This window comes from Pinus tabuliformis, chromosome 6 (assembly GCF_031772625.1).
Source record: "Pinus tabuliformis cultivar Carrire ecotype Pingquan chromosome 6, CPIR1, whole genome shotgun sequence".
In the NCBI taxonomy this organism is placed as follows: Eukaryota; Viridiplantae; Streptophyta; class Pinopsida; order Pinales; family Pinaceae; genus Pinus; species Pinus tabuliformis.
Genome location: NC_142292.1, coordinates 619842511 through 619914599, shown reverse-complemented (window position 1 = coordinate 619914599; position 72089 = coordinate 619842511). Strand labels below are relative to the sequence as shown.

The window sequence follows — 72089 nt, the reverse complement described above, 5'->3', positions numbered from 1 at the left end:
TCAAAGTGATCATGACCTTCCTGCTCAATCATGCGTATTCATTTCCCAACGATCTTTATGTGCAAAGGATTGACTAGTACATTTTTGAAATAAGGAGGCAATTTGTAGTATAGCAGAATAAGAACATCAAGACACTCATCCATAATAGAAGGAAAAAATACATTTCATTACTACAACTTGGATGAATGAATATCTAGAGGAAAAAACAAAGCATTGAAAGGTATAACGTTTCATTTGTAACTGAAACATTTTAGAGTAGCTAGACAATAGGATGTAAAATGAATTCAAGAATAGTCTTTCCATACAAGAATATAACATAAATAAGATTACACTTAAACTAAAGGATAACTATTTTGAAAAATTCATACCACAATAATCTTTGCAATACAACTACAATCTCTTCAGCACCAAAGCATACTCATTTAGCACAGATCACAACATAATACTATAATAGCTCCCATCAATATTGAAACCAACAAAAGCCTGCTCCATATATATTAATAATATTAAATAGACCATACATAAAATATGAAAAGTTTCTAAGCTCTTTGCATCAATAATCCAACAAAGGATCAAACCAAAATTTAAAAAGAGGAAGAATTTTTTGTTCTTTTGAGCCCTTTTCCTCTTTTAATCAGAAAAACAAAATCTATAAAACATTCATAATTTTTTCTAAAATAAGAAAAACTAAATGTCTAAAATAAACAAGTCTATCTCTGAAATCCATATCTTCATGAGCCCCACAAAGTAGGAAAAAGCAGGGACAGTTGGTGCTGACTGGGTAGCGACTATGCAATGACTTGGTGAGTGCTTGTTTCTTTCAAAACTGACATGTGGCGGGCTACTAAAGATCTGAGTTGTGTGCCACACTTGCTCCATGTTCATATTTACAAACTTTGACAAGTTTCTTCCTCCCAACATACGTGCAAACATACATGGATCGCTTGCACAGTGGCTGCGCAGTGACTGCGTAGCACCTGCACAATGCTTTTTCCAGATATATTCTCTAAGTGGCTCTGGTTTTTACAAAACACCATCATACTAGTATAAGCCACTCCAAACATCAAAACCACATCATTTCACCAACCAAACAACATCTGCAACTTGAATTTTGAAACAAAAATTTTAGGCTTCAGTTAATGGCCCTTAACCTCCTCTTCCTTCTTCTAGAGGTCTTGATAGTGGAAGCTTTGGTATTTGAAACTTGAGGTGTGTGATCAATTTTTTCAGTGGGCACTAGTTGAGGATATTTTTCTTCTGTCATGGCATTAGGCTTTAGCTTTTTCACTTTTCTAGGGAAGGTGATTTTGTTTCCTCCTTATACTTCTTAACCAATCCCCATGCCTTATCCAAATTCTTTTTCATGCTCCTTAGCTTTGCATTCAGCACTAGGTTCCTAACATAGAGATTTTTACATTGTCTCCTCACTAGAATAAAATATTTAACAAAATTCTTATCTTTGTCAAGGGTCATGGATGCCTCATGAACATCTTTGTCACAATTTTCAATAATATGTTGCACAAATCCCTTGTATCTCTTATTCACTTTCCTAAATCTCTTGACCTGTTCCTGAATTTCCTCCAGCTCTTTTAGGCATCTTTGATATTCTTTCCACTTATCAAAATGTGGCTTTCCAAGTGCTTGAGCCACCTTTTTCAACTGTTGTACATAGCTAAGTTTTGATTTGGATTCTCTTCTTGAGGGTCCACTAGATTCCAGTACAATCTCTTTGCCCTGTTCAGTAAATGAGACATTTTTTCCTTTCCTCCTAGCAACACTTTTAAGAGGTGACTCTACCTTTTCATTTTCTAGTTGGGCTGCTTCTTTAAGGTATTTGTTTTCCTTCTTCAGGAATGATATCATCATCTAATATATGGAAAGGGCTTCTTTCATATTGACCACCTTAGGGTCTTCTTCCTCATATTGTATGTGGTATTTTTCATAATTCCTTGTGTCTTCTCCTTGCTCAAATTGGATTGGCTCATCCTTCTTCACTTCCTCTCCTTTGTTGTATTCTTATTTTTCTTCCTTTCTATCCTCAGAAATTTCAACAACTACTTCAGGGTCTATCCCCTCCACATTATTCTTTATGCTTGATCTAGTCTTAGGTCTCGTCACAAAGTTTTCATTCTTAACTATCTCTTCCACCTTGACCTGAAACTTGGTGGTGTGAGATGATGTCATCTAAACCTTGGTTTCTACAGTTTTCTCTTTGTCTTTCGAAACCTGCTTTTTACCTTGTTTTCCAAGTTTACCTTTGAACTTTCTACTGGGTTTCTCATCTTTATCTTCAGCAATCTTGGACTTTTTGACAGAATGATTGAAATTCTTCTGTTGTATTTCATGAACTTCCTCCTCACAAATCTTTACCAATGAAGGTTTTGTCTATAGCAATAAATAAATTCTAGAAAAGAAATCAAACCAATAAAGATTCCTTCTATCAACTGCAAATTTGTCGAAATTTTTATGGGAGAGAAATGAAAAATATTGGACATATGATTATCTTTCTGCATCTGAACTTTGGTTTCCATCCTTTCCAAACCTTTAAATAAAAAAAAAGGCAGTTTCACATGTTTCTTATCTATGAAGTGCCATAAGAGTCTCAAATGATATTGGTATACCCTATTGAATCTACCCTCACATGTGAAATACCTCTGGATGACCTTTAACAGTTCACTGTAATGGTCCTGCAGGTGGATGGTGGGAAATTTTGTAGCAAACTTATCACTATACTCAAGGTTCACAAAATAATTAAAGGCTGAAATGTCAATTTCATCTCCTTTGAACCATTTTTCACCTGTTGTGGGGAGACTTGTAGCATCTGCAATGAACTTTTCTGTAAAAACAATCTCCACATTCCCTAACATGACCTTGTTATCATGGAGGTTCAGAGCAAAAAGGATTCCTAATCTGGTATTCTAACCCACCTTCTGGATTTTTTGACAAAATGGAACGCAACCAACATTCTCGAAAGCAAATCTAATGGTTAGGGAAGAATTTATGAGGTTTAATGTGTTGGGTTCAACACGTACTATGACCCTTCCATTTTTGCTGGTAGTGGGAGCCATCAACCGTAAAACCTAGCAAGCTCGACTCAAACTTTATGGAAGGTCATGTGTACAAATCTGTGAGTAAAAGGCTATGTAATTTTGATAGCACAAAATCAACAATACAAATGTATGAAACAGTGATGATAGGTCAGGCTTACACATTATTTTTCTCCACAATTTACCCTAACCACCTAGGATTTCATGATGGTCACTTTTCCCTTTCAACAAGTCATGACTTTAAAATAAAAACTGATTGTCTAGGTGGTTGATATGCAGGGTATGCGTAGAAAATATTTGAAAAAAAAAGATAATGACAAGACCTTTACTATGCTTAATCGGGTTTTTTACCATCAAAATCACAAACAGGGCAACTATCTCCTACTTCTCACAATGTTGAATCTGATCTGTGTGAGCTCTGGCAGCTCCAAGGGCACTCTATGTAGTAGTTGCATAGCAACGGTGCAACACAATTTCTGAAACTCTCTGCTATTGGCCTTCGATGTGTAACCAAATCCTCATATCTTTTGCATGATGAACCAATTCATTCGCTTGTGATAAAAAACAATGAAAATAGCAGCCTCTTGGAGATATTTGAAAAGGATTCATAATCTGTGATGACATAATTAAACATGTTATTTAACATGAGCTCCACCTAAAAAGAAATCATTTTTAAACTTTGGGGGCATGATAGGATTTAGGATAATGATGTAGGTATGATGATCGTATTAGTGTATATTATATTTGGGTGGGTTTCAATCATCATATGAAATGATGCTCTGGTAGGGGAATTCAGGCCTTCGATTAAAAGGGACTTAGGATTAGGATAAAGGGAATTTAGGCCTAAATAGGAACAAGGGATAACATGGATGTTTCGGAATAGGGAATAATTCAAAAGGATAAGGGGATAAGGCAATAGAACACGTAGGACTAAGGGAAAAAATAAAGAATGGGGACAAATAGGGTGTAAAAAATGAGGGGAATAAATGGTATAAGAAGAGGGAGAAAACTATAATACTTATAGCCATGCTTATTTGACATCATTCCTTTTGACTACGAAGACATTTTTGAGCTGAACAACTTTGACAAATTCCCAAACCCTGACTAAAAATCATAATGAAAACTCTCAGACTCTAACACCGCTTCCCATTAAGTATTAAAACTTTGATGACCAAATGAAAACCACTTTCATAATGAATTCCCACAAAGTGGTTATTCAAACCCATAATAATGAAAACTTTTGTGAGTTTCTACCCTTTGTATCACAACAAAACTATGAATTTTCGAAGACCTTCGATTAATAATAAACCAATAGACTCTAACAACAACTATGAATGATAAGGTGGATATTTAGTGTACTTTATATACCTAGTTGAACATGGGGATACATAGTGGGATATAATTCCAATACTAGGTAGGTGGATATGGGTTGGTCTCTGGATTCCTGTGAGATTAGATCAATTGAGATCAATTGAAATTCCCTTGAGAAATTACTCCTCATACTTTGACATCAGCTCAAGGGTGGTCATATCCAAGAAATATTGCATTGTATCTAGCCTATGGTTGGGAAGAGAGTTTAAGTCCCTCCATCAATTTCCAATCATTAAGCTCTACACATAATTTTATTTGCATGTACTTTTGTTACATGATGAATGTTGAATCATCAGAGAAATTTTGAGGTCAAAGATGGGCTTCAAAACAAAATTGGCAAAAAATCCAGCTTTATAGGAACCAATAGGATTTAATATGATGATCTCAACCAGAGGGGATGATTCACCATTTTTGTCCAATAAAAAGGTAAAATGATAAAGATAAAAAATAAAAATACTATTTTTTTCAACTCAAATTTTCAACTTATCCCCTTACGATTTTACTCAAATTTCGAGAAGGAACACTCGTTTGATGCAAAATTTATTTTTTCATCAAAGGAGTACCCCTGTTGCATACTTTAGATAGACCATACTACATAAAAAATGTAAAATACATGAAAACTTATTATTGCAATGATGTTTTTTCATGTATTTCACATTTTTTTGTAGTAGGTGTTGAAAAGTGTAACTAGGTTCGACCTTCATAAAGACATGTAATTGTCACTATTGTAAATGATGTAATGAAGAAAATAAAATTACTATTGTAAGCCTTGCTTCATGGATTTCACGCGCAAGAGCTTTTATTTGTTAGTGGCTCCCATTGTGAGCCTTGCGATTTATCATTAGATTCATAGAATTAATGTCATGTATCAAGAGGTCTTCTTGACGATGTATAAATTGTATATAAGTCTAAATATCCCTTCAACAACAAGGACACAATCTTCTCTAACATGTTGGCTTCAAACAGGAGCAAGCAATCTCATGTCATCTCACTGTTTAAGAGACACATCTATTCGATGCTCAAGTCAACTTATTTACGTGCATCAACAACTATAAATAGGCGTGAAGGATTATCATATTATCAGAGTTTTTCATATGGTAGCTGTAGAAAACAGTTTGGATATTTTTGATGAAGAGAACAGTGATGAATTTAGACCTCCAGGATAGTATCCCAAAAAATTGGACCTCTGTTTTGGTGTATGGTTATAGCTAAGTTAATTCAGGCATTATTACAGTGAAAAAGAAATTCAAATCCTTCTGTAGACTAAGCACAATGACAAGGAATATTGCAGAGATGTGAAGATTAGTTAGATGTCATGGTTAGCGAAGAGATACAGTTCAGTAATTCGATGGTACTCAAATTTAAGGTCTTGGTGCCACCTAAGGAAGAGACAACAAGGAAATCTTCTGGGCTAATCATAGTAAGGAATTTCAAATTAGAGATATAGAGGGAAGTTCAATGATCTCTTTGTCTTGGATCAGAGATATAGAGGGAAGTTCAACAATCTCTTTGTCTTGGATCAAAGATACAGTCCTGAAGACATAAAAGTTTTGTACAACCGAAATTCGTTAATGATGACAGTAAGAAGCTCTCACAAGAAGAGATGTAGAGGAGATCTCAGTATGAAGGAGGAAGAGGTGTTAATAGAAGAGGAGACAGTCAAGAGGACTTGTGTCTTGGTCTTGTAGTGGCTAATAGGTCAAGGGTCTTGGTCTTATTATTCATCCATTTGAATCTCTATAAGAATAATATGTGTGTGTTTTCCTCTCAAGATGGAGAGGTTTTGACCCTGGCTCATATCCTACATGTAGTGTCTCTTATCTATTTTTGTTCATGCATTAGTTCTGTTTAATGAAGAAGAACACTAATTATCTAAAATGAATAAGATCCTAATATAAAAAAGTAAAAAACATTCACAATCATTCATAAATAGAAGAGAAATCACCTAATGCTAATGCCTTATATTTCTTAACATGGTAGCAGAGGTTAGGTGCTAAAGTCGAAGGAAGGGCATATAATCAAAGAGACACTCAAGTATTAAGTTTCAAGAAAGGCATCTAAGCAAGTCGAAGGTTATCAAGGAAAAATATCAATATATAAATTGAATAATAAAATCCTAGACTGAAGATGCAGTCTACAACATAAAAAAAAATTGGATCATCTAGTCATCATCAAAAGACCACAAAGGCCCTCATCAATTTATCTACAAATGAAGGTAGCTCAAAGGACTTTAAAGACGAATATCATATCATCTTGAAGAAAGTTAAAACCCTAGAAGAAATTCTTCTCTGCACTCATTCACTACCAAAGTAGTTGAAGTATCTTGAAAGTGAGAAGGAATTATCATCATCTTCAATGCTATGAGGTAAGTTCCCTCTCATAGAAGCAAGGATCCTTTCCTTGTCCTTGAAGAAGACCATCCTTGGAAGTAACAAAAACATCCTCATTAATTACAATCATCAAAAGGAGCTAGATCAAAAGGTGTTGTCATCATAAAAGGAGCAATATCCTTTATTGAAGAAAGTATTTCTCATTTGGAAAAAAGATCATCCAAAGGGACCACTAATATATCTTCTTCAACCATCATCAAAGTGATCAAGTTGAAGATTTCATCTTCACTTGTCAAGTAAGTATCTTTCATTCTTTAATCAAATTTCGTAAAATGACTTCGTGTTTGCAAGGGGGTCTATATGATGGTTTGGTCATCGAAATTCCTTGCAAAAAAGGAGGATATACATTGTCCTCAAGGAAAGTGAAGTCATTGAACACATTAATGAAAAGGTCTCCTCTGAATACATGGAAAGGGATTCTTATGAAAATCCCCCTCATAAAATAGTATTGGAGACATCAAAGAGATGTATATGATAAGCTCGTAAGACTATTGTTTGAAGATGCGATAAATAAGGTCACCTAACTTAGATATGATATACACAAAAATTCAAGGTATCAAATAATGAAGGGATATCTTCATAGATCTCAACCATGAGATCTGGGAGAGATGATAAGAAGATAATCATCATTGTTATAAATGCCCTAATTGATGAACAAGGTAACAAATATCCATGGGGACAAGATATTTACCTCATTCCAAAACTTGTGGTTTATGTGCAAGATAGAAGAAGACAAGTTGAGGGAAAAAGTGTTGAAGGTTAAAGGACTCAAACATTTGCAGGAAGGAAAGAAAATTTTGGAAAATGTGGTCCTCAGAAAATAAAGAAGAGCATATCTAAGATTCAATGCTATGGATGTATAAATTATGGAAATTACACGAAATATTCTCCTAAAAAGACAATATAAAAAGAGGAAGAGAAGAAGCGCATATCACCGAAGAAGTGGAGGAAGTTGAAGATAAGAAGTCCAAGAAAATAGGAAATAAGGGATCTCTACTATGATGAGCTAGTCTCCCTCACAAAATATCTTGACATAGCTTCTAAATACTATGTTATAGGGTATGGCTATAATAAATAATAAGATGCATCATGGCATCATGGAAACATTAGAAGTAAGAGCTCCTAACATTACCATAGGAAACATGAAGGATGTCTGAAACAAAATCCATGGAAGTTAAATATGAAGGATATATCTCTTGGGAACTATTGGGAATGGGATCCCCCAAGGATAGTTTTGGGGCTAAAATCCCATGTTTTGGACAGTTTTATTATAAAGTTATAAGTTCTCCATATTTTGTGGTTATGGAGCGCGAAGGTGCCATGAGTCATAAAGGGTTGTCTGCCCTTATTTTGTAAAGTGTGAAGTCAGCTGTAAAGATCCACCCATGGCCCATGGATCATGGCATTATATAAAAAGAAGCTAAGTAAGTAATATCTAAGTAGTTTTAAGTCTAAGAAGTAGACAAGTTCTAGAGTCTTGGTAGAGAATTCTAAGTGTTTTGGGTCTTAGCGTAAGTAGAGGCTCTACAGCTGAGTGCAGAGAGGCCTAGGGTGGAAGTCTGTAGTTGAGTGCACGGACCCCTACAGCTGTGTGCGCAGGGTGGATAGAGTCTGTGTTAAATTGAAGATATCAATAAAGATAATTATTCTACAAATTTGGTGTATTTATTTCCTATTAATGCATCTGGTTATATTGCATTTTGGGTTTAATTTACAATGTTTATATCATGCGCAACTATATGTGATTATATTAGTCAATTGAATGCAAGTAAGAATATCAGTTTACACGACGCTAACTGTGATTGTTTAGTAAGATAAGTTAAAAACTTAACATAACTTGGGAATATGTACAATACGCTATCATAGTAGTGCGAAAGTACCTGGACTGCAAGTTAAGGCTACGAAAAGGTCAATCGTACAACATCACAGAGGTACTGAAGGGTGGAATAAAGAGTAGACTAAGAGAGCCCTAAAGCTTAGTAACTTGTGCAAAAGTAGGAATAAAGGGTATAAATCGACATCGCAACCATCTGAGGGTGAGGAAACTTGGTTCTAGAATCCCCCCATATTGCTTCGTGTGAGACTTTGGTCCACGCTTCACGAGATGATGCTGAAAGGGCCAGTAGTGTAGGGATTTGTTTGGCTAACTAATGTGGAACTGAACTAAGAAAGAGATCAAAGACTAGTTGGATAGGAAGATCCATGAATTCGCAGAGCAGGAGAACAAAAATATGTGGGTGACAAAGGAATAATGGCTAGATAGGTACCTGTATACGGAAATGCACAAGATCTTTTTATTTTCCTTTCCAGTTGAGTTATACGAGTTGATCGCAAAGCTAGTGGACAACCAAGGAAGGTGGAGACTTAATGGTCCTATTGTATAGACCACGCAGTTAGTACAAGGACTGGAAGCCTCTGATGATAATATCGCCTATGTTGTCGATCATTGGATCGATCGCATCATAGGAGGATTTGTGACTAAATTCACGGTCAATACCTCGGTTAGTTACAACGAGGCGGAGCGAAGCTTTTTCAATGGTTTGCGAGCTAAGTACTTGAAGTCTTTGAATACCTAGATTAAGATGTTATTGTGCGAAAGATGGTTTATGCAAATACCTTGATGTTAAAAGCTACGTGAAGTGGAAATAATTACAGAAACAAAGGGAGAAAGGGTCATGAATATAGCCCATTAATTTTTCCTCCATTTAGTGACAAAGAGGGAGTAGCGCAAGCTTCTCCGCGATGTGCAGTTCAGCTAATAAGACAAGGATTACCACAATTTCCCCCTCCACCTACACCACCTCTAACTTCACCACTGTCATCTGTGACTTCACCCATACCATTGCCACCTCCACTACAATTTAGCATGGTGAATTCATTAAAGCTACCTTTGTTTAAAGGGTTGGGAAATGAGGACCCTGACTAGTTTTGGTTCGTCGTGAAGGTTGTATAGGAAGTTCAAAGCATCATAGCTGATCGCATGAAGAAGGAACCATTGGTTAGTGCTTTGCAGGATCACACGCTAACCTAGTACATCAAGTACTCTAATGATAACTAAAATTCTGGGTTGGTAGACATCCAGTCCATGCTGAATAAAGAATTCAATAGGCCTAAATCTGAGGCACAATCGATTGTGGGGTTCAAGGAAATCATGATGAAACCAGGCAAGACGCCTCAGGAATTGGATTAAAGGTTGAAGTGTAAAATCCATGAAGCTAACATGAACTTAACAGATGGGAAGCACCGCAAATGGTCCATGTCTTTACTCTCGCCACACCTAAGGGTTGCACTGTCACAACAGAAGATTACGACTTAGGCAGAGGCCAGGGAGATTGCAATCAGACTTCATGAAACACCGATGCAAGATCTAAATCTGGGGGTTCAAAAAATCCATTCACAGTTGAAAAATATTTTCCTTGAAATGAAAAGTTTGAAGCAAGACAGAACAGTTCGATCGGAGATGCGCGAATAAATATTGTGTCTGAAATGTAAGGGTTAGGAGCATGAAAAATACCACCACCCAGTATTTGCAAACTATAGTGTATGAGGAGGACCAATGCCTTTGTTGCCGAAGGTGCAATCAGGACCGAGTGCAGGGCCTACGTTGTGTTGCGCTATATGTTAGGCAGCAGGGAAACATACGATGAATAAGTGTCATTTGTTGTAGAAGTTTGTACAAACACCACAACAACTGTTCTGCAACTTTTGCAGGTCAGTAGGGCATGATGAGTGCAACTGCATAAGTTATGAATTGATGATGGAAAAAACTCCCACCTATAGGGTTCAGGAAGAAATGCAACCCCCTGACCATAGCGTTGGGATGACGCGAACAGGCTTTCAGGGGTGTGGATGAGGCCGAGGCGTAGGAGGACCCAGCAGAGGTCAGGAACAACTAGTCTGCTACAACTATGGAGGACCAGGACACTATGACCACAAATGAACTAACCCAATGTGTCTGTCATGCAAATGTTGTACTCATTTTTATCATGAGATAGAAGAATGTCCTACACAGATAGTGAGGATAAGTGACAAAGGGGTGCTACCACCTTAGTTGACTCAGAACTTGCAGATGATGAGGTCTGAACCTCGCGAAGAGGATATGAATGTGAATATAGTGCTCCGAAGTGGAATTGCAATGGGTGATGATAAGGGAAAACAACTCGAAGATAGCACATGGGTTCGTAAAGCTCCGACGAAGGAGGATAAATTTGGCTTGGAGCGCACACGCAAAATGTTCACGGAAGAAAAGAAGAGCTTCGTTGAGGCCTCTACCTCAGGGAGCAAGGATACACTTGATTAGGAAACAGACCCTTCTATGCTTACGACCTTTCTAGAGACCTACAAGAAGTTGTTGCACGATAGTAAGGTTGTGAAGGGGTTACAGGAGCTTATAAATAGACGTGTTAGGAACACTCCAGTTGAACCACACATTATACATAAGATTGGTAAGCATAAAGCAAGGATATGACAAGAGATGAGACTAACCACGGAGATAAGAGAATATGAAATGGATCAGGTTATTTTGGATCTGGAGTTTTACCAAAATAAACTTGGGAACGCATGGGAAGACCCACGCTGTAGTGGTGTCTAATTCAATTAAGGATGGAAAATCAGCAGAAGATCATCCCCATGGGACGACTATAAGGAGTAACTGTAGATATTGAAGGCACGAGTGCATTGGCTGACTTTGAATTGATAGAAATTGTGGATGACAACAACCCCTACCCTGCACTCCCTGGCATTGATTAGACTACTGACCTGAACGGTGTGATCAACCTAAAGAAGTGAAAGATGATATTTGAAAAGAAGTCACTTCGTGTAATAGTACCCCTAGATCCTGTTGAAGGATCGCGCTATACTGAACCAATGCGCGATTATGAGAGTGATGATGATTTGGACTACATATATAAGATAACAAAGCGAGACCAAGATTAGGTGAATCCAATAATGGATGGATGAATTACATGGGATCGCGAGAGTTCCTACACCTCAGACTCTGATGAAGAATTAGAGCGCTGGAGGGATCAGCTACATGAAGTAACCACGGTGAGTTGTAACATAATGACCCGGTCACTGTGCTGTGTATCATCAGAGGTAAGAAATTTGCTCACTTATGATGGCTTGATTGATGTGGATGTGTTTTTGGATGCATTTGAGAGAGAAGTTCCAGAGAAGCAGTGCTTCCAGGCTTTGGAATGGGCACTGCGCACTATGCTCGCAAGATGGTGGGGTACGCACAAGGGTAGCTTTGACGATTGGAGCGAATGTAGGAGGATGATGAGAACACGCTATGGGAAGCCGAAGGTAAAAATGATAGATAAATATGACCATAAGGATGATCCGCATGCATGCTTTTCCAAATGGGATAAGGCTTATGGAGCAAAGCCCCATCTTGAATGGGTGCACTTGTTCTGTCATACCTTGGATGTCATCCCGATGAACTGGTACTTGGAGATAGAGCTCTGCCATGCCATAGGTGAATGAGATGTTCTGCACGAAGGATTCATAATGACATTCAACTTTAAAGATGGATTTGACTGTATTGATGAAGCGCTACAAGAAGTTAAAGTGGCAATCTTTAGGATACCGCGGGATCCTTTGGATGAAATCTGGCTCGATTGGACTACTCTGTTGAACCACACACTAGAATGCTATAATGTGACTACTGAAGAAGAAGATGAGGATAAATGAAAGATTAATATCCCTAAAACCGAGGGTCATGGCGAGGTCGAGGGACCGCAGATTGAGAATCCTAATATAACCGTGCCACTATAAATGAAACAGGTAAATATTGGAACAGAGGCGGAGCCCAAATTCGCGAAGATTCGAGATTACTGGGATGATGCGGTGGTAGATAAGGTTTCCAAATTTCTACGTGAATACCAAGATTTGTTCCCTACCAGGTTTACGGAGCTAAAGGAGATAATAGGAGACCTAGGCGTTATGACGATCATGTTAAAACCGAATGCGAAGCTGGTTAAGCAAAGACCTTACCATCTCAATATGAAGTATAAGGAGAAGGTCTGCTTAGAGCTAGACAAGATGCTCTCAGTAGGAATCATTGAGCCTGTAAAAGAATCTGATTGGGTAAGCCCAATGGTGGTATAGGAAAAGAAGAAGGAGGATGAAATAAGGATATATGTAGATCTCATGAAGTTGAATGACACTTGCATACATGATCCTTTCCCAACTCCATTCACTAATGAGGTATTGGATAATGTAGGAGGCTAGGAAGTGTACTCCTTCAGTGATGGGTTCTCTGGGTACCATTAGATCAAAATCACACCTGAGGATAGAAGCAAGATGACCTTCGCAACTGAATGGGGATGTTTTTAGTACACCATAACGTTCCAGGTTGAAGAATGTTCCTACAATTTTTTCACGTGTAGTCATTGCTGAATTCAAGGAATTTATTCATAAGTTTCTGGAGGTTTAGTTTGATGACTGGATTGTGTTTGGGTTAGTAAAATGCCATGTGGCAATTTTGCGCCTGATGCTAAATACTTGTCGAAGGTACCAGATTGCACTCAATCTGAAGAAATGCTTGTTTTGTGTTCCTTTTGGGACTCTGCTAGGTCATGTGGTTTGTAGATAGGGACTGATGGTAGATCCTATGAAGGTTGCAGTGATACTTAACTTAGAGGCACGGAGGAGTGTAAAACATTTGCGCGGAACCTTAGGAAATGCTGGGTATTACAAGAAGTTTATCAAGGGCTATGCCCAGATCATTGTGCATATGGAGAAGTTGTTGAAAAAGGATGTCAAGTTCTGTTGGAATGAGGACTGTCAAAAAATCTTGGATGTAGTGAAAGGAAAAATGGTCACTGCACTGATTTTAGTCTTCCCGGATTGGACAAAAGAGTTTCATGTACATGTAGATGTGTCATTATAGCACTGGGAGTAGTACTAACATAGGCTGGTGGAGGAGAATTGGACCATCCTCTAGCATTTGCAAGCAGGAGGTTATCCAAGGCTAAGAAGAACTATTCCACCACTGAGCATGAAAGGTTAGCTATGGTATAAGGGCTCCAGAAGTTTAGATGTTATTTGCTAGGTGGACATTTTTAATATGTATACAGATTATTCTACATTAAAATACCTGGTCAATAAGCCTATGTTGGGGGGGAATATTTGTAGGTGGTTGTTATTATTCCAGGAGTATGATTTTGAAGTTGTTGTGAAGCCTGGATGACTAAACGCTGGACCAAACCATCTGTCACGCATCGAAATAGGGGAAGAGCCCACTAATTTGGAGGAGGAATTTCCTGACACGCAGCTATTTGCAGTGTGCATCATGGATGGTCACTTTGAAGACATCATACACTTCCTAATGACAGGAACCACCACGGAAGGCTACACCATCTAGTAGAAGAATGAATTAGTGGTACACACAGTAGACTTTTTTTTCATTCCCAGACATCTATAAAAAATGGTGTTTAATTAAGTATTATGATGATATGTACCGGAGTTTGAAAGGAGCATTATACTCACAGATTCTCATGGGGGTGTCGTGGGAGGCCATTATGTAGGGAGAGTGACCACGGAAAAGATTCTACACGTGGGGTTGTGGTGGGAAACCCTCCATCAGGATTCAAAAGCTTACTGCAAGGTGTGTGATGTGTGTCAAAGGACTGGAAGGCCATCATAGAGGGATGAGCTGGCTCTGAATCCACAAATGATGTTGCAACCTTTCGAGAAATGGGCGATAGATTTTGTGGGACCCATTCAGCCCCAAGGAAAGAAGACAGGAGCATGGTACATTATCACCATGACTGAGTATTTGAATCAATGGGCGGAGGCACAACCTGTGAAGGACTATACAAGTGCGACCTCTGCGAATTTTCTCTTTGAGTATGTATTGATGTGATTTGGGTGTCCAAAGATTTTGATGAGTGATTGCAGTACGCACTTTCTTGACGAAACAAACAATGTACTAATGGAGGCACAACTTGTGAAGGACTATACAAGTGCGACCACTGTGAATTTTCTCTTTGAGTATGTACCGATGTGATTTGGGTGTCCAAAGATTTTGATGAGTGATTGCAGTATGCACTCTCTTGACGAAACAAACAACGCACTAACGGAGGAATTTCAGGTATATCACCAGAAAATCATGCCTTATCACTCACAGGATAATGGGATGGTGGAAGTAGTCATTAAGGTGCTAGAGAACATGTTTACCAAGGTTTGCAATGCTTGGTGAAGTGATTGGGACCTACGCATACCTGCAGTTCTATGGGCCTATTAGACGACATGCAAAAAAGATGATTGGACAGACAACCTTTAGGCTTGTATATGGTGTTGAAGCAATGATGCCCATGGAATACATTGTGCCTAGTCTATGCATAGTAGCACTCACGGGTATGACGGATTGTGGATCCCTGGAAGAGAGGCTCATGCAACTTTCTGAGCTTGAGGGAGAGATATTTCTAGCTGGAGTTCACCAACAGGCCCAAACGTAGCGCGAAAAAGCATGGTATGATCGACACATTAAGTTGTGAACCTTTGAGGTAAATGATATGGTTTTGTTATATGACAGTAAGTTTGATAAATTTCCAAGGAAATTCATAATGCACTGGTTTGGGCCATATGTCATCAAGGAGATCATCGATGGTGGAGCAGTTCAGCTAGTTAAATTGAATGGGGATCCCTTCCCAAGAAAGGTTAATGGAAACCAATTGAATCCATAGATCTGGGATCCAGACAGGTGACTATATGAGCATAACATAGTCTTAGTGCTTCAGGCAGCTGAAAGGAGGTGCATGACTATATACTACATTGCCGGGGTTGGGAAGCTGCGTGACTAGAGGATTGTGTGGAACAAGGAAATGTCACAAGGTTTGCGATAATGCAAAGGGAGTTGCGCTACCTAAGGAGAAATCATGTAGGTTAGCCGAAAAGTAACCGTTAAAGTCACTATTCATGATTTGATGGTAGAAATGCATCCAAATGGAGCAAGTGGCTAACATTTAAGACAAACTTTATGGGCAAGATCCTTGAAAATATGCCACCAATCTGACATTAATGAACCAAATGTGGGGGGAACGGCTAGATTAAAATTAAAAATTCCCTATAAATTACAGGTGACTGCCCAACAAAAACACTTTTCATTTTGACAATTGAGTTGTTGAGCTCTCAGGCGCACACGAACTGTGAATTCGTTGAAGCTCTGACAGTGAGTTCGGCATTTGAGAAATTACCAAAGGAGACACAAGAACTGTTGAAAAGCCTCATGTCGACATTGGTAGAAACCGTAGTTATCAGGGAAGCAGTGACAGCCAAGGGGGTTGTGCTGAAAGTTGTTAGGGAGGAAAAGGGAGCTACTAAAGAGGTTATCGAGGTATTAGCTGAAGTTCCCAAATCACCAAGGACACCTAGACCGAAGTGAACCCCAACCAAGGAGAGTGTGAAGGATAAAAAGGGCAATCAGGTTGTGATACGGGTGCTTGCATCGCCGAGAAGAAGCCCATTGAAGGACAAGCCCACCACATAGGAAAAGGGCAAAGCCATCAACCTGGAGCTGGAGGAGGAAGAAATTGAAGACATCCTGATGGATGATAAGGACTTGGGGGTAGAAATGGAGGGATTTCAAGTCCATTGTGCCGAACCTATCAGTAGCTTTCCTGAGTATGTCCCTACACGCAAGGGAAAGACCAAGGTGCCAAAGGACATTTAGGAGAGCAAGGTCTCCTTGAAAACCCCTCTACTGTCGGACGAGATTGTCTTTGAAGGACTGCACCTGGGATGGGTTCCTCTATTAAAACTGGAATATTGGGACATAGATGACCATGAAAAGTTCCCACACTTAGCGATAGAGAAGCTAATGTGCCACATTATTGACACAACCACCAGGATGATAGCATTGGAACCACAGAAGTGGCTCGAGGTAGTAGACAAGGCATGTCTGCTCAACTTGCTATGGGTGCCGCACTACAATCAAAACCCCATTACAATAATGGTCATCAAGTGGCTACTATGCTTGGTGCACAATGGGTGTCTATGGCTACAGGATCCAATACCCATCATTGATAGATTGATCCATAAGATCTGTTATGGGCAAATTCAGTGTCTTTTCGAATGACTAACCCCTAGACCTAGTGGCAAGTCCAGAACAACAATTAAGTTAATTCCATTGATTTTCCTATAGCTAACAGATAAAAGAAAGTAGAGCAAAAGTACCAACCTGTATCTCTCACTTGATCCCTCTTCCCTTTGACTGCTTTCGTCACTCCCTTCCATACTTAACTCGCTTGAAAGGTACTTGCACACAAGACGAGATAGAAAACCATCAAAGCATACATATTGATTTGTTAACTAAACATATTATAGAACCAAATGTATAATATACATCACATAACACATGAATGGGAAAAAGCATAGAACTCTTTATTCATAGAAAGGAAGATTACAACCCATGTCGATGCATGTTCGATTTAGCGTCATCCTCCCAACTTCAAACAATTCTCTCCTCATGGAAGCAACAATTTGACATGATAACATTACTCTCTCTAGAAATCTCATCCAAGTAGCATTTCATTAGCTTAAGAAGTCTCAACCTAGACCAACCAATGAGAGCTTGGTCCTTTTATAACTGAACAGAGGAGGTTAGACCATTAATGTCCCTCATGAATGCTTTGACATACTTGGGAAGTGGCTCCATGGAGGAAGGGATAATGGATTAAGGTTCATTCATCTCCTTCCTCATCCAAAAGTGAGCCCAATCCTTCTAGAAACCTCTAGAAGCATCCATTGGATGAGGAATCTAATGGATTCATTTGAAAAATTCTATGGATCTCACTCATGGTAAGTAAAACAAAGGCTAGGTACGATGCATAGCACCCAGATAGTGTAGTGCCTACCATTCATTGCAGCCAAATAGAAAGCCACTTGCGATGATCTCCTTAGGGACATTTTTTGGATGAATGGTATCATGAAACTTTTTGGGAGGCATGCATGATGTAGGTTAACTTCATTAGGGAATGAAAACAACTAAATTAGGGGTTGATAGACCCTAATAATATAGATCTAGAAGCTGGGGTTGATGTTCCCAAATTTTCCTGTAACAAGATCACACAGCTACCCTACACAGGAGAAAATATGCCCATGATGTTTGGTGAAAAATGTTGTAAGGTGGACCTCGCAAAGGCCATGAAGGAGAAATTTAAGCTCATGAAGAAGACGCGCGGCTATGCCATCTCGAGTATCTGTGACCCTAGTGTCAAGCTCACCACAGAGATATTGGTAAGAAAGGTCTTGAGGAAGTGTTGCGCAGATGAAGTGTCGACACCAATCGTAGCTCTTCCAGCCGAATGCGCCAAAGGAGTCTAGTTCAATTGGGCACACTATCTCTACGGTGAGTTCCTTGCAAACTTCCATGAGGCACAAGAGCTTAGCAATATGTTCCACTACATGTGGCTCTTATTGTCTATTGTGCTGGTAACTTGGGAGCTGCCAAAAGATAGTCAATTCCCCTCAGTCGCGCTGGACTTGCCAGAAGTAGCGAAGTACGCTTTGTTATAGGTTACCAAGGATGTTCAATGCATCAAATATAGAAATATCTTTTGGATCTTGATAGAAATGAACATTTGCATGGCTATCAATCGCAAACTGCAGTTGTCACCTACTCTGTTCGTCAACCTGCAAGGGTACACAATGTTCAAGGCAGACTTTCACCATGTGTCAATCAGGGCACAAAAGGACCTTGCATAGACATGGTATGAATTTCCTTACTTGGCAACAGACAATGCAATTGATGCAGTACTTGATCGTTGTCCGGGAGAGTGGCACACCACGTCAGACCTGGCGATGGGGGCGATCAATTCTATTGCGTAGTGCAAAAAGGAGGAGGTGAAGCTCAAGATGGTGCAGTTGGTCGAGAAGAGGAAGAAGGAGGCCAATGACAAGGCCCAGGAATAGCATGATGTCGCCCAGTAGATAGAAAAGTAGACAAGTGAAACAAAGCATGGCTCTCACAAAGTCACGAGGTCGCCTTCACCCAAAATAGAGGAAGAAATAAATGAACAAACAGAGTAGCATGGTGTTGACCCGCAGGCGACATTGGCCCACATCAAGCATCCAAGGTAATAAGAGAAAGGATAGTCGAGGAAGAAATTCAAGGCCACTAAGACGTCGCTAGACCCAATCACCCTTAGAGAGGGTGATTTTCATGACATTGGAGACATAGTGTAGGATGTCACTGCAGAGGCACTACAACAGTTTAAGCAGCAGCAACAACTACTCTTGGGGACCATCCAGGTAGGTCTGCAGGAGCTGTAGACCCATGCATCATAGGCTGGAAGAGTGTCCACAAGCCTCTCTATTGGCACTTCTCAAGCTGTCGAGATGTTGCGTGCAAAATTCTCCAGCGCGATAGTGCTACCAAATGGAGCACTGACCACAGAGAATGAAGCTAATAGGCCCACTATTAGCACCCTCAAGGGAGTGGGGTCAAACTTGGAAATTCTCCCTAGTGAGGCACTCCACCTATTGGAGGATGGAGTGATCTTGGAGATGAGGGCTCATGAACACTGTGCTTTACAGGTGATAAGTGAGTAGAGGATTAATAATGAATAGATGGCCCTATAGCAAGACTCTGCCATCACTGTTGTGACCGAGGTAACCGACTGAAACAAGTGCATAGTTTAGGTTGTGGAAGATGCATGCTGACTAGTCTCGAAGTTGGCCATTCCTGAGGAAGAACCAGTCGAGGTGTGCATCCGCAAGCTAAGAGCTTGCTACAGAGGTGCGCAATGCTCACATAGTCTAGGGTTCAACTGGAGCTGAACCTACAGATTGTAGATCTATAGTTGAAGGCCCAGCCTTTAACTCCACCAGAAGTATGGAGCAGCATGCAACCATTATAATAGAGGCAATAGCAGTAGTAGACAGTCTAGTAGAAGACTACACACAACTTTTTGAATAGACGTTTGAGGTCCTGACGAGCTTGTAGGATGGCCCTAATGTACAACAGCTAGTGGCAGAAGTGTGAGAACTATAGCAGCACTATGAAAAATTAAAAAGTACAACATGAACCGTCGCTCTGACGCAGAGACTGGCAAAGCTGCAGGAGGCCAATCAATTCAAAGAATAGGTAGATGCAGCACAGCATAAGGAGGCAGTGTGGAAGTCACGATTGAAGCCCTGGCTAGATGAAGCTTATTTGGTCATGGCCTCTATTGAATGCAAGATTGCTACTCTGCAAGCTACTCAGTAGAAGCTTTACGCTGATAGTTCATGATCATCGATCGAGAAGTTGGTTGAAGAAGCGAAGCAGGAAGCTGCATAGTGCACTGTCGAGGTTGCGGTCATACAGGTCGACCTGGGAGGTCTTCGCGCTAAGATCTCTATGCCCGCAGAGTGAGTTGAGGGTGAGTCACCATGTCTATTTTCGGGGCCTGTTGGGAACGGGATCCCCCAAGGACAGTTTTGGGGCTAAAAGCCCATGTTTTGGACAATTTAGTAATAAAGTTGTAAGGTCTCTACATTTTGTGGTCGCGAAGGGCGAAGGTGTCATGAGTCATAAAGGGTTGTTTGCCCTTATTTTGTAAAGTGTAAAGTTGGCTATAAAGATCCACCCATGGTCCGCGGACCACGGGATTGTATAAAAAGGAGCAAAGTAAGTAATCTCTAAGTAGTTTTAAGTCTAAGAAGTAGACAAGTTTTGGAGTGTTGGTAGAGAAGTCTAAGTGTTTCAGGTCTTAGCATAGGTAGAGGCTCTATAGCTGAGTGCGCAGAGGCCTAGGGTGGAAATCCGTAGCTGAGTGCACGGACCCCTGCAACTATGTTCGTAGGGCGAGTAGAGTCTGTATTACATTGAAGATATCAATAACGAGATGTATTATGCAAATTTTGTGTATTTATTTCCTATTTATGCATTTGGTTATATTGCATTTTTGGTTTCATTTACAATGTTAATATGATGCGCGAATATATGTGATGATATTGGTTAATTGAACGTAAGTAATAATATCAGTTTATGTGACGCTAATTGTGATTTTTTAGTAGGATAAGTAAAACACTTAAGATAACTTGGGAACCTATACAATACGTTGTCATAGCAGTGTGAAAGTACCTGGACGACGGGTTAAGGCTACACAAAGGTCAATAATACACCTTCATAGATGTACTAAAGGGTGGAATAAAGGTTAGATTGACAGAGCCCTAAAGCTTAGTGACCTGCAAGAAAGTAGGAACATAGGGTATAACTGACATCACGCCCATCTCATGGTGTGCAAACTTAGTTCCAGAATCCCCCCATACTACTTTTGGTGAGACTTTTTTCTGCGCTCTGCGGGAAAATGCCGAAAGGTTCAGTAGTGTAGGGATTTGTTTGGCCAACTAACACTGATCCTGGGTTAGGCCCCAAAAAGCCAACAAGAACCCCATTGCAAAATTAAGGAATGTAAGAAGTAATCTAAGACAAGGATCATCATACATCAAGTCAAAAAGGAAACATCTTCCAGATTAGGATGTGCAAGATCCTCAAGATTCTCTAATGAAAATCTCATCCAAGGGTTCATTGATCTAGAGAGAAAGAAAGTGTTTCATTAGGAACTTCAACTTGTGGAGTTCATGGGATTATAATATGATGACATAAGAGATGAAGGATATCAAGGAGTTGAAGATATTTTCAATCAAGGAAGTTGCTAAAAGAATCCTAGATGACCTAAAGGTAAATGAGGTATGTATGCTTGTATTCAATACTATAATGTCATGTCATATGGTTGTAGGTAATATGGATAACTACTTCTATCTTGAGAAGCATGATCAAAAGAAAAAGGATCTCCTCCTTTGAAAGGATGTAGAAAGACATAGGTCACCTAGATAATATGCCCTCATATGACGTATGAGATGGTTGACTAGAATTAAGGAACTTTGATTGGGAGCTACTGGGAATGAAATGTGTGAAGAAAGGAAGGAATAGATCTTGAGATGTGCAACCTTGGTAAAGGAAATCAACATCTAGAATACCAAGAAATATTTGACTAGTAAATCTCTCGGAAAGACATGAAGCCTCTGATGGAAGTATGAAAAAGATGTAGACCTTTGACAATGGATATATTTAGGAGATGTGTCAACATGTATGCGGGATGATGATACCTACAAGAAGATGTCATAATGAAAGACCATCACAAAGGTAATTTTGATTTAAGTATTTTTGAACAAATATCTAGATGGGCTTAAGCAGGACTACCAAAGGGAAGAACTATGGATAACTTGCAAGAGGACCATATAGAAGGATGTAAGATCCTTCTAGAAAATATGGCATGAAGAAAGTAGCATGACATGAAGCAAGGTCAGATGAAGATTGATGGATCACTTTCAGATGAAGGGAATGATGACATGACTAACTCGTGGATAAAAGTGATGGATGGTATGTCCCCTATGTAGAATCCATGAAAGATGAAGACTCCTCGAAAGGGAAATTTATGACATCAAAGGAAGGGGCTCTTCAGGTAGTTGGTCGAGGAGCTGTTTTAGGTCAGTAATTAAGAAGGAGCCTAAAAGAAAGTTCCTTACTTTGAAGAATCTTGGAAATTCCTAATCCAAGAGTGATCTCAGGTACATTACTTCCATAAGAATGAGTAAATTCCTTTATTGGAATTGATATGTCCTCCATAAGTGAGAGGGAGAGATAGACACATAATTTTGGTCTTCACCTAGAAAGACTGAATGGAAGATTGTGTAATCATCTGGCATACAATACTCTTTGAGGACGAGATAGGGCATCCAAGATAAGAGAAGTAATGGACTGATATTATTGGAGGATTGTCTATCCAAGATAATCATAGTCCAAATAAGGCCATACTCTGTCAACACCCCAGTGGAGTATCTACCTTGAGAGACAATGATTTTTATGTCTATGAATCATTTGTCTTGCCACCACTATGCTCTGATCATGTGTATATATGTGTTAGTCAATACCTTTATATGTGAAATTTTTGGTTGATATGATGCTAGACATATGGGTTACTAATCTAATTCTTCTTCTGAGAAACTCTTCAGATTGACAATAACCAAGTACCATTATGAATACCTCCCTAGTTAAGAGGAAGTGTTGAAAAGTGTAACTAGGTTCAGTCTTCATAATGACATGTAATTGTGAGTTTCGTAAATGATGCAATGAAGAAAATAAAATGATTACTATAAGCCTTTCTTCATGGGCCTCATGTGAAAGAGATTGTATTTGTTAGTGGCTCCCATTGTGAGCCTTTGGATTTATCATTAGAGTTATAGAATTAATTTCATGTATGAGGAGATCCTCTTGAGCATGTATAAATTGTATATAAGTCTAAATAACCCTCCAACGACAAGGACATGGTCCTATCTAACATTTCAACCTCAGAGAGGAGAAAACAAAGTCACGTCAGCTCACAGTTTAAGAGACACATCTATTCCATTCTCAAGTCAGTTTATTTAAATTCATTAACAACTATAAATAGACATGAGGGATTCACACATAAAAATAGTGTAGTATTCATATTCTCTAACTTTTTCTGATGTTAGCCACAGAAAAAAGTTCGAATAATTTTTATGAGGAGAACAGTGATGAATTCGGACCTCTAGGACAGTCACCCAGAAACTCAAATCTCTATTTTTGTGTATGGTTATAGCTAAGTGAATTCGGGTATCATTACAGTGAAAAAGTAATTCAAATCCTTTTGTAGACTAAGAACAGTGACAAAGAATATTGCATAGACGAGAAGATCAGTTAGATGTCAAGGTTACGGAAGAGCTATAGTTCAGTAATTCGATGATACCCAAATTTAAGGTCTCGGTGCCACCTAAAGGAAACAAGGAAATCTTCTGGGATAACCATAGTAAGGAAGTTCAAATCAAAGATATAACCATAAGCTCAATGATCTCCTTGTCCTAGTTCAGAGATACTATCTTGAAGACATAACAGTTTGGTACAACCACAATTTGTTAATTATGACAGTAAGAAGGTCTGACAATAAGAGATCTAGATGAGATCTTAGTATCAAGGAGGAAGAGGCATCAAGAGAAGAGAAGATAGTCAAGAGGACTTGTGGCTTGGTCTTGGAGTGACTAATATGTCAAGGCTCTTGGTTTTGGTATTCATTAATTGGAATCTCTATGAGAAGAATTTTGTGGATTTTCCTCTTAAGATGGAGAGCTTTTGGCCCTGGCTCATAGCCTACATGCTATGTCTCTTGTCTATTTTTGTTCATGTATTGGTTACTATTTGATGAAGAATAAAATTAATCATATAACATGAAGAAGATCCTAATCTGAAAAAGTAAAAAACATTCACAAGTAGCCACTAATACAAGAAAAATCACATAATGTTAATTCCCTTGATTTCTCGAAGGGGCCATTAGAAGTATGCAACATGGATACTCCTTCGATGCAAAATTAAATTATGCATCCAATCAATGATCTCACTCGAAATTTGAGTAAAAATCATAGGGAGATGAGTTGAAAATAGGAGTTGAAAAAATATTTGTTGCTTTTTTTCCCTCTGAAACTTGATGAGGTAAGCTAATCTTATTTTATTATTCACACTATTATTTCATAATATTCCTTAGGAATCCCATTTTAGACCTCAAAATTTCTCTAAACGTTAATTCTATGGTTATAATAATGAATGTATCTATATTTCTTATGAAGTAATGGTTTTATTCCTGGTGGCTTTTAATGAGATGCATGCGTGATCATTCACATGGTTTGAGAAGGATTTGTGGGTCCCTTTGGATGTTGAGCATGTCTTGAATGCATTTTTACTAATAAAAATTCATGCAGGGAAAAAATTAAATACAAATATTAAGAAAAACATAAAGATACAATCAAAACATTACTTCAATTCATTAATAACAAATCAATGAAAATTGTTTACATGTATAATAGAAATAAACAAGCTCAGGCGATGGTAGCTTATCTCTGAGAGTATATGTGGCATCTACATGCCTTATGAACTGTGTTAAAATGAGGCTCAAAGGCCTATTTATTATTGAGAAATAATGGAAAACCACCAACATCCCAAAACCTAGCCCTGGGTGATGAAGCACCAAAAGTATACGGGCCTCGTTGGGGTAAATTGGTACATCACCCTGTCAGGGTTGTAACTTTGGTATACGATCTTCATTAGACACGTACGGTACCTCGTTAGAAAGATATATCCGAGGACTCCAACTTTTGAATACAAAACCCTACCATATGAAATGGATTTTCTTGTTTTCTGAAAAAAGTCATTTAGGTCCTCAAGACGACTTTAGAAGTTCATGACTCAAAAAGCTACCAAAAATAGTAAATTGTCCTATAATTAAGGAAATTGAAAGAAATAATGGTGGTGCCCCAAGTAAAATAGGTAGGTGCCAACTAATATCCACCTAGATCAGTCCTCTTCCCTCGGGAAGGAATGGTCCCAATTGTGTTGAGTGCCTCCATTAGATGGGGAAACTTCTACTAAACTTGGTCCCTTGTAATCCATTATCTCATGTGCATGCATTGGCCAACTCAATAGAGTCGGATCCTCTGTTTGTGATTTGTCTTGGTATGTGTGTCCATGATTCGATCAGTTATGGCATATTCAATGTAGTTTGGGTTCAGCTTTGTTGGCGTCAATTTCTTAAAAATGCTTGATGTGTAAAATAATGGTGGAAAGTATGGCCAAAGGTGGTCTACATTGAATATTAGGTGCACGGAACCAAATTGGGGGATACTATGCTAAAAACAATTTTATCCCACAACCTTGGTTATGGTGTAAGGCCCATATCGAAGTGGTCAAATTTTACAATAGGCTCCAATGAGTCAATCTTTCTAAAGATGTAACCAAACTTTTTCACCCACTCAAAAATTATGGGGCACATGATGTTGATCATTTTCTTTCTCCAAGATGTCATGAACTTGTTAGTGGATGTGCTAAATGAACTCAATAAACCTATTGCCTTTATCGACTTCAAGTTGAACATGGGTAGATTATTCCTGTGTAGTTGTGAAAAGAAATGCAACATCAAGGGGACATAATGGTTGAAATCTTAGGCCCACTTCAAATGGGTTGTAGAAAGTCAACGTACAGAGAGATATGTTGTAGTTTTGTTTTACTGAGGGAATACTCTCATCCCATGTCAATGGATGCTTAGATTTTTACATCAGTAGTATGTGAATAATCATCCTATTGACAACCTCTATCTAACCATCAATCTGGGGGTGGGATGCAGTTGATTTGTTGAGTTTGGTGTCCAAAAATGAACAAAGGCTTGACCAAAACATGCTTAGGAACCTTCTATCTAGATCTGATATAATTATCTGTGAGATCCCAAAATGTACCCACACTTGTTCGAATAAGAGTCCGATAGTGGACTCTATTCTGATAGTCTTCTTGGAAGAAACTAATATGGTCATCTTATAAAATTTGTTGATGACCACAAATACACAGTCATTTCCATGCTTGGTAGGATGAAGGCTAAACATATAATCCATGGAGATGGATTCCTAGGGCTAGCTAGAAGTAAGAACAAGATTATACAAGCCTTTCTTCTTAGTAGTTGGCTTGGTAATGTCAAATGAAATGGAGGATCTGATGTATTTTACAACATCCCCTCAGATATTTGGCTAATTAAAATACTTCTTTAGTATGGAAACATTTTTCTCAATACGAAAATGTCCCGTGACTCGACTATAGTGTGCCTCAGGAATCAACTTGGCATGCTTAATTTAACTAACACAAAGGTGGCTCAGGTAGCATAAGAATGCATCCTAGAGGTGGAAGTCTGGAACTTGATTTCCATCCACTAGCATCTAGTACATGGTGGCGAACTATGGATCATTTTTATATAATTGCAACCATCCAAAGGTCTTGCGGCCACAAAAGTTGAGAATAATGGTCAATGCTAGAACTGGTGGCAGACTGAGGAAATATGTAACATAATTGGTGTTTTCCTTCTTGTATTTGATAATCAAATGGAAATGTTGTAGATATGTGGACCACTTCTAATGGAAATCATTCTGAAACATCCCTTTGGCTTGTATAAAATGCAGGGGTTAGTGATTTGCGTGGATGACTGTCTCTTTACCCATAATGCAATGTTTACATTATCAGAAAGCTTACACAATGGATTACATATTCTTATCATAAGTGGGAATTTCTGAATGGTGTCAGAAAGTGTCACACTGTGATAAGCAACTGGATGCCCTTGCTGGGTGAGAACTGCACCAATAGCATATTCAGAGGCATCTGTCTCAAATGCAAATGGTTGTTAGAATTATGGAAATGTGAGAACTAGTGTATAGTAGAAGTGGTGCTTCAGATAAACAAGCGCCTTCTATTAGGACTCAGACCAAACAAATAAAATCTTCCGCTCCACCCTTGGTAACTTGAATCAAAAGCAATGTGGTATGAGAGAATACCAACATGAACATATGATAAAAATTGGCAAGGCCCAAAAATCTATAAAGCTCTGTTAGAGTGGTTGAGGTTGGGAGATCGTAAATGAATGGGATCTTAGTTGGATCCATATTTATTCCTTTATCGTTAATGATAGAGCCCAAATATTGGACTTAGATTATGCCAAATGTTCATTTATCTAGGTTGGCACATAGTGTGTGTTGTCGCAAGGTTTGAAGGACTTGTCAAATGTTTTGCAAGTTCTCTTCCCAAAACCTTGTGAATTTGAGGATGTCATCGAGATAAACAATCATGAGAAGGGTGATGAAGGGATACAAGATGTCATCCATCAGCCTCATAAAAGTAGTAGGGGCATTTTTCAACTTGCAATACATGACTAACAATTCAAAAAGGCCATCCTTGGATTTGAAGGTCGCCTTTCATACATTTGTGGACTCTATTGGAACTTGATGATATCTAGAATTTAGATTGATAATTTTCAAATACTTAGACCCATTGAGTTGGACCAAAAGGTCATGAATCCATGGGTTTGGATACCTATTCCTAAAAATGATTTTATTTGGTGCTTGATAATTAATGCAGAGCCTCCAGGTCCCAACCTTCTTTTGTGAATGTACAATTGGGCTCCCACAGGGTGAGGAACTTAGTCTGATGTGCCCTTTTTGGAGAAACTCCTGGATCTGCCATTTTATCTCTTCATTTTCTAGAATGGAGTGGAGGTATTATTAGCCCATTAGGTAGAGGTGTTCTGGGAGTTAGATTGATTAAATTCCTAACCTGACAATATAAGGGCACCCATGTGGGTGAGGAGAAGATGTCCTTATATTCTTCCATGACAATATCCACCAACTGCTGTAGCATGGAGGAACCCTTCCTGGTGGCCATGGATGTGGTCATTATCTTCCCCTTACTTTTAGAGTGAATCAGAAAGAAAATAAATTTCATGGTCTGGGAGATGATCTTACTGCATTACTTAGTAGAGATCAAAGAGATGGCACTAGGCAAGGCTAGCTCCAGTATTCCGTACAACGTACTGCCCAAAGGAATAATAACAATCTGAGGCCTAAAATCATACACAACATGGCACTTTGACAAGTATGGTTGGTCTAATAATACATCACAAACTTCAAGAGGAGTAATGTCACAAAGTATGTCATCCATGAAGGGTTTGATTTTATAGGGAAGACGACATTGTTGGCTGATGCAAAGATCTCATCCTTGGTGGATCCACCTGATGGTGTATGGTTGTGGGTATGGTGTGGTTTATAAACATAACCGCTTAACAACCTCTACTGAGATGAGGTTTTTTTGGCTCCCATTACAAGAATTTTGAGGTCTAAAATGGGCCTCCTAAGAAAAATGTACAAGGAAAATAAAATTTATAAGAACCAATAAGATTCAAGATGATGGTGTCAACCTAGGGGGATGATTCACCATTTTTGGAGTAAAAAATTAAAAATAATAAAAAATAATAAAATAATAAAACTATTTTTTCAACTCATACTCTCAACTTATGTCCTTAAGGTTTTACTCAAATTTCGAGTTGGAGTACTCGTTGGATGGAAAATTTAATTCCTCATCCAAGCCGTATCCATGTTGCATACTTTTGATGGACCCTACTACACGGAAAACGAGAAATACATGAAAAAACATGATTGCAATCATGTTTTTCATGTATTTCTCATTTTTCATGTAGTAGGGTCCATCGAAAGTATAAAATATGGGTACTCCTTGGATGAGGAATCAAATTCTGTAGCTAAGAAGTGTTTCCGTTAGAAATTTGGGTAAACCCATAGGGAGATAAGTTGAAAATACAAGTTGAAAAAATACTTTTTTCTTTTTTCCCTCTAAAATTTGATGATGCAATCTAATATTATTTTTATTATTTCCATATTACTTCATAATTTCCTTCAGAGATCCATTTTAGAACTCAAAATTCCCCAAATGCACTATTGATAATGAACTACAATCAAGACCCATTTACCCATATCTATGTGTGGAAGTGATGTTCACCCTCTTCTGGATCTCTGGGCTCAATATTCTGGATCTTGGTGGTGATAACATTGGTGCTAGGACCTACATTAATAATATGAATCCCTTTTTCATTCCCCTTGTCGGGTTCAAACTCAAAGTTGGAACATGGATCTAACTCTAAAGCCTTCATCTCTGCCACCAGTGACTGCTTGTCTCGACACTAAATTGTGTTGTGAGTGGGGATCTTATGTAACTAACACCATTTTCCTATGTCGTTCTTTATCTTCATGGTGTTTTTCTTTGCTTACAGCTTCATCGGGTTGTGTTGGGTCACCCCACCTTGGCTTTGTACTTTGTTCTACTATTTGGAGGAACCTTTCCCTCATTTTAGTTTCACATATCCAAATTATCGCTTCTTCTATTTGAATTTCTTCTCGATCTTCACAATGTATCAATAGGCAACACCAAGCAAGGAGATGTCCAGGAACTCCATATCATCCTGGATATATTTGTGTAGACAGTCGTGATACTTGAGTACTAGATGCCACTTAGTTATAACACCCTCCTCCTATGTCTATGCAAGAAACCAGCCAACCAGGGTAAACATGTCACGAGAGGCCATTATGATATGATTCAACCTCCTAAGTCATGTTAAGGAAGTGGAACCGACAAAAACACACCATACAGACATTCAACATAAGCTTTAGAATCCTCAGGAGACATGTAAGCCACTCAGACAGCCTATCCCTAGGTCCCACTGATGTTGTGGATCTCTTAGGTGACATTCACTCTCATACTATGGGCAAGGGAGTGACCAAAAACCCAAAGTTTCTCTCATAGGCTTGCCTTCCAGACACTAGAGACCCAAATTGGTAGTGCTATGCTAGCGATTCCAGGATTTGAGCCACTTTCTCAGGCCAAGAGCCCAAGTCACTGCCCACAATTGAACTACCTCTTCAAATCGGTAACATAACATGGAAATGAAATTTCTAAAGAAAATACTTGTTGAAGACCTTGACTGGACGCCTAATAGCCATGAGAGGCATTTCGTTCAACACTTAGTAAATATGCAACCTATAGGTGTAAATAACATATCTGATCATAGGGTCTCATACTTATCTGAGATTCGGTATGAAGCATTGTTTTGTTATCATATTAGCTTCCATTTCATCCATTAGGTCATAGATACATTGACCATTTAATAACAAGTAAGAACATGATGCGAGCCACTCATAGTTGTTATTATAAAACATGTAAAAAACTAGCATAATAAGGACAGAAATAATAATGCAATTATAGCCATATAAACCACATATAATCCATCATAACTCTCTTAGAAGTACTAGGATAAATAACCTTTCATTAATTATAAGAAATCCAAACTTGGGATGGGACTTCCACGTTCCACCCGACCGTAGAATTGCCAAGACAAATCTCTCTTCATCCATTCACTGTCGTGGCATATTCCAAGAATGAATGTGGGATCTCATAGAACACATCAATAAATACTCATACATGGTTTCCAGAGGCCATCCACCTCAACCCATCAAACAGTCATTCCACCTCATGGTCGACATCAAAAAACCATCATCATATCGGTCTCTATCCCAACCTTCCAGGGCTGTAGAGCGTTTGTTCCAACCAAGGCTCCAAGACTAGTAACTCAACCCACAAATTTTACGAGGCTCTATAGAGTTTTTTCAAAGCAAGGCTTCAAGGCTAGTAACTCAACCCACCAAGGGCTCTAGAGAATTTTTCCAACCAAGGCTCCATGACTAGTAACTCAACCCAAACTGATACAAGGCTCCACAACATTTGTCCAACAAATGCTCGAGGACTAGTAACTCAACCCAAGCTAAGGACCATGAGAACTAATCAAAAACAAATAATGGAAGTAAACCCACAATCATCATTGCTATCCTGGAAATGGAAAGACTAGGCAATCCACTTTTAATCCCGATCATCCTCCATCTCAATGATATATCATAATGAAGAAACAACATGCATGCCAAAAATAGTGAGGAAAACATACATGCAACTCATACATGTAAGAAAATCTCATTCTCGTTGTTGATCCTGATGCCCTCTTGCGCTTTCCTACCCTTCCTTTTCCTTCTTGCTCTAAGAATCCAAGTATGCCACACACTCCAAGAGTGCTCCAAGAAAACTCTAAGTATCAAAGAATATGAGAGAGAGAGAGAATAATGAGAAAGCTTGAAAACTAAACTGACCAAGTCTTTCCCACTGATCCTCATAATCCTTTTTATTATTGAGGCCTCTATTTTCTTCATTTTCCATTATTTTCCTTTAATTTGTTCCTCACATGTGACTTGTGACCTTTCCAATTCATTTTCTCCAAATTTCCATTATTTTCATAAATTAATATCAATTAGTGCCTCAAGCCTTTCCAAAGCCTTACCCATTTCCTTTGCCAATTTCCTTAGCCATTAAAAAACCAAATGAACACCCACTAGGATGTCCTACCAACCATTCAAGTTGGAATACGTGTCCCATCACCATGGCCTTATATATATTTTTACACGGAATTTTCACCAGGGCTATTACATTAGTATCCTTGATACCCTACTTTGTGTGAAGGGTATGAAAGATATTTGTGATATCCAACATGTCTTTGTCCCTTCCCTGTCGCATCATGGTCCACTTTATCTACTTATCTTCATAGCTCTTGATAGGGTAATATCGTTCCTTGATGGAATCTCTCAAAAAATTTCAAGTGGGTGTGGCTAAAAAAATGAGGTTTCCATCTCATCCCTTAGCCCATAGTAGGTTTCACACTAGTCCTCAACATGGGGGGCGACTTTAAGGAGGGAAAAAGTAATCTTCTCCCTATTGGAAAAATCATGAACCAAAAAATATCCTTCCAATAGATTTAACTATTTATCGGCAACATCTACGTCTATCTGGCCTTCAAATATGGGAATGTCAAATTTTAATTATACCTTAAAGGGAGTGGCACCTCTAGGATGGTTGGTGGATGAAGATGCATCACTTGTGGTTATTCGCTGAAGGATCTGGGCAACGTTGTCCATCATCATGTTCCTTTGTCGCTTGTGGGCTTCTTAGAACAATATTTTAAAAGGATCTCCTACTCCCTCATATTTATTTTATTTTACTATGGGAGCTAGTCAATATCAGTGAGGCCAGTATTGCAAAGGTTCAAATGAAAAAAAAATCAATTTATTAATAAAAATGTACTGAAAACTGTTTACATGCAGAATGGAAATAAAATATATCAAACAATTGTAACTTATCTCTGAGAAGAGATGTGGTAGCGACATGCCTTTTGAACTGAAGTGCCAAAAGTTCGTGGGCCCTATTGGGGTAAATTGGTACATCAGCTTCGCGGGGTCATAACTTTGGCATACAATATTTGTTTAATGTGTACGATACCTTGTTAGAAAGATCTATCTAAGGACTACAAATTTCAAATGCAAGATACTGGTTTTCCCATTTTTGAACAAAAAAAAATTTATGGCATCAAAACGACTCAGGAAGTTTAGGACCCAAAAAAATACCAAAAATAGTAAATTGTGCTACAACTAAGGAAACTAAAAGAAATATTGGTGGGGGTCCAAGTGGTATAAGAGGGTGGCCACTAATATCCATCTGAATCCATTACTTACCTAATATGCATGATTTTTATTGATTTTAGTCGACTATTATTATGTGTGATTTTATTATTGATAAGCATGAATATCATGGATAATTGTTATGTATACACTAGTGGAGGTCTATGGTTTATGTTTATGTTGCATGCTATATAAATGAATCTAATAGTTCCTATTGTAGAGATGATGAAATTTTATTTACCTATTATAGCTATGTTTAATGCCTAAAGTGTTGGCATGGGAATGAGGGATTTATCTATGTTATATTAATGGTGCGGAGTATTGTTGGTCACCTAGAATGTCTTCATAAGCCATTCGGGTCCTTAAGACTCTAAGTCTAGTTGTCATTGAGAAACGATATTGTGCTCAGAATGAATTAACTTTGTTAATAATTGTAGAGTGTTAGATCCATGGAGGCTAAATAATGTTCATTTGTTGCTAGATATATTTAAGTCCCAGGGAACAACAATGTGCCTTAGCAGAATGAGAAACTTGGCATTGTTGCTAGAAATATTGAATTAATGGAAGCACAAAATGGTTTTATTTTTTTCATCTGTCATGGATATTCATGTTGCACTCCACAAAGGCTACAAAAGAACTTTAAGAAGAAGTTGGTGTTCAACAGAGGGCGTGGGAAAAGAAAATTTATGTCACCTCCTGCCAATAATTTATTTCACGCCGTGAAGGAAAGACTATGGTATGACCTCCCATGAGCATATTGGTGTTGTTGATAGAGGGCATGCCAAAATGTCATCTCCATCATTAAATGAGAAAGTTATATTTGCATAGGGGTCTGAGACCTTGTGGGATCTCTGTTTTAAGTTGAGGTTGTGGAGGTTACATGGGGCATTGATGACATGTATGTGTGAGATGGAAAGGGTGATAACGTGTCATTCTATTAGCTTGACACATGGAAGATAGATATGTCCTTTTAGGATGGCGAAGTGTTCATTTTTGGATGACACATGGCACTACTAAATGATTCCATGTAGTAGGAGGACTCCACCCTAACATCAGTATGACATCAGCAACACATAATAGAAGTGGGCGACATGTAGGCCAATTCTAAAAGGATAATAAATGACATGCGACACTAGTGAGTGGAGTGACCTAGTGGGTGTTGCCATGTGACGTAGATGTGGTGGCACATGTGGTTGTGAGCCATGTCACTATGGATATTGGGATCGTAGAGGTATCGTGTAGTGCCTATTGATCTAATGGTGGTAAATGTGTATGAGGGTAGAACATGAGCATAAATTAATGCCATGAATATTACTTGATACAATTAGACACTCCTAATTTAACAAGAGAAATTACCATAGTTTACATCGTCTACAAAACTAATCAAGGTTAAAGCCATGAAGAGTTACTTAATTCATAAAATAGTCAATAATGTTTCATTATATGGATTATATTCAATAGTGCATTTCTACTCTGGGTTCAGGATAAACAAAAGCCACAGGATGAAAATTCGTCTTTGTTAGTTGATGACAAAATGTATGGCCCACTGTAGAGGATCAAATGGGTTATGTTATTAAGAATTGGTGTGGGGCATGGTGGCATTAAGGTGTTATTTCATGGAAGATACGACAGTGTACTTCACATGAGTAGAAGTCAAACGTAGTGAATCCTTATTGATGTTGTAGTGTTGTGGGTCCCAAACTTCAAATGGGCATAACTTTCACTCCAAAGGTTAGATTGAGGAAAAAAATATATCTCCAAAAATGTCTTAACAAGTTCAACGTGATGGAGTTATCCAAAGTGAGTTCCAAACAACATGTGTGGAAACGAATTTTGTAACCCAATCTTCATAATGATAAGATGGAATATGGGTTAATGGAAGATAGCATCTCCCTCTAGACTTGGGATGTCCAAGGCAGTGGGAAGGAGTGTTACATCAACATTCAGGATTGGTTAATATAAGGTATAATTTCTTTACATATCATCTTGAATATATTGCAGCCATTGTGTACATTTGTCAATTTATAACATGTCTATTTCTTATGGTGTGTTAGTTATGTGTGTAATATAATAACATTAATTATGTATCACTTATGGTGCATCCCTTATGTACATAAATGGATTTTTGTTAATGGTGATGGTTCCTTTCTTATGTGTGTCACTTATTTTTTTTTAGTTAAGGTGCAGCACTTATATGTGACATCTAATATGGTGCATCCTAGCTTGTGCTCATTGATTTAGTGTATTGATTCTTACTTATGTAACTTATGGTAGTAATATTGTGGAATAATGATTATGTGCCTCACTTATAAGAGTAAAAAATATGTATATTTCTTATGGGGAATTACTTAGTTATATTAATTATGTGTGTCACTTATGGGAATTTATTATGATGTGTTTGGTATAAATTAGTCATACTTCTATATATAACAATTCCATCAATATGAAATTTAATTAGTTCATAGCACTGATAAATAAAATGAAAAAATATAACATCCCAAGGAATGTCCATAGAGAGAAATATTATGCTTATCTCTTAGTAAAAAAATGAGATTATCAAAAATAGATTTATTTGAGCATCTTTAGGTATAGGGTGTTCTAAAGTAAATATTGATTCAAATTTTGCATAAGGAGTTGGATTTTTTAAAAGGATCGCTCGAAGGATTGTGGGTAGTGTGATCACATGGGCCTTAGATAGAAACCAATTCTAGAGCTTATGAAACTAGTTCATCCTGCTTGGTTTGGTTTTGATTCCCATAGACAAAATTCACAATATGTCCCTAAATGGCTCTTGGAAGTGAGTTGGAACTCACCATAAAATTAAGTCCATGACATATATAGGAAAATAATTTATTTTATTAGACTTTTTACACTAGATTAAAACTAGGGATACTCCCCTCCTAGGACTCCATATGACAAAAAATATTTGAGAAAATTCATAGCTAAGGTTTTGTTTAACAAATATCAATACAAAGTTTCGTAAAGGGTTGTTTTTTGCAAAACTCTTGCTCGAGCAATCATGGGTATTGTACATTGGTGTTAGCCAAACACAAATTCTAGATATTATGAAACTTCTTTTTTCTACTCAATTTTGTTATACCCCAGAAAAAATTCACAACATGTCCCTAAATGGACCTTGGAATTGGGTTTCAAATGGACATAAAATTCAAACTAGGACTTATATGGGAAAATAATCGATTTTTTTGGGCTTCTAGCATTAAGTTACAACTAGGGACACCCCCTTGCTAGGAATCCATGGGTAAAAAGGTGAATTATATGAGGTTCATTAGAGCTATTGTTTCTTTGAATGAATCTTCATGAAAAATTTTCACATGGGGTTGGATTTACAAAATTCCTGCTCAAGCAATCATGGGTATTATTTTCACATGAATGTTTGCCAAAAACAAATGCTAGAGGTTATAAAACACATTTCTATTGCTCACTTTATCTTTTACACCGCCAAAAAATTCAGAATATGTTCCTAAATGGATCTTGGAATTGAGTTAAAACTCACCATAAAATTAAATTGGGACTTAGATGGGAATACCTTCTACCGTTGGAATTTTCTGCACCAAGTTACAACTAGGGATATTCACCTCATAAGACACCATATGTTCAAAATTGATTTATTTGAGGATGTGCAGATCTAGTGTTTTTTTTAGTAAATATCAATGCAATTTTTTTAGAAGGAGTGTGCAAAATAATGTGCCTAATCATCGATATTGTGTTCACATGGGTTACGGCTAGACAAAATTGTTAGAGCTTATGAAACTCATTTATGTTACTCAATTCTTTTATATACCTAGTAACCAAACTCATAATATGTCCCTAAATTGTTCTTAGAAGTGAGTTGCCACTTCCCATAAAATTTAAATGCGGACTCCAATGGGAAAATTTCAATTCCATTGGACTCTTGGTATTAGGTTACAACTAGGGACACACCATTCCTATGAATACATAGGTGAAAAATTGATTTATTTGATGATATTTAGAGGTGGGTCTTTTTTAAATAAACATCAATGTAAATATTACATAACGAGTTGCATTTTCCAAAACTGTAGCTCTAGCAATCATGGTAGTTGGGCTCAATAGGCCTTGTCCAAACAAAGCTTTCAAACCTCACATAAGTAATTTTTGTAGCTACATTTGGTTTCTATATCCATGGATAAAATTCACAATATGTCCATAAATGACCCCAAAAAGTGAGATGTAGTTTCCCATAAAATACAAACTAGGACTGAAGTGAGAAAACCATTAATTTTATTGGACTCCTGACACTAGGTTATAGCTAGGGGAAACCCCTCCAAGGATTTCATAGGCTAGAAAAATATTTAATGAGTATCATCAAATCAAATATAAATTTTCCACATGGGGGTAGGTTATGCAAGACAACATATTGGTGAAAAATCACATTCACTATGACTGGTGTGAGAATTTTTTTTTCGAATGAGAGTATGAATGGGACAAGGCATATCTAAGAGCTAGAGAGAAACTTTAAAAGCTTAAGTCTATAATCTATAATCTATTTGAATGAAAGGTGTAGTACTAGGAGAACCCTTAACTATTTTGAGAGCATTTAGAGGATGTATTCTGGGATGAAAAATAGTCACAACCTAAGGAGGGACATATATGTGATTCTCAAATTGTTGTGTTGAAGTTACCTTGAAATCCTAGAATGAAATGGTGTCTGAAGACTAAGGGTTATAGAATTCAGACTAGAAACAAATTTTGTATGCTAAGCACTACATGTACTGTATCATATGTGTTGTGTAACTACACTAGGAGTGAAATGAGAAATCCAAATCCAAAGATAGGTCCTTGTCAGCTACTATTTTATGTGCAAAGGAGGTGTTTTAGAATTCATGTGAATATTTATTTGGAAAAATGATAGTGGAGTTGAAGCAGAAAGATGATATTGATGGCAAAGAGGGTGGGATTTTGTTATTTGTATAGAAATGTAAGGATAAGAAGGTGAATTGCAAATTATATATATGTTTTCTTGAATGTGATGAAGAGGTATAACATTGTGTGTTCCAAGTTAATGAGAAGTGATTTTGGAAAGGATTTGTAGAAGTATAGTAGTGCTTTATAGGACATTGTGAACCTCACTAGTAGTTAGGAGTTAATTGCAAATAATATGAGTTTTTTGGATGGTAAAAAGGGAATTGAACCACATGATACATCCCGTTTTGGGAAGAGATTCTTGTTCATAATTAACAATTGCAGACCATTTCTATTGTAAGGTGATATGTTGAACATATGTGTCTCATTTTTATATCAGTCACGGAGATATTTATGCTATAGAAATGGATAGTATACTGGGAATTAGGACATTATATGTAGGAAGGGAGAGTGAAATGATAAGAAAAATTTATTGTTGGATAATAATGGATGCTATAACATTGATTTCTATGGTTTTGAGATAGGAAAACAACTTGTGGAATAAGCTGAGTTGGGGAAGTGGGGAATTTGGAATGGAAAATAGATAATGAAGTAGGTTGAGGAAGCATGAGTAGGATGATGGATAACATTTTTAAGTTTCAAGAAGTATAATGGTGTAAATCCAAATGAGTACTTTGTGAAAGGTAAAACAAAGAGAAAAAAGCATATATACAAGTTGTTTTTTCAGATTATTGCACTATGAGAGAGATTTATTGTAGTACCGGTGACATCATACATTTATTCATTTTTAATTTTATAAGGTATTACAAAATAATAATATTAATGAATTAATGTGATGTTCAAAGTGGTTTTCCAAGAGTAAATCAAAATAATTGAGGGTTAAAAATCACTATTGTTCACTGGAAAATGAGGATTATGTTGTTTTACTAAAGGTAATAAGGAGAAGGGTGTTCTCGAGAGTGCAAAAAAATTTTATGAGTCAAAATTTCAACCATCTCCACATTAAGTTATGTAGTTATCAGCGATGGTAAAAAAATTATACCAATATTCTATAAAATTAATTCAAAGTATTGACACACCTACTTTGATAGTTGGTATTCATATATTTATTTAGTTGAACGTAAATGTTTGAAGTAGTATATTATGAATGCCACTAAGTTGGGGAGACACCTTCTATGTGGTTTCCTATGAGAAAGATATTTGGACACCATTCATCTCCAAGCAAGTTTTAAAGTATGTCTAGTTAAGATGTGGATCCATGAGATTACTAATTGAACCTTTCCCAACATACTTGGGTAATTAAATGTACGTATCAAAATGGAAGTTAAATGTGGGAATGTTAGAATAATTTCATATCACATAAATAAGATAATTTAATGCATCATAAAAAAATGTTAGTGAAAGGAGATTTATATCCAATTAAATAAACACTTATACAGGGATAAATCATGTGAGCGAGTTGTGGCACATGCAATATGCTACACAATATATTTGAATACTAAATTGTATAATCATTAGGCTAAAGTGTTTACAAAGGCAAGATCAAAGCAAATAAATATAAGATGAGGAAGTGTTCTCATGGGAAAGTAGTCTCAAAGAAGTGAAATGTTATTGTTGGAATGTAGTTGATGCAAATATAGAACTAGATATACAAGAGAGGGAATATAGGTTAGGGGGGAAACATAAAAAATGAAACTATAGAACATCCCTAAAATATGGTATACTTGTTCGCCATTGAGCCAATAGAACTAAAATTGAATAAAATAAGCATTCACTTGATATTTGTCTAGGTACAACACTAAGAAATATTTAGGTGGGGGTGTACTTGAATGTAAACAAATATAAGTTAGATGATGTGTTGGTGGGAGAAGGGAATCCAAGAAACATAATTTTATTGAATGTTAGGAAGCATCTAAGCTGAGGAACCAAATTCAAGTTGAAAGTAGACATTAATGAAACCTCTAGTATGAAATGAGAATGAGCAAACTATAATTTACAATTAAACATGACAACAATACGAAATGAGTGTGACATAAGAACTAGTTTTCAAAATTTATTCATCTCATGAAAGGTGCCTTTATTATCTTTATAAATTATGCATAATGTAACTATTTAACTAGTTTCATGTGGTTCAAGGGATAAGAGGAATAATAATGTAAGTGCCATTAGATTGTGTATGTAGGAAACTCAAAAGTGGAAATATGTAAATAACTATACATGAACTACAAAAGGTATATGGAAATGAAATCTTAAGAGTTATGCACTAATGGAATCACATCGTTGATGTGAGTGACAAATAATGAGGCATCCTTCTTGAGAGGTGTTCCCTCATGTTTGAATACAAACATACTTTTTATACACACCAGAAAATCCTGACATCTCTAACAAAGTAATAAACATTAAAAAAATGATTTTTTTTATGAAACAGTATAAGGGATTAAATCTTGGTTTTTGTGTGGGAAACAAAATAATATTTCCATATCCCATGGGAGGAAGCTCAATTGGTGATTGTTGTGTTGTAAAGTATTATGTAAACTGTATTTTTGAAGGTTCAAATACCATTTTTCTCAAAGAAAAAGAACAAAAAGCAAAAAAAAAATCATTACCTTTTCAATAAAAGTTGTGTTAATATATACTTTTAAAATTTAATGTTGTGACCATGCTAGTCTTGGATGATCATAAACTATATGTATCACTATGAATATCCATAGTTGACAAGTATTTAGAAACCCAAGCCAAGCACCTTCAACAATGCAACATGTTAGAGTGGTCACTTCGGCATAGGTGATATTGCATCATCACCTCTTACATGAAATTTCAACCTAGCAATCTAACACTTCAACATCAAATAAACAAACACTTCAATTCATAGAGCATGTGCCATTAAATATAGTCACACACACAAAAGTGTCTCTACTGTAGACCTTCTAACAAAATGAAACAACATGATAAATATACAAAACAACTCATGCTTAAAAATCGAAGTATAGCATATGGTGACCTATATAGAAAATGGATCTAATATACAAATGACATCTCATGCCCAAACATGAATGTATGGAATATGATTTCATATATACAAAATGGGTCTCATTGGTCACTCATTGACCACTTCCACTCTCACCACCATCATTTGCATCCCAAATGTTGATCTTTCTCCTCTTACTAGAAGAAGGAGCTCCACCCTTTTTCTTTTGTGGCCTACTTCATCTCTTCATAGATTGCACAGAGAAAAAACATTCCCATAAGATTTTTACAACAAATTATCAAAGTTACAAAGTAATACTTTATAATTCAAGAACATAAAACTCACTATATATTATATGATTAGTTGAAAGAGTGTTATCCTTATTTGTGACCCCAACCACTTTGTTAGATCACTTTGTAGTAGCAACAAGAGTCAAAGCATATAATTTAAACAAAAAATGGTGAGAACCAAGCAATTCCTATTAAAGGAAAGGGTCGTCAATGAATGTTCTCACCGTGGATATCTCACTCAATGATGTAGATTCACTAGCAAGTGGAGCAACCCACTACACAATCTACTCATAGGAAACATATACTATTTCAATAGGCCATCCAGTTCACCCTGCCACCCTTTTCACTACCACTATTCCATCATAGACAATTTCTTGGATGGTAGTTTAGTCGATGAAATTGTCTAGGATGGAATAGTGGTAGTGAAAAGGGTAGTAGGGGCAAACTGGATGGCTTATTGATGTAATCTCTATGGGTGGATGGGAGGGAAAAGATGATAGAGGTCGGTAATGATCAACACTCGTGGGTTGTAGAAATGATGGAAGTTCCCCATAGAGGGTAAGATGGATAGAAAAACTGGGTCAATGTAACAATATTGAAGGAAAGGAGATGGGGGAATAGTGGATGGTGGTTAATGATATGTATTAAAAATAATGGAAAACTAGGAAAATGAAGGAATCTGCATAAACATGTATATTATTTTAATTATTTAATGAAAATAAGATAATGAAATAAACATTTAAACAATATTTAACTTGACACATGATACATGGGAAGGGGATGATGTGTTTGTCCTAGGTGGTCATGGCTTCATGCCTAATTTCATCACAATCTATAAAAATATTAAATGAACACTACAATTATACCAAAAATAAAATAGTGTATAATATCAATTGTAAAGGTATAAAAACATTGCAAGGTGGGGGGGTTGTTTTTAATTCAACAGACCAAAGTATGAGGTACACAAAACGAGGAAATATCATCCACTACAACATGAATGGAAAAAATTGGTACTAATGCATCTATAAGAGTGGGGGAAGTGTTATCATAGTGTAGAAACTACAAACAACATATAATTACTTATATAAAGAAAAAATACTCTCTCTCTCTCTCTCTCTCTCTCTCTCTCTCTATATATATATATATATATATATATATATATATATATATATATATATATATATATATATATATATATATATATATATATATAGATATAGATATATATATATGAAGAAGTAAACATGGTCAATATAAATGCCTCTTCTAATAAAAATTTTATCATATTTCCCTTCATCTACTCATAAAAAAATTGTATGCAACCAATACATCTATGAGGCTCAGATGAGCCTCCATGTGACCTATCTTGGTCAATTTGTACCATACAGTTTCATGGTCCAACCCCTTCAACAACATCAACTATTGAAAACTCCTGGTGTGATGATGCTATGAAGGTGCAATGCTACAATAGAGTGCAACTCAATTTGGCTATTATCATCTAGGTTTCAATAATGATATCCATTACTAAAGGATGTTGGCTAAGGGGTTAGGCCTTTGTCTCAATAGACAAGGACCTAATGGTAGATTGTGCCCAATGTTTTCTCTATCTTATGCAAACCCATGACACACTCCTTGGAATTATTTGACATCAAAGTAGTTGATATGGGGTCCTAGCCTATGCTCTAACCATAACACGTTGAAGAAATATAGAGGTACAGGGAGCTTTATGAAACACCTTGAACCACCCATCAATCTAATCATCTCCAAATGGTTGTTAGGTATAACAGTCCTTACAAATGTGTTTTGTGTTGATTATTAAAGGTTGATTGTTTCTTGGGTGAATTAAAAATGACTTCAAATTATGCTTAGTAATGTTGAGGTTTCTAATTAGATCTTTATTTAAACTAGTTTTATAGTGTTCATACATTCTAGCAATGTAATTAGAAACACTTGTTAATTGGCCTTGAGCATAGCAGATGGATAATACAGTTGACTCTAGTGAACTTGGAAGAGACATTCCTGAAGACTCTGGTGTTTTTAACATCGTATTTCAATGACCTCAAAGTAGACAAGGATGCATCAATTTCATTATTTAGATTTGTTTTTTCTTGGTTGGGGTTTGGTTGTTTTAAGTTGTGGTCTAGTGATGATGGGTTTGGGTTATAACTAGGTTTAATAATACTCAAATTTCCTACAATTTTGACGTGGTGATTATGTTTAGGGGATTATTTATGTTTTTTTCTTAATTTTAAGCCAGTTTTTCGAAAATAAATAAAATAAATAAATAAATCCATTTGAATGTTTATCTGGAATCTAAAGAATATATATGCCATTAACGTGGTGCTTGATCTAGACAAGGGATCAACAATTTTTCTCAATAACCCTTAAAAAGATGTCATGTGATCCCTAAATAGTAAAAAATGAGGTTGTGGACACATAAAAGTCCATCAAACCACAAGCATCTACATAATCCCAAAAGTGTGTACATGTTCTTAGGAATATGCATGCACTTCTAAGTCGTGCCTACCTAGTGGCCTTGGTGACATATTGTTTCATAGCTTGGGCCTTTAAAATTAAATACTTGTAACCACATGCACACACTTAGAAACATGCACACGTTTATATGTTAGGCCCCTATACTACTAGTGTAACCTCTTATTGTTATTAGTACAACCCACTTATTATATTGATGTACCCATGTAGTGCCCATATTGTTACTATTGTGCCCCATAGAAGCCCACTATTGTTATTATTGTGCCCTTACATTATTATTGTTATGTCGGCTCTGATTATGTTATGACCCCTTAGACTCCTATATATAGAAAGGAGGTCTTTTCATTTGTATCATCCAAGAATTGTTCATTTATGTAATGTAAAAGAGGTTGCCCCCTCGAAGAGGCTGAATTCTAAGGCGTTGATCCATCTTTTCTATCTTTTCTTGAGCTGGTTTCATAACATTTGGTATCAGAGCTTTGGATTCTAGGGTTTCGCTGCTCCAAACAGGTCATCATGGCATTTTCTCTATAACGTTTTTCCTGCAGCGTTTCAGAAGCTTAAAAAAAAACCCATTTGAGAAGAAATTTTACTGAATCGCGGGTCTTAATTTCAGAGCTTTTTGCACTATGTTTGCGGAGATATGATCTGATGAAGTTTGTCTTTTTGAAGACTCCTCAGTTACATTCCAAATAGGTGACCTCGGGAAAATAGTCATAACTTTCTCTCTGAGTATCGGATTGAAATTTCGTAAGAAGGTACACAAAGAGGAAGAACTGTAGTTTCTTGTAGATATTTTTCAGTGCAAAAGGTTGAAATAGTGACACGTGGCACTTCATCCAAGTTCACTCTTCTAGAAAGGTCTATAATCAGGTCATCTTGGGAGATTGTGCATAACTCTTTCTTGGAGAATCCAATTTGGATCAGACTGGTGGCATTGGAAAGAGGACACAGAGGGCTACTACAGGTTGCAATTTCGAAACTTAAAGATCTGAAAGTACAGAGTTACAGTCGTTTCAATATCAAGCTCCTAAAATCAAGAAAAATCAAGATGAGGAAGTTTGATGGCAAGGATCCGGTAAATTGGATACTTCAGATGGAGCAATATTTTGATTTACATGGTGTACCACTGTTACAAAAGGTATGTATTGCATCTTCATATTTAGAACCGGATCAATTTTTATGGTATGAAGGGATTTTTTCTCATAAAGAACTTGTTACGTGGTCAATTTTCACAAAGGAAATGATAGCACATTATGAGGATACAAAGAGCAACACCTTCTTTAGAGCAACACCACAACAATTGGAAAGAGTAAAAGGCCTTTGTGACATAGTGGAAAGCAAAATTATGGAAACCAGGAAGCATACCCCTCAAAACTATAAATATGGAAGTGTTGTTTCTCCTAGCCTTCCACAACCTACAAGGGTTACACCACAGCAATTGAAAGAAAAAAGAAAAAAAGGGCTTTGTTACAATTGTGATAGCAAAAGCACTAAAGGTCATAAGTGTGCTGAGAAGAAATTATTTTACATAGAGTATGAAGAGGAGGAAGAAAATGATCAAGAAACATCAAAAGAAGAAGATATATGCCAGGACCCCACCCCAGAGAGAGAAGAAATGAATCAGACCATATCTTGTAAAGCATTGGCAAGAATTACCACTCCTCAAACTCTCAAGATAGAAGGATATATCAAGAAGAAAAAGGTGCAAGAAGTGAAAGATCACATCAAGAAAGAAGAAATGAATCCAACCATATCTTGTAATTCATTGGTCAAAATTACCACTTCTCAAACTATCAAGATAGAAGGACATATCAAGAAGAAAATTGTTCAAGAAGTGAAAGATCACATCAAGCATCAAGAAATGAATCCGACCATATCTTGTAAAGGATTGGAAGAAATTACCACTCCTCAAACACTAGAGATAGAAGGACATATCAAGAATAAAAAGGTTCAAGCACTGAAAGATCACATCGAGCATCAACAACAAGTTCTCCAACTTTTAAAGGACAACGCCACTTCGATTCAAAATCAAATGAAAGAACAAGTAGATCAACATTGTAGTGAAAAATGTTTTGATGTAGGTGATTGTGTATTTTTACTGCTACATCTCAAGCAAGCTATTTATGAGAAGGAAATGTTGGTAATACTACATGCACTTAAAAAATGGCGACCTTATTGAATGGGAGGACTCTTCGAGGATGAGGATGTGGAAGCATTGTTTTGTGCTATTTCTATTATCCAACTAGATTGGATAAACGAAGCAAGGGATGAATGGAAGAAGGACGAAGAAGTATGGCCACTTATTCAAAAGTTGCAAAAGATACCAATTCAAACAATATTGCCAGAAATTGAAGAGGAAGGAAAAATCATATTGGAACCTGGAGCAGTCACAGAAACAAGAAATCGAGAGCTATGAAATCGATCAATTTTAGAGTATCTCATCAAGTGAAAGAACTTATCCGCTGAAGATTCCACATGGGAGGACAAGAATTTTATACAGAAGCATCAAAAACTACTCAAGCGTTGAGGACAACGCTTTTTGAAGGAGAGGGGCATGTTAGGCCCCTATACTACTAGTGTAACCCCTTATTGTTATTAGTACAACCCACTTATTATATTGATGTACCCATGTAGTGCCCATATTGTTACTATTGTGCCCCATAGAATCCCACTATTGTTATTATTGTGCCCTTACATTATTATTGTTATGTTGGCTCTGATTATGTTATGACCCCTTAGACTCCTATATATAGAAAGGAGGTATTTTCATTTGTATCATCCAAGAACTGTTCATTTATGTAATGTAAAGGAGGTTGCCCCCTCGAAGAAGCTGAATTCTAAGGCATTGATCCATCTTTTCTACCTTTTCTTGAGCTGGTTTCATAACATTATACATTTTTGATAGCCTCGTTCCTTCTTTTGGAGCTATCATCTTTGAGCATAATGCATATTGGGAGCATAATGCATATTTGGAATAAAAACAAAAATGTCTTAAAACAAATCTCTAATACATTTAACATGAACAAAATATGAAATACCATTTTGAAATATATTTACATTCTTGAGTTTGGTTATCTTGGCACCATTAAGTGTCACATATTGTATGATTATTCACTATTACAAAAATAGAGAGAGTGGAGAGATGGTGTAAAAAATACACAACCACACTTCAATATTTTTATCGATCATAACATTTACAAATATGTATGACATATTTGACACATCTATATCACGCCTACAACTCATACATACCAAACAATAATTTCTAGATTGATTCTTGAGAACTCATAATGACAACTCACAACAACACATGGAAGCATTATTCTAACACCCTCTCTTAATGTTTAATCGGAAAACATTGGAAACACATATTACAATAACTAGGATAATGTATGTGTGATTGGTCTTCATTAGCATTCACATCCACTGTGGAATCTAGAAAACACCACTCTTTCACAACTGTAGCTTCAAGGTGTCACTTGAACTCCATTTAAAATGTAATTACCTTTCGCCTTTGACTACCGCAATTGACGTTTCTTGACTACCTTGAAGAATAGTCTAGACACTGAATATCTCTATGGACATGCTTCCATCTTAGTAGTATGCATTGAAATACATACTTCTAGTTATATAGGTAAGTTGTCTATGTATGAGACTATCCAGCAATCTATCCTACAACTTACCCTTTTTTTTTACATATACAAACTTACAACCACACAAACACAAGTTATAACTATTGATCTTGAAACACTGGAGTACAACAAAATCAATTAATTTAAAACAGATTGGACCTTCATCACACAAGAATTGATGTTTCAAACACCTTGGCTTCTATTTTAAGAACCACCAACCCTTCTTATACCAAAAATTGAAAAAAATATAAAACTACCTCAACTCAGGCCACAAACCACAAAGATACAAACACACACAATATCAGAAAACTCAAATCCGCTGGGAAATCTACATCTCTCAACATTGCATTATGCAGAAAGACGGGCCGAATTGCCAATTGGGAAGAATTACGTTGATGAAAGTGAGCATCTTCCCGTTGCATAGCATTACGATAAAGGAATTGCAAATTGGGAGGGATCACGTTGTTGAAAGTGGGCATCTTCGCGTTGTAGCATTACGATAAAGGAGAGAGCCCATCCCTCTATATTGGAGTATTGTTTCCCCAAACGGCACCCCAGCTCCTTTGTAACGGTTTCCAACCATCCATTCCATCTGCCTCCATCCACGCGGCTCACCTGCCTGCTCCCGCCCACGTTTGATAAGACCACGGTATTGTAGTAGGCGTGGCCCATCATACTAAACCTCACTCCTCCCTGCCTCAGGCAAGGCACCTTTCTGTAATGAACAGGCACAATTCCAGCTTTGTAGCTTGCAATCGCGGTGAAGGTATGATGTGACAAGTCAAAATGATGGCCTGCAATTGAGGTCATAAACTGGTAGCAGTCACTTTGAGCGTCCTCCCACCGTCGATGCACGAAGCTCGATCAAATTGTGCACACTTTCTGACCTGCATTTTCCAATCCGATAGATTCCCAACAATACAAATTGATCATGGCAGTCCGTATGATCAAATTGATATTTGTCACACTTCCACCATATACATAAAAAAAAAGATTTTACTGCATGCTAACATTACTATTCATCTTATGTTATTCTTAATGCAACTATAATGTCTGATGCATATTTGCTCACATGGCTTTATCATATATACCATATATATATATACAAATATACTACACCACACATTCAACGCTTTATTAATTCTCTGTTAAGTTTTCATGGTAACCAAGGTTGACATGCTTACTGCCACGCAACATATGTTTGTCCTGGTTCTTGGTGTAATCCTTTGACCTTTCGGTGCAGCTTAGCTGTAAGTCCACCTCAGCTGTGCGTATTTAATGAAGTGCAGGCGCTGGTGGTCCTGCCGCGGTTCTTGCAGGCGCCAGCAAGTCTCTGTCTTAATGGCACCCGTCCTTATAGTGCGAGGTGGCACTGCTGGACTCCTTTGGCCATGTGATGCATCGATTATGGAGTTCTCGGCCCTCACGCCTGACCTTCCCGCCTTGTATGAACGGTCAGGATTACCCCCATGGATCGAAGGGTGGAGATCCAATCCAGGGTTTACGGCATTACAAAAGCATTGGCAACGCGATCACAGGGTTTATTGTTTCGTTTGCCTTCTCTGGTTCTGTCTCGACACCACGCCTCTGGTCTATCTTACCAACTATACTCTCATGGACTACGTCTACTCCGGAGCTATGCAGTGGCCGTGTTCAATGTTACACAGGTAATGTTTGGCTCTATGCTCCCTGTGTATTTACGGTAAACTTATTGGTTATGAAATCTTCAGTCTTACAGTTCATTTATCTTCATACGAGTCCTTATAGTTCTAAATGTTTTTTTTTGCTCCTAGGCACGCAGCTGATGATGCGACTCCATGGGTAATGTCAAGCAGCTGTGCATGACAGCTTTCCCTCGCAGCGGCTACAGGTAAGCTCAAACCTTGTCTCTGTTCCTTTATATAAGCTTCTCCGCCTCAGGGTTTAAGGTTATCTAGGTTATGGTTGCAGACTGCCGCTCCATGAGGGCCTTATTGCTGCACCGGCCGAGGTATACTCCTCAGAGAGTCCTCAAGACTTGTATATGTTTCCTCCTTTAAGACTGGTCGAGTCCATACCCGCCAGATTTGTTAATGAGCACGGCGGAACTCACATAGTTCGCTTGCATGAATTTAAGGTTTCTTGTTTGGTCACACGGTTGCCCCTTGCGGCATATTCTGTTTATGATTTGTCATTTCTGTTCTTAGCTATGGGTTTCGGGTCTAGCTGTGGTGCGCAGACCTGGCTCATGAATCTTGACCTCGAATGAGGGTTTGGTTCTTTTTAAATAAACTTCTGTGATTCGTTCAAGGTTTTCACTCAAGTATTGAACTGTGTATAAACTTATAGTTTTATGACGGTGGCTCTATCTGCGCCCTCAGGCAGTCCATATTTTATATATCCATGAATATGTACATATACTCTGTTTTTCTCTTATCGTTTTTCCAATGGTGCAAGGATTTATGCTATCAGGTGCTGGATTGTACATTTCTTTATATCTGAATCTTCATATATGACTCAGGTTATAATGGTTGCCCATGCCGTTGCTCTGTAATCTTATGCATCGGTCTTACTGGCTAGGATTGATTAGTGTTAAATCAGTTGTTTATACAGTAATGTTTGAATAGCGTGCTCTCGGCTCACTAGATAGCAATATATATACTGTATGATCCAGAATGGTTAGCCATAGCGATATTTCGTTCTTTCCTTCCGCTATGGATAATACCGCACCTCACATATATGTTTAAGGTTTTCATTGCATTGTATACTCGATTTATCTTATATAGGTAGGCATACTTCTTTCGCCTGCATGCACAGGGTTTCATATACATTACATGAATACATGCTCCTCTAGTTTGTCGCTCGACGGAGTTGGCTTCGTGTTACCGTGCTCGCTAACACTGTATTCTTGAGACTATGGTTTGTTGAAATGTCGTAATAATCTCATTTACTGTTTTGTACAGCTATCAAATTAGCGCTATCCGTCTAGTATTCTTTGGTGTATTTTCGTTTTTCGTTAGACAGTTGTAATAACAACCGAGGGTTTTAACTCTCATCCGTCAACAAGGTAGCATCTGACTACTGTCAGTGCTCGCCTATTCGGACTCAGAGGTTTAATTCTCACTCTGTCGACACACTCAGGTTTTTATATGATCATTTATCAAGATATTGTAGTATTAAACATTGACTCAGTCTTATGCACGAGCTTATACTCTGCCCGTCATTCGATAACCAATTTCTTGGTTACCTTTCCTGGTTCCTATAACCAGTTTTTACTATATCTTTCTACGTAGCTTTACAATCTAGGTTTATAATAACCTGTCTTTTAACTGCAACCATATCTATACAATTTCTTAACATTATAACAGTAACTAGGAAAGAACCTGCTTCCTGTTTGACTACTGTACATTCACTGTATATTCATATTCAAACAGAGACTCTACAGTTGAAACCGTACCTGGTTCGCCAGTAACAAGAATGGTTTCTCAAGCAGGTCACCTGTGCTTGTGTATGCTCTTCCACCCAGCCATGAGACCCATCCTCAGACGGAATTCTCCCCCCGAGCCATCCTGCAGGCCTCCAGCCCTCAACAGGATTTGTGCACTCTCTGTGCCTGGTTATCTGGTCCTAACCAGACTTAACCAATTCTCTTTTCTTCTTTCTTTTTCCTTTTTCCTGTTCTTGGAAAAGAATTTCTTCTGTCTATCCTCACAGCACAGAACCCCCCTCCCTCAGTCAGGACTTTTCCTGTTTTGGAGGGTAGTTACCATTAGTTATCACAACTGATCTTTTTCTTTAAAATTCACCTCTTAGAGGCTGCTAGCATTTCATGGAATATTTAAATTACTTTAATTAAAAGAAATAGTTTATCACAGTTTTGTTTAAAACATAACAACAACTGTATTACTGTCTTTTACCACAGTAAACTTTCACAATTACATATCCTGGGGTCATTACATCTCCCCCTCCTGTGATTGGACATCGTCCCGATGTCTGTCACCCTTAAACAAATTCGGGTAAGCTTCTCTAAGGAGTTCTTCATCCTCCCAAGTGGCCTCTTCAAGCCCATAATGTTTCCACTGCACCTTAGCTTGGGAAATAACCCGTTTCCGCAGCTGCACTTCTCTCCGGTCGAGAATGGTTAGTGGTTCGACCAGAACCTCGCCTTCCGGTTCGACCTGCATTCAGCAATAGATTAAGTTATTTTCTTGTTCAGGAACAAAGCTTATCTAGAGTGACTAGATTAATTCTTACCCGAACATTCTGCCATTGAATTACATGTTTAGGATCGTATACGTATTGCTTCAATACGGAAACGTGAAAGACATTATGGATCCTAATATGGCCTGGTAGAGCGAGTTGATAAGCTACCGGCCCCACCCTTGCCAAGATTTGAAAAGGTCCAAAATAGCGGGGTGCAAGTTTGGCACATCCGCTCCACTGCAAGGTACTTCTTCTAGGTTGGATTCTAACAAACACATGATCCCCAACCTGGAATTCCTTGAACCTTCTTTTTCGATCAGCAAAACTTTTCTGTCTATCCTGAGCGGCTTTTAAGTTGGTACGCACCCTTTTTACCGTTTCTTCCATTTCCTTGAGCATTTCAGGACCAATTCGTAACTTGTCCTCAGGTCCACCCCAACTTGAGGGTGTGCGGCACTTCCGCCCATACATGACCTCAAAAGGACTCAACTGAGTTGAGGAGTGATACCCATTATTATATGCAAATTCGACCAGGTGGAGATATTCTTCCCATTGGGTTGGCTTCATCATAACGCATGCTCTCAGCATGTCCTCCACAACCTGATTCACTCGCTCCGTTTGACCATCTGTTTGGGGATGATAGGCTGTGCTAAAGTTCAGCTGCGTTCCCAGTTCAGCAAATAGTGTCTGCCAAAAGGCTGATGTAAACTTAACATCACGGTCAGAGATGATTACCTTCGGAAGTCCATGCAATTTGAATATATTTTGCATGAAAATATGAGCAATTTGCACAGCCTTATATGTTGATTGCACAGGTATGAAGTGTGCTGCCTTACTCAATTTATCCACTACCACCATAATGGAATCATTATTCTTCTTCGTCCGAGGCAATCCAGTTATAAAATCCATGGAGATAGTCTCCCATTTCCATTCTGGAATGGGTAAGGGTTGTAGCAGCCCCGCTGGATGCAAATGCTCCGCCTTGATCTGCTGACATTCTAGACATCGTGCTAGATACTCAGCTACCTCCTTCATTTTCGGCCAGTAATATTCTTTTCGAAGAGCGGTAACCATTTTCTGGTATCCTGGATGCCCGGTATAATGGCTGATATGAAATTCATCCAGAATCAGCTTCTTAATACCATCTTCATTGGGTACATACAGCTTTTTGTTAAAGTACAGCATTCCGGCATCATCCAGCTCATACCCTTGTTGTATTTCCTTACCAGAAAATTGTTGTATTTGCTGTTTAATTTGCTGGTAAACAGCATCACGTTCAGCTGCTGATTTTATCTTTTCAAATAAAGTACTCTGCCATTTACTAACTGAAATCTTGCACACGCATTGTACCTTTCGACTTAATGCATCAGCCACTCGGTTCTCCTTTCCTTTTAAATGCTTAATTTCAAAGTCGAATCCACTTAAGAAGTCAGCCCAACGAGCTTGCCTCGTGTTTAAGGTGGGTTGGCTGAAATAGTTTGTTAGGCTGTGGTGGTCTGTTAGCAGCAGAAATTTTCTTCCTAAAAGATAGTGCCTCCACATTTTCAGGGCATGTATAACAGCTGCTAACTCCAGATCGTAAGCAGAGTATTTCTGCTCATGTTCTTTCAGCTTCCTTGATTCATATGCAATGACTCTCCCCTCTTGCATCAGCACCCCTCCCATGCCTTCTTTACTTGCGTCAGTGCAGACCACGTAATCCTATTAGGATCAGCTATACTCAATATGGGTGCTGTGGTGAGTAAGTGCTTGAGCTTTTCAAAGCTCTTCTGACATTCTGAAGTCCACTTAAACACTCTTCCTTTCTTTTGTAAGGAGGTGATAGGGTATGCTACCCTAGAAAAGCCTTCGACAAATCTTCTATAATAACCCGCTAGCCCCATAAAGGACCTAATATCTACCACGTCCTTCGGTATGGGCCACTCCATTATAGTTCTGATTTTTTCAGGGTCTACTGCAATTCCTTCCTTTGTGATTACATGGCCCAAGTATTGTATCTCTTCCTTGAAGAAATCACACTTGCTAAACTTTGCATACAATTGATGTTCTCGCAAAGTTTGCAACACCAATCTTAGATGTTCCTCATGCTCCTTTCTAGATCGGGAATAAATCAGGATATCATCTATGAATATCAACACAAATTTGTCTAAAAATCTGTGAAACACACTGTTCATCAAACACATGAAGGTAGCAGGTGAATTGGTCAGACCAAAAGGTAGCACCACGAATTCGTAATGCCCATACCGCGTTCTGAAAGCGGTCTTAGCGATATCCTCCTCTTTAATTCTGATCTGATGGTAACCAGATCGCAGATCGATTTTAGAGAATACCGTCGCTCCCTTCACCTGATCAAAAAGTTCGTCGATCCTAGGCAAAGGATATTTATTTTTGATAGTGAGATTATTCAGCTGACGATAATCAATGCACATCCGAAAGGTTCCATCTTTCTTTTTGACGAACAACACTGGGGCTCCCCAAGGTGACACACTGGGACGGATGTAATTTTTGTCTAACAGTTCTTGTAGTTGCATTTTTAATTCTGTTAGTTCTAGTACACTCATACGGTAGGGTGCCCGTGATACAAGTGCTGCCCCCGGAATCAGTTCAATGGTGAAATCCAAATCTCTTTTAGGTGGTAATCCTGGTACCTCCTCGGGAAAAACATCTGCAAAATTCTGCACCACCGGAATGTTACCCAACATGGCGGTTTTATCCTTCTGATTAGCGTAACCCACCTGAATAGCATAGATTTGACATTTCTTTCTGATGCATTTAGCTAACTCAGTTGTTGTAATGGGTCGAATCTGTATAGGATGTTTGATTCCTTGTAACTCCTGCTGCTCCCCACCGTCATCCTTATAGGAAATAGTTTTTGTCTTGCAATTCACTAAGGAGCAGTGTTTCTCCAGCCAATCCATCCTAATCAGGATATCATAGGAACCCAACGGTAGTACATTCAAATCTGCCACTATTGGTTGTCCGGCTATGGTTAAGGAGCAATTATTTACTTTGGCCAAGACTCGTCTCTTGGCTCCTGTAGCTAGTTGGACCAGCCACGGATTCCTGAACTTTTCAGCTTGCAGTTTACACTGTTCTACTATTTTTGGGCTAACATAACTTAAAGTAGCCCCTGGGTCAATAAGAACAGCTATGGAATGGTTTGAAATTTTACCTTCAAATTCAACCATAGATGGTTGGTACTCCGCTTGGCGGTCCTCCAACGCTGCATTGATTCTGGGTACACTACGTGCGACGTCCCCAACGGTCGATGCTTCATGAATCTGGGATATCTGGTCTGTCCCCTTTTGCTGTGGGCAATTTTTAACATAGTGAGGCCCTCCACAGCCCCAGCATTGAACTGGAGGTCTGGTCATTCCCTCACCTTCTGGTCTAGCAGGCTGCTCACTCACTCTGTTTTCACTTCCTGGTCTAGTTCGGGGCGCACTTCTTGTTACATATCTACTGTTTAATCCTTTACCAATTCCCTTATTTCCATTGCTGCGACCTCCCTTGCTGCTTCCAACCATTCGACTGCTCCTTTTTTCGTTCCATCTTTTATTCGAAGTATCCCCCTTCTGCTTACTCTGCTGATAGCAGATCCTTGCTTTACGAATAGCCTCATCCATGGTCCTAGGATTGTCAAACTCAATCCTCTCCCTTATATACGCAGGTAAGCTGCTCACAAATCTTTGGACCTTAGCTTTCTCCTCCTTGATGTAAGGTACATAACGTAACAGGGAGGTAAAACGATTAATGAACTCGTCCATGGTCTGCTGGCCTAGTCTTAAGTCATGAAATTCCCTTGCCTTCTCATCATAGAAGCGCTCAGTCAGATACCTTTCTTTGAAGTATTTCTGGAACTTTTCCCATGTAATGGTTCGTTCGCTGACCCCCTTGGCAATCTTGATTTCTTCCCACCACAAGGTTGCCTTACCTTGTAACTGGAAGATTGCTAGTCTCGCTTTCAAGTTATGGTCATACTCATACAACTGAAAATATTTATTCATATTTATTAACCAGGCTTCAGCAGCTTCCTCCTGTTCGCCATCGAAATGTGGGGGTTTAATCTTCCGGAATTCTCCCTGCAGTTCTATCCTCTGACGTTTTGAAGTTTGTTGTTCTGGTACATTGTCTGAATGATCCTCTTTACCCTCTGAAATTTCAGGTTCAACCTGATAATTTTGTTCTTCTGTCATCCTCTCCTGCTCCGCGCTAGGGTTAGATAGAGGTGGATTCTGCCTGTCTGACAGGCTCTTCAGAATCCTTTCTTGTTCAACTGTTAAACGTGCATTGTCCTCTCGCAACCATGCCATCTCATTCTTCAATTCTTGAACCGTTTCCAGTATTGCCAAATTGGTGCTTCGTGTTGCCTCACCCAACTGTACCCACAGTTCTGGGTTTTCCTGAGGATTACTGCCGGGTCCTTGCATTTTGTCTCCTCACTACTTCAACTGTTAACTGTTGTAATTCTGTATTTTATCCCTTCATAAACAGAACAGCAGTTAGATGAATTATTAACTCACTTACATATGCATGGTGTAGGCTTTCACAGTGAAACATGTTTGCCTGAGGCCACAGTGTTGAAACTGGGCTCTGATACCAATTTGTCACACTTCCACCATATACATAAAAAAAAGATTTTACTGCATGCTAACATTACTATTCATCTTACGTTATTCTTAATGCAACTATAATGTCTGATGCATATTTGCTCACATGGCTTTATCATATATACCATATATATATACAAATATACTACACCACACATTCAACGCTTTATTAATTCTCTGTTAAGTTTTCATGGTAACCAAGGTTGACATACTTATTGCCACGCAACATATGTTTGTCATGGTTCTTGGTGTAATCCCTTGACCTTTCGGTGGAGCTTAGCTGTAAGTCCACCTCAGCTGTGCGTATTTAATGAAGTGCAGGCGCTGGTGGTCCTGCCGCAGTTCTTGCAGGCGCCAGCACATCTCTGTCTTAATGGCACCCGTCCTTATAGTGCGAGGTGGCACTGCTGGACTCCTTTGGCCATGTGATGCATGGATTATGGAGTTCTCGGCCCTCACACCTGACCTTCCCGCCTTGTATGAACGGTCAGGATTACCCCCATGGATCGAAGGGTGGAGATCCAATCCAGGGTTTACGGCATTACAAAAGCATTGGCAACGCGATCACAGGGTTTATTGTTTCGTTTGCTTTCTCCGGTTCTGTCTCGGCACCTCGCCTCTGGTCTATCTTACCAACTATACTCTCATGGACTGCGTCCACTCCGGAGCTATGCAGTGGTCGTGTTCAATGTTACACAGGTAATGTTTGGCTCTATGCTCCCTGTGTATTTACGGTAAACTTATTGGTTATGAAATCTTTAGTCTTACAGTTCATTTATCTTCATACGAGTCCTTATAGTTCTAAATTTTTTTTTTCTCCTAGGCACGCAGCTGATGATGTGACTCCATGGGTAATGTCAAGCAGCTGTGCATGACAGCTTTCCCTCACAGCGGCTACAGGTAAGCTCAAACCTTGTCTCTGTTCCTTTATATAAGCTTCTCCGCCTCAGGGTTTAAGGTTATCTAGGTTATGGTTGCAGACTGCCGATCCATGAGGGCCTTATTGCTACACCGGCCGAGGTATACTCCCCAGAGAGTCCTCAAGACTTGTATATGTTTCCTCCTTTAAGACTGGTCGAGTCCATACCAGCCAGATTTGTTAATGAGCACGGCAGAACTCACATAGTTCGCTTGCATGAATTTAAGGTTTCTTGTTTGGTCACACGGCTGCCCCTTGTGGCATATTCTGTTTATGATTTGTCATTTCTGTTCTTAGCTATGGGTTTCGGGTCTAGTTGTGGTGCGCAGACCTGGCTCATGAATCTTGACCTCGAATGAGGGTTTGGTTCTTTTTAAATAAACTTCTATGATTCGTTCAAGGTTTTCACTCAAGTATTGAACTGTGTATAAACTTATAGTTTTATGACGGTGGCTCTATCTGCGCCCTCAGGCAGTCGATATTTTGTATATCCATGAATATGTACATATACTCTGTTTTTCTTTTATCATTTTTTCAACGGTGCAAGGATTTATGCTATCAGGTGCTGGATTGTACATTTCTTTATATCCGAATCTTCATATATGACTCAGGTTATAATGGTTGCCCATGCCGTTGCTCTGTAATCTTATGCATCGGTCTTACTGGCTAGGATTGATTAGTGTTAAATCAGTTGTTTATACAGTAATATTTGAATAGCGTGCTCTCGGCTCACTAGATAGCAATATATATATTGTATGATCCAGAATGGTTAGCCATAGCGATATTTCGTTCTTTCCTTCCGCTATGGATAATACCGCACCTCACATATATGTTTAAGGTTTCATATACATTACATGAATACTTGCTCCTCTAGTTTGTTGCTCGACGGAGTTGGCTTCGTGTTACCGTGCTCGCTAACACTGTATTCTTGAGACTATGGTTTGTTGAAATGTTGTAATAATCTCATTTACTGTTTTGTACAGCTATCACATTAGCGCTATCCATCTGGTATTCTTTGGTGTATTTTCGTTTTTCGTTAGACAGTTGTAATAACAACCGAGGGTTTTAACTCTCATTCGTCAGCATGGTAGCATCTGACTACTATCAATGCTCGCCTATTCGGACTCAGAGGTTTAATTCTCACTCTGTCGACACACTCAGGTTTTTATATGATCATTTATCAAGATATTGTAGTATTAAACATTGACTCAGTCTTATGCACGAGCTTATACTCTGCCCGTCATTCGATAACCAGTTTCTTGGTTACCTTTCCTGGTTCCTATAACCAGTTTTTACTATATCTTTCTACGTAGCTTTATCTACAGTCAATCTAGGTTTATAATAACCTGTCTTTTAACTGCAACCATATCTATACAGTTTCTTAACATTATAACAGTAACTAGGAAAGAACTTGCTTCCTGTTCGACTACTGTACATTCACTGTATATTCATATTCAAACAGAGACTCTACAGTTGAAACCGTACCTGGTTCGCCACTAACAAGAATGGTTTCTCAAGCAGGTCACCCGTGCTTGTGTATGCTCTTCCACCCAGCCATGAGACCCATCCTCAAACGGAATTCTCCCCCCGAGCCATCCTGCAGGCCTCCAAACCTCAACAGGATTTGTGCACTCTCTGTGCCTGGTTATCTGGTCCTAACCAGACTTAACCAATTCTCTTTTCTTCTTTCTTTTTCCTTTTTCCTGTTCTTGGAAAAGAATTTCTTCTGTCTGTCCTCACAGCACAGAACCCCCCTCCCTCAATCAGGACTTTTCCTGTTTTGGAGGGTAGTTACCATCAGTTATCACAACTGATCTTTTTCTTTAAAATTCACCTCTTAGAGGCTACCAGCATTTCATGGAATATTTAAATTACTTTAATTAAAAGAAATAGTTTATCACAGTTTTGTTTAAAACATAACAACAACTGTATTACTGTCTTTTACCACAGTAAACTTTCACAATTACATATCCTGGGGTCATTACAATATTGTTCCTCGCCATTTGTACCAAAGTTAGTTGCGAGTCACAAATTTCTTGTAAGAGAATGTAGAGAGGACTAACAACCGGAGAGAAGTTCAGGGTGTTGTGTGTTCTGTCGTGACTCGATCCCGCAGGAACAGATGTTGACTTCGAAGAGCAAATTTCCTTCAGATCGGACGGGTATTCCGAATCTGGATTTGGGTAGTCTGAAAATCGAGAAATTGATAATTACCACACGGGCTTTTTTTTTTTTTTGGGCCATCGCCCACGACTGCAACGGTTGAAAAACCAGGGATATTAGCAGTCGTAAATCTCCTGAAGGAAACAAATCTCTCGCTTTAGGTCAAATCTAGTAGATCACTTTGGATTTCTCTTTTTTTCTTTGGCCGATTTGATCCATAGTTACCGGATTCGGCCGAATCGGCCTGAAGAATTCGAAAATTCGGCAATTCGGTTCGATTCCGCCGTTAATACGCTGAAGTTCGGTTCAGACACATTACAGTCTATCAAATTTATTTTTAAAATTTTCCTTGATTTGTGTTTGTCGTACTCCAATTTTTGTGCGTTAGTTTCGTCATGCAGTTGTAAAATATTGAACCGTTTAAACTTAATTCTTCCCGCTGGTCATGGTCAAGGGATCCAGTTAGACAATACTTAAGATAGAAGGGACAAGAATGTTATTGACGGTTTGTTCTGCAATACAGGTGTGATTAATGATTAAAAAATTCATGGTTAGTTTCGTCATGCAGTTGTAAAATATTGAACCGTTTAAACTTAATTCTTCCCGCTGGTCATGGTCAAGGGATCCAGTTAGACAATACTTAAGATAGAAGGGACAAGAATGTTATTGACGGTTTGTTCTGCAATACAGGTGTGATTAATGATTAAAAAATTCATGGTTTTATTTTTATCAAAGTTATTTTGATGTATTAGTAATTTTCACTTGTTATTAATTTTTACATTGTTTGTTTAATGTTAAAAACAAAATAAAAAATTATATAAAAACTAAATAAATAGTTGTCATATTAAATTTTCATTTTTACAATAAAATATTTTTTTTCTCTTTTTCTTATTTTTCATTTTCACAATAATTTTTTTTTTTTTTTTTAATTTCTTTCATATAATACTTTGACTAGTAAGTAATCAAAATGGAATTGTTTATTCATAATAAAATTGGTTGTAATTTGTAAGGAAAATATATTATATGGTTTCTAAATCTTTTAAACAATTAGCAAAATAGCAAGATAATTCTAATTTGATGATTCTTGATAGTTCTAATTTGATGTTTTTTTATCTATATTTTATTCAATTAGTAATTAGGAAATTAGAAATTACAGCATTAGTTACTATCCTTTGATTGACCAAGAGGAGTTGTTTCTACTAATTTCAATATCTTGTTCACTTCCATTTGAAAAATTAGGAAAACAACAAGAATTCTAATTTGATAATTCTTGATAGTTCTAATTTGATGATTTTTTATCTATATTTTATTTTAGTAATTAGGAAATTGCCTAAATATTTATCATTAAAAACTACAACATTAGTTACTATTTTTTGATTGACCAACCAACAATTTTAAGGGTGTCCTTTTTTTAATGTTAAAGAGTTTGTTCTGAGCACCGTATTTTATTCATTTCTATTGAAAAGGAGTTATTTTTACTAATTTCAATATCTCATTCACTTCCATAAAGAAGAATTGTTTTTACTAATTTCAATGTCTAATTTTATTTGCAACTTTTATAATATAATTCACAATTGTTAATTTAGATTATTCAAAATTTAAGAAAGAATATTATTAATAATAGTGTAATATGTATATTTGCCAATATTTTCCGTTGAATTTTAGAGAGTCTATTTTTTTTTTTGGTATTGAACCGAATTCGTATTCAAATTCGAATTAGAACTTTGTAACTATGATTTGATCTAAAGCGGCACAAGCAACTTAGTGATTAAAACACGTTGGCAATAATTTTTTTTTAACAGTAAAAAGCCCATTCACTCATTCATATAGTGTCTGTAGCTTTTTCTGAGAAAAAATAATGTTCTCATCGATCCATTCATTTAGTGATTAAAGCTTTTAATTTAATAAACCGTTAGTGTATGAATTTTTCGGTCATTATCATGCTATGTTTATTTCCATTATATCATTGTGTGCTGTGAGCAACTTAAATGCAGCCCTCTTGTTGTGGCTTGCACAACGATGAGAGATACTCTGCTTATGAAATTTGTTATAGATGGAAATCAAATTGATACTTGTAAAACAAGTCAAAGTAAACCGTCCAAAATACGTTAGTTGACTAAAACGTTTCATACTTTTGAATGTTAAAAGGGGTCCAAGACGCCCTTCAAGAAAAAGAAGAATCAACTCACAGATGATGCAGAGTTCAGATAAACGGAGAGATTGGATGCACTGACGCATATGGAGAATCGAGAGAAACCCATGGCATGCATATTCTGTCAACAGAAAAGGCAAAGCGCGTAACAGTGGCTAAATCCGAAATAACGCGTGTAACCTAGCAAAACAGTAATATTCTATTGACACTTGCGAGGATAGAAAACCCTAAGGAAAGTAAAGCGAAACAACCTTTAAAGCAACACTGAACATAGTAAAGAGTGCATGGTAATCCACTTGCAGACAGATGATAAACCAAAACCAGATGAACCTAAAGCACTGAAATAACATAATATATTGTTGTAGAGATCGATGCGACCTAGTGTTTTATTACTGCAGACGGTCAAATATTTAAGCAGCTTTTGCTATTTTCTTATTCTGCCATTGCATCTTTTGCACTGTTGTCCACCAAGTGAAAGTGAAAGTGAATATCATAGGAAGAATCTTGCAATTAGAAGGGAGTAGGCAGCCACCATGGTTATATCGAAGGGCTTTAAGAAAATATTAAGACAATTTTCTAGTCAAATGTCTTAATTTGAGATAAAAAGAAACTTGTGTATTGTTTAAAATATTCTGGTGTCTCAAAATTATGACAAATTTTTAGTCAAATGTCTTAATTTGAGACAAAAAGAAACTTGTGTATTGTTCAAAATATTCTGGTGTCTCAAAATTATTGTCTTAAAATTGTCTTTATAAAGACAATATAGAACATATATTATTATTGTTTATATAAAGACACAGAGGAATTATTGACTCTTATGAGACAATTTCAGGTCTCTCTAGAGACAATTTCATTTGTCTATGTAGAGACACTTTCAATTTTGTCTCTTCAAAGGAAAATTACATTTTTGCCTCTTGAGGGACAATAGCTAAGATTAAAAACAACTTGTCTTTGTAGAGACTATATGTCAATAATTCTAATTATTGTCTCTCTAGAAACAATATGAAAAATATATAAAAATAAATAAACAAAATCATTTAGAATATCCTTTTGAGGTGGTTTCAACATTCAAAGTTCCTAAATAGTGATTTTAATTACCTTAAATCTCTATTCTTTATGGAAAAAAAGGGAATAAATTTCAATTTTTTTTAAAGCTAAAAGCAAAGTCATTTTAAATCTCAATGAAAAAACAATTTCCAAAACTGAACAATTCTAGAAAGCAACATTGAAAATAATAAGGCAACGCACTTATATTTGATGAAAAGACATTCATGTCATTGAATTGGAACATGCAAGATCCTTATTTGGAGCTTCATTTCATGACATATTATGAGGCAAAAGAAAAGTGTTCAAGATCTCTTCATCCTAAAAAGAGTTTACTCTCTAACATATAAATCCAAAAGCTTGAATCACATTAAATGGTGGAAAATTAAATTCATATCGAGTGGTTAGCTCCACAATTTCAATACCCTGTATAATTAGAATTGGCTTCCTTATAACAAAAAACTGTAAAAATGTAGATGCATTCAAATCTACAATTGATTGATAATCTGGTCTTGACAAAGGTTTTACAAAAGATGGAAAATTAAAATGGGTCTTGACAACATGATATAGGTCAATTCTCAATCTATTGGTGACCTACAAAGTTTTCTCCTCCATTAATAGCTTTCACAATTATACAGTTGTTAATGAAGTATTTATTTAACATTCTCCCATCTGTATAAACCTCCTCGTATCACCATAAAATGAACCTAGTTTTTGTTCATCATGACGTTGTGTACATATTGAGTGTGATAAAAGAATCTCCATGTTTGCATATTCCAATAAGCTTGTCATGGAGTATTTGCGTATTCCCAGATAGAATTGGAGGAGGGGTTAGTAATGTTGCATGGAGGTTTTCGACTCTCCATTTCAGGATTGTCACAGCTCCGAGACAATACCTCTTCGGTAGGAAAAAAGGCACAGGTCCAAAAGTTCTCGTACTTTATCAATAGCTTCTCATTTCAAATGGGATCAATTCTCCATCTGCAGTTGAGTGTCGCCGCTCTTGAGAACATCCATTTCAAGCATTGCTTCCAAATCATCATCCAACCCTTTATATGGCACCCTTGTAGATTTGTTGTCTTCATTATCTCCACCCTACATAAAAATTTTGAACCCTGGTAGTCCATGTACACGATTCAAAGTTCAAATATGGGGAATCTAAAGATTACTAAAAAGCGGTTTTGTTGCAAGCTATAAGAATAGAAACATTCAAGACATTTATACGTAGATGGATATTTAAAATCAATCAATTACTGTAATGGAAACACCACCATAAGTAAACAAGGGAGCCACTGTCGTAGCGGTAGTCCCTGCCGGGGTTGAGAAACTCGTGTAATTGCCCATATGCCCAATTGTATTCGTTAATCTAAAACCTTATTGTTAATAGTAAATAGTAAATGTCAGGATTTTATTGTGGTTGGAGTATGTACCACACAGTATGAAAGCTCAGAAAATCATTTTTTTAATGTGTTCCCCTATTAAGTTTTGATGTATAACTTGTTATGAAATTAATGTAACAATGAATGATATTTTAGTTATGTCGTTAAATACGAAGGTATAATTTTTGTAGCCAACAAGCTTGAATGTCTAGAGCTAGATTTCAAGAGCAAAAATAGGTAGGTGCATAAAAGAAATTGTCTTTGATTGTGTAAAACAAAGAAGCTCTAAAGAACTGTAAAATTTCCAGTTTTATCATGGTGTATGGAGCTAAACCCTCTACTTTATGTTTTTTAAATGTTATCTACCTTCATGAATATATAAACAATAGCATTTTTTTTGTGCCATGTTCTGTAAATTCATTTCTCATTTTTACCACACAAGCACTATGTTTTACTTCATTTCATACTGCACATGATTTCTAAAATTTTTACAATGTTTTACTGTCATGTTAAAATTACAGTGTTTTACTGTCAAGTTAAAATTATTTTTCCTTTGTATAGCATGGCGATCTCTATTGTTTTGTCGATTACCTTTTCTGTCAAAACCTACATGTCAAGGACCTAACAGAGTATAAAGTTGATAGTGGAATAATTAACCACTTAACTTATATAAAATATTAAAATAACACTACATAAACATGTGGCATCAATCAATGAAAAACTTGTTGGTAAGCATGCGGGGGCTTGCATGAAGGCCACATGCCCCCTCTAGCTGGTGTCGAGGGAGATTCCATATTCCATAGTAGCCCCTGGTGATGAAGCACGAAGGCACCAGAGAATTCGGTTTGGGCTCTAGCCGAGCCATAGCTGGGTAAGAATCATGCTATGATATAAACTACCACTTGAGGTTGTCTCATGGCTAGTACACAGTGAAATACATCCACATTTCTTAGGTGAATTTTATGGTAGAACCAGACGAGTCCTCGGAACCCATCATAACGCTTTATTGGACATCCTAGAAGAACCTCCTCATTCTTCTTCGGCTTTCGAAGGTTTAAAGCTCTTCCCACAACCCATCAAATTCATATTCTGGAACGAGTTCCACGCCAAGATGAGGTCGCTCCTGTAACTAGAAATGTTGAGAAAAATTCCATTGCTGTGGCTATAGCGACCGTAGCCATTGCAGAAGCTACAGTTTCATCTGCTCAAGCTGCTGCTCAAGTTGTTCGTCTAACCAGAACTTCGAACCAATGGGAAGTAAATGCAAGAGAACTTTGGGAAGTAAATCCAAGAGAAATTTGGGCGGCGACCAAGATATAGACACCGTTCAGAGGATATTTGGTTAGGAAATTTCAGTGGCTGAATTTTCATTTCGAAAAATGAATACTTGCTCCCATTTTTGAAGCGCAAGATTATTTGCTCTGTAAAAGCCTTCAAGGAGTTTTACAAAAATATCACCAATATCTTAATTAACATATTGGTTAATTTCAAGAATGTTTAAATATTCATCCAGATTCATAAATATGGTTCAGATTTTTCATGTACCTAGTTTTTGTTGTGCCTCGTAGTCATGAAACTCAATGATACATATATACTCACCCCCAACACTATTGAAGTTCCGACTTCACCAGCCTCCACAAACATATGTTTCATCAAATAGAGATAAGCTATATAGTACTTCCAAATATTGAAAAACAAGAAGAACAAAATTCATGAAGCATAGAAGACATATCAGTAAACATTGCATTTGTTACCTGAAGAACAAATACAATGATCGCAAAATATAGGACAAACCACCTACTTGCATAAGCCATGGAAGTTGCTAATACTCAGATGGGGTATATACACAAGTGAAGAACTCAGATGATTCAACAGTGAATATGGAAGCAGGTTGAGTCACCCATTAAGGTTCATTTCTGCGAGAGGTAGAGCTTTTAAAAAGACACCTGTAAAATCCCGTGGGCCCACAATTTTACCACCTGCCTTCCTCTCGTTCTTCTTGCATAGCTAACGTCTTTACCTCTGTCTTTTTTGTATGTCCAACGTGTATACCTCCTAGCTAACCAAAGTTTGACTCGGAAGTTCAAAGAGAGTTAGCAACCTTATGAGCTATTATGGCCGTGCAACAAACGTTATGAGATTTTCTGCCACAACAAGTACCAGTTGGGTCTATATTTTGAACACTATTGAAATTTAACGGTTGAATAAGCTTTAACTATTTGTGATTGTTTTCTTGTGTTTATTTCTAAAGTTCGTATTTTTTTCCTACAGAGATATACAGAAATATATTTTTTAGGTGAATGTTGTAGGAAAGAAATATTAATGCACTAGTATGGGGAAGAAAGGGGGGTCATGGTTCACAGTCGTGAAAAGGGCTTTTAGATCACATGCCAGGGATTCTGAATCTAGTGATTCAAAGAAATCTAATTTTTCCTCCAAAATTAAAGGCAAAGAACTTGATGCAGGCAAAGAAGAAAAGGTAGGTACTAAGAGCTTTTGCTCCTGCCTTGAGACAGGTTTGTTTAGTAGTTATAATTCACGTAACCCCACTATCAAATGAAAAACTTGTTGTCACAACAGGTTTCTGGGTCATTGAGTGCAGGGAATTTTTCTTTGTGATAAACTCGGGCTATCCATGAATTCTCGTTTGTGAGAAAACTTATTTGATGTTGTGCATCGTCTTTGTTTTTGTGAGAGCTTTGTGGTAGATTATGATGGAAACGCTGATGATATTTTGATGTGGAGAAGCTCATTCGACCAAATTGTCCCTCATATACGATGACGAAGAGTATAATGAGAATCAGAAAGAAGTGTGTGCATAAAGCCCTCACTACATGCCCAACAAAATATAGACCATAGAAATGAGATTTCTGTGTGTCGAGATGACCCCCTTAGACATTCTAGTAGCCCCAAATGAATAAAGCAGCATGGCAGTATCATCTTGTTCGATTTTCAAGGGCCATTTACGCACATGTGTGTACTACTTTCCTGGTTTTAATGGTAGCCCATAACTACATATTGTTTACCCTACCTTTCGTTTGTGCATAGAATACAATTCATTTCATTAACAATAAGGTTGTAGATTAATGAATAGAAAGCTATTATAAGTGTTTTTTCATAATTCTGTTTTTTTTACTTCAAACCACAGATTTATTTTCCAGGAATATTGCAAATGTTATTTTTTTAATTTTCTCTGAGGTCTAGTGCATTCCTCTAGGTTCTCTTTCCAGTAATTAAAAGAATATGGAATACCTGCAATAAGTTCCTATGAGAATATTACTTATAAGGGATGTGTTATAACAACAAGTACCTACCTATTTCTGTTGAAATAATTTTAGGAACTTATCTGCATGCGCCCTTCTGAAACTTTTGGCAAGCCATACTACTATACTGCTTAAACAACTACTATGCCATTGGTTCTTATGTTGCTTACCTTGCTTACCTTGTCTTCTGTGGTGCAGGTGCAGATGAAAGGAGTCTCCATTTTTTCCACTCCTCCATTGCTACCACTCTTGCCATTGCAGACTTCGGCGAGGTTTTCAGAATGAATTTATCTAGTCTACTGAAGATTATGAGTACATCTTCAGAACTTCGATGCAGATTAGTTCATGAAAGTTTTCCACATAATTTCTAAAGCACGCTTCCGTGTGTTTGCTCTAGAATCAATTTATCCAGTCTTCTGAAGGTCAGAACTTCAATGCATTAGGACACTTGGAAGAATTCATGGCAGTTGTAGAAGAAGCCGTGGTAGCTGTACATTCAACAACAATGGTGATGGTTATATGATGCATGTCTCTTACTAGTTATCCAATGTTTTAGGAGAAGCATAGAGTTGAGCTTGCCAAACTGCCTATCCTAAGTTTTAAGAAAAGTACACAGGCGAGCCCCAAACTCTTTATCCTAAGTTTTGAGAAAAGTGTCAAGCCGACAATAAGAGGTCGAAACAAAAACATTGGATAAAAGTCTGTTGCACATAACATTTTATTTAAAACATTAGTTTAAACCTGAAATGTACGAGAAATATTGTTTGGTCAAAGCGATTTAATAGGAAGTCAACGATTGATCGATCGCTATAGTCCCTGCTATGCTAGAGGTAGGGACTAATAATATTAGGTACTCAAATTCCAAATACATAAATTCCATGTAAATATCCATTTATTAGTTAGCACATTGTTCAACTAAGAACTCGAGAAATAAAGTGAAGATAGACTAATGAGATAATGTAGATAAAATCATATTATAAGTACTGTAAGGAATGTATGAATATTTTTCATCTTCAACACAATCTGACTTGAATAGGAGAAATAATTTTAAAAAACCTACAAGGCAGGAAAATTCAGTAATGGACAACATAGAAAGGATAAACAAACAAGTTTGAGGATCGATTCATAAATTAAATGTCTTCATGCTTAAAAGACAACAAAAAGTACATATTAAATTAGTAAACATCATATGCATACCTAAAAATATTCTGGCATCCATAAAGGAAGAACATCTTTCCTCTTACATGTTCTCATTATTATCTTTACGGATGTTTGGAGGTTGGCAATGTAAAGGGTTTGTACACCAAAGTTTTAGAGAGAGGGGATGTTTTTAAAGGTAGATTGGAAGAATCTTTAGAGAGTAGGTATGGGGAGCATATTGGAGGAAAAACCTAAACACTAGAAAAATACAACTCGTTAAAACCAAAGATTTATTGTCATAAGCCAATTAAGAAATGTCAAGTACTTGTAGCTATAGATGCTATGGAGGCATCTCTCTATTGATGTTTGGCCACAGAATGAAGGTAAGGGGATGTCGCAAAAAATGGCAAGTTGATCGAATTGAAGTTTTAAAAAATGGATCAAAATATATGTTGTACTGAAAATCCTTTTCACAATCGTTTTGTTGGAATTTAGAAGTGATTCCATCAAACATTCGATTCAAAAACACGGGGAGAGAATTTGAGAAGTCCCCAATTTCCAGGGAGAAAGGATCATTGTACTACCATAGTATTTATTTAACAATCCCTTAAACACATGTGACTGTAATCTATGTGATAAAACCACATTAATGCCAACTAACAAGGGCATGAAATAACTATTAAATAAAAGACACTCTGATTCACAAAGTAGTGACCTAACCATAGTAACTCAAATAAGGTATCATCTACAATCTAGTCAATCCTTAGAGGGTGAGAGTGCGGGGGTCCATCCAGAAGGGGCTCTAGGACTCAACTCAAGTTGGGTATTGAGCCATACAACCCTCGGAAGGTGGTGATTTTCTTCCATTGCACAAGAAAAAGCAAAGCGAAAAATATTATAAGCGAAACAAAATAATATTAACTCAGGCCCTTGAGAACATTCTAGGTCATCCCTAGAAGAGTTAGAAGACTAGTGACAAGATGGAACCAATCCTTCACATTGCATAACTCAAAACTTTTTACCTCACGAATATCTACAAAATTGGTTTCTTTCAAGTATGGATGACTCTCCTTCCTTCCTATTTATGGTCCATATAAAAATAGATTGCAATATTATAAAAAGTTCTTTTGGTTATAGATTTTGAGGAAGGAAAATGTGATTATGGATGGGGATTTAAATTTTTTCAATCAAGGAAAAATATAGGGGGGGCAATAGGATGGATCATTTGGTTGAATATCTATTGGAAAATTAAAAGAAAAATAATTAAAAATAAAAGAGGAATTTTTTTTGTCACCCTGACCCAATTGAACAGGTTCTCACTTGGAGGAACGATAGACCCAGTAGGAATGGGATTTCCAAAAGAATGGAACATTTATTTTATTTTTTTATTTGTCACAGAAAAGGAAGCGAAGCTTAAAACCTAAATCTAGTTGGAGGTGTCTCCAACCTTGTGCATATATTAAAAAGGCTGAAAAAGAAGTCAATGTAGCTGATCATCTTCAATTCTTACTAGCACCAGCACAAGGATGGAGAATTTACAAATATAGTTTTAAAAAATGTTCAAGGTTTTCCCCAAATTATGAGGAATCAACGACACATTAATTTATCAATAATTTACAAGGTTTATTAATAGTTTCAATGAGTTTACCCCAGCGGGTAGATTAGTTGGTGATAGAGTATACTGTTAAGGAACTCCTTGTGATGTCATTGGTTCGAACATCAACTAACCCTGTGTGCCATAATTGGGGCCTTGTGGGAACACCTGGAGGTTATTCATTATAGTTCTAGCAGACCAAACTGGCCCCGTGTCACATGAGTATAAGATCGCCCCAATAGTGCTAGAAAACATAACCAACCCTATGTCACATAAGCATAAGATCGCTATAGTTTCCAATTTCACCAGCTTACAACCCAAAAACAAAAGTCTCAATGAGTTTAGCAAAACAAATATAAAAAGATTCTTAGAAAAATGTCATAGAGGTTGAGGATCAGATTGTTGGTTTGTTTGGATGAAATTCTAGTGGTGTTTTCACAAACAAGGATAAAGTTGTATATAAGCCTTTTCAAGTGAGGAAAAGAAATAGATTGGGAGGAGGCCAATAAGAGTAGATGATTTTGGTTAACCTAGGGAGAAGAGAACACTAAGTTGTTTTATAACTATGTTAAAGGAAGAACATGAATACTATCTAGGAAGAGCCAAAATGTAATGGTACTAGGGCCAAAAATTTTAACGAGATAAAGGATGAACTTCTTTAATAAGTGTTATAAAGCCCCAAATAGAGCAGCCATTACATAAATTATTTGAATCTATGAACATTATAGCAAATTTATAGAGAAATTAATTTTTCTTGGATTTATAAAGAAAGAAATGAATGAGGAATTGTATGATGAGGTTTCTAAGAAGGAAGTAAAAGAGGTAGCTTTCTCATTTCAAAAGGGAAAGATCCTTGGGCCTAGTAGGTGGTCAATGGGATCTTTTCATGGTTTTTATATGGTCGAAGAATTAAGATTGTCGGGGAAGGTATTGGAATCTCTAAACTCTAGCTTTGTGGCCCTTGTCCCTAAAAAGGATACTCCTTCTTTTGATGATTTTAGACCTATTTCATTATATAATTTCATTTTGTAAAGTTACAGAAAATGATTGTTGGAAGGGGAAAAACAATATTTTTATAAAATCATTTCTATCAAGAAATTCAAGTATTTAGAAGATATGTAGATACATGATGCTATTGGAGTGGGGAAAGAGGACCTTCACTCCATTAATTAAAAGAAGTTATCACTAATGGTGAGTAAACAAGATTTTTCCAAGGCTTACATTAAGGTAAGCTCATTCTTCTTGAGGCTCATTCTCGTTCATACTGCTTTGGTCTTCCTTTTATAAATCTGATCAAAAGATGTCTTGATTCTTTCTCCTTTGTAATCGTGAATGGATCAACCTCATGTTTTTTTAAACCCTCCAAGAAGCTAAAGCAAGTATGTCCTTTTTTCCCCTTGATTTTCCCACGATGCTCTCAAGTTTAAGCAGACTTCTTGGAGGTCTCAAAAGAAGTTAATGATTAAAGGAAATTAAAATGCGTAGATATTTATCATTATCTCACATTGTATTTGTAGATAACTTAAAATACATCAAATAGTTGCAGTTGTTTTTACAATAATGAAAATCAACTGATTCCCCCATCCATACCTTCAACTAAGGTTTTTAATAAGAACATTAGAACATAGAGGATAACAATATCAAACCAAAACAAAAAAATACAATCTCCTATTAATGAAAATAGTATAAATAATAAATATTATTGACCTAGCTAATACAATATAGATAGAGAATGGAACCCACATATGCACATTCATGCACTTCAAATATTATGCTCTCTTACCTGTCTACAAAACTCTTTGGAGATGAGATTACATAATCATATGTATAGCTAAAGTTGTACAAAGGTACACAAGTGCAAGAAAAATTGAAAACAAGACATTAGAATAAATAATATTAAACCAAACACATTAACAATACAAAATTACATCCCACTTCTCTAAAAACAAAAATTCTTTGGGACATAAAACATTGAAACAAAACTAAAGTTGTCAACTCATGGAAGATTGGAAAGGTAGAACTTGGGATTCACGGTAGCCAAAAATAATAGGAAATTCCTTTACATTTATCAATCACTTCAATGATGCTCCTAGACTTTAATGAATTAAAACAAAGTCTATTCCCAGTATAACTACGATAGTTAGCATTGCAGGGAATTTTTGGGCTCTCTACTTGAGGAAGCTGTAGGAATGGGTTATGGTCGAGTAGGCTCCATATCCATGGTCAAACAAACTAAATTAATTGAATAATTGTATCTTATTATCTTGAATTTAACTTATGAAATTTATCACAATCAAATTACCTTGTGTGAATAATAGTTGATTAGCCATTAACACAAGTGTTGTAGATGAGATATGGAATGAGCGCTTACCCAATCAATTAAACTTATCCAATCAGCTCAATGGTGTTGAAGTGCTGGAAACATTTTGGAAAGAATTTCATCACTATTTCCAACCAGAGATGATCCTTACCATAGTAATTACCCAGAAGTGGTCCTAAAGTTACTAAAGAGTGCCCAAATATGAAATGTATCACTTGATTAAAACTAGTTAATAATGGAGAGGACTAGTTGGGTTCCAAGCCAAAACTTCCTTAACTTACAAGCATAATCAAGG

The 72089-nt window shown here is 37.2% G+C and overlaps 2 protein-coding genes across 2 annotated transcripts; one reads left to right on the top strand and one right to left on the bottom strand.

Moving 5' to 3' along the window:
- Positions 1-47454: 47454 nt before the first annotated feature.
- Positions 47455-47838, bottom strand: LOC149260113 (expansin-A1-like). Its single transcript, XM_089456707.1, has one exon. The coding sequence runs from the start codon at positions 47836-47838 to the stop codon at positions 47455-47457; it is 384 nt and encodes a 127-aa protein (XP_089312833.1).
- A 980-nt stretch (positions 47839-48818) lies between these two features.
- Positions 48819-49279, top strand: LOC149260112 (uncharacterized). Its single transcript, XM_089378913.1, has 2 exons — positions 48819-48898; positions 48979-49279. Exons 1-2 carry the CDS (start codon positions 48846-48848, stop codon positions 49274-49276), a joined length of 351 nt encoding a protein of 116 aa, XP_089235039.1. The 5' UTR covers positions 48819-48845; the 3' UTR covers positions 49277-49279.
- The last annotated feature ends 22810 nt before the right edge of the window (positions 49280-72089 follow it).

What these genes read in the sequence shown, in the direction of transcription:
- LOC149260113 (XM_089456707.1), bottom strand. Translation starts at nt 47,838, where the DNA reads ATGACCTCAATTGCAGGCCATCATTTTGACTTGTCACATCATACCTTC.
- LOC149260112 (XM_089378913.1), top strand. Translation starts at nt 48,846, where the DNA reads ATGGGTAATGTCAAGCAGCTGTGCATGACAGCTTTCCCTCGCAGCGGC. An exon ending in TTCCCTCGCAGCGGCTACAG is followed by an intron (nt 48,899 to 48,978) that starts GTAAGCTCAAAC and finishes TTATGGTTGCAG; the next exon opens with ACTGCCGCTCCATGAGGGCC.